Below are 66,216 nucleotides of genomic sequence, written 5' to 3'. Positions count from 1 at the left end.
TCCATGGAGATGTGAGCAGGCTTCATCTGATAACCTCAGAGGTGAGTATGCTCCTTCAGCCCACAGCAGATGTGCATTTGCCTAATATGCAGTCTAATTAGTGTTACTGCATTCAGTTTAACCGAACACCTTAATCACTATAAGCAGACCTTTATAATGAGCCTTCAGTCCTTTGAATGGCACATGCCAGGGTTGGACGGCTAATGAACTGGACATCACATATGTTAGTCATACGCTTGTATAAATGTTGGCTATATACAGTCTGCTGTTATTAATATAACTCCAGGTTCACCTAATGCTGCAGTCCTGTGTCTGTATTTAAAAAGAAAAAGGATCTCAAAATGCTTTTAAAATGGTCTCTCTTCAAGGTGTATGGCTTTTCTGGGAGATACCCTTCGTGTGACATCATAAAGATGTAAGCTTAGCACTGAGTGTTCAGAACAGTTTGAAGCCTGAGCTTTAAGCTCACATGGATTACTTTTACATATGCTGACCCGATTATTTAAAACTTTGGTCACTTTAATATGAGTATCTATCCCTGTAGCAATAAATGTATGATAAAAATAAGGCGGTCCTAGCCTGTTTGGTGCCCCGGGCGAACACTTCCCCCCCCCACACACACACACACATATGAAGAGAGAGAGTATGCATAGAATGCAAACAGCCATCATAATTTGTCATACAATGAGAACAGGAAGAATCAACAATTGACAATGACTAATTAACATTAAAATCTGTAACATAATGTATTGTTTGGAGTTCAGTCTGTTACTGTTACTATTTTTACCATTTCTTTTTGGAGCAACTGTAACCCACATTATTTCCTTAGGGATTAATAAAGTATTCTGATTCTGATTGTTTCAGGATGACCTGCCATTGTCCAATGACACATCTGCTTACCTGCATCTTTTGCTCGTTTCTCCTCCTCTTCTTTTCTATTTTTTCTAAACTGAGGACCTGATGGCTTTGAACTTTAATTGTCCATCTTACATTGGTTTTAATTTTGCACTCCAGTATGAATACAAATCCCCCAATTCGAGGATCGCCACAACATAACCTAATGAACTTACCTTAGTTCACAGATTCACTTTGTCTAGGGTGCATTTCTGAGATTTCACACAACCCAGGATTCAAATCATGAATACATAATGGGCTTGGATTTACATCATTATGAATGAAATGCGCTCTATTTGGAAGCAGCCGGTCTCCCTCCCCTTTCGACGGGTTGTGTGTGAGACTTTAAATAATCAAACTGTAAATTATAAATTTTCAATTGTTATTGATCCCTTTACCCCGAGTCCTAAAGTGTATATTTATTTTCTTACTCTTCTTATATATATTGTTTGTTTACTTGCACTGCTGTAACTGGAGCCTCGCCGTATCGTCTCTCTATATTCTGGACTGTAGCGGAGATGACAATAAAGTTTTACTTTGACTTCAGCAGCAAGCAGGCGCACCGAGGGCTCTCGCGCTCACTTTTCACGTATAGAATTTCGAAAAAACATCGGCGCAAATTACAAGTCTGTATCATAATGTCTGGTGTTTTCGTGTTTGTTAGTTTGTCTTTATTTTGTTTTAATTTGCGAGCTGGTTATTAGATGCTGCTCCAGCCAGCCAGAGAATCCCCCCGCCGCCCCGCCCTCTCCTCCCTGTGCCGCAAGCAGCAGGCGCACCTCGCAAACGGAGGGCGCCCTTACTCCCAGCAAATGGGCGATAGAAAACCGATCGGTGACAATGCCATTCCCAATATGCGCTGGCTGATGTCGAGGCAGCATGAGTACGAGCAATTTTTTATTTTTATTTTTTATTTTGCCGATGCCCGTGATGCCGCCCCCCACCACGATGCCGCCCCGGGCAACCGCTACTGCCTGTGGGTAGGCTGGTATAGTCCTGTTGCGATTGCAGCAACATGCCATGATGAATATTTCACAATATGTGCACACTACATGCACACAGAGAAAGACTTACCATCTTAATGTACAGTAGTTCAGGTGCATTCATGGAGGACTGCGGTCCCTACATGAAATGAAACATGCAATAATTTATTAATATTATGTTTTATCACAGTAGGCCTAATCATGAAATCAATGAAAGAATTTTTTTTCTTTCATAATTCTGGGAACCTTTTTATTAAATAAAGTGTTTATTGCCTAATCAAGTAGATGCAACAGTTACATTAATTGCATCGATTTCCTTAATCAAGCAATATTTACTCATGTAACACTTTTCATATGAGTCAACAAGTGCTTTACAGAGTAAGGGGCAGATTTGGTGCTTTTTTTTTTTTTTCGCCTGTCCCATTTGGTTCTTTAGCCATCAGAATTGTTGTCTGAAGACCAACAAGGATACCCAATGGATTTACTTTGCCAAATGGATCATCGTGGCATTGCCGTATTGGTCCATTTGGTCGATCTTTGTTTTTATTATTTATTATATTTTATTTTCAGATGTTACAGACGGGACAGACATGAGTGAGAGATAGGAAAGGGAGAAAGAAAGAGGAAGGAAAGGAAAAACAGAAGGGGAGAGGGACAGTGAGAAAGGGGGGGAGAAAAAAAAAATCTCCTGGATCACCTGTTGAGAGAAGAATAGAAAACAAGCAAAAAAAGACAAAAAAACAACAACAACAAAGCAACATACTAAACACAACACCATCGCATTAATCTAGCTAAGTGTAAACAGCAGTAAATACTAAATATTCAATGTTGTTGTGCAGCACGCAGGACAGATGTGCTTCGAAGTAGCAGCCAAGAAAGGTGTAATTTGGATCTACGAGCAGTGAACACCCGTGTGCATACCTGTGTGGATCAGCGCGCTTGTATTCCAAAGGTTTCTCCATGTAATGATCTGCTAGGGAGTGTGGGGGGGCCACAGCCCCGTCCTCCAGGGTGTGAAGCAGGTATGGAGGAGATCAAAACTCCAGACATCCAGAGGCCCCCAGAACACAAGAAACCATGGAAGACCAACAGAGGGGCAGCCGCGCCACTGTTCCAGTAAGAGCTGAGGAGAGTCCCAGATGAGGGTTCACTCAGCAGCCGCGGAGCAGAAGCCAGGGGGAGTTGCAGTGACGCGCCTGTGAGCTCCGCCGGCCGCCAGCTGTGCCTGAGTGACCGAGCCCCAGGCCGAGAGGCCGGGGGCACCCCACCCCCGAAGGGGCCCGAGCGAGCCCCAGGCTCCAGGCCCCGATAAGCGGCCGCCAAGGAGTGAGCCGGTGTGTACCTGGACGCCCACCCCCAGACACAAGGAACCACCAACGCACCGACACCTGAGGGAGTCCGCCACCGGCAGGGGAAGTGGTGGTAGGTGGAGATAGGCCTCCAAACCTTGGAGGGCCTGAGGTGTCCCCAGAGAGGTGGCGTCTGATACCCAACCTGACATATAGACACAGACATACAGGCACACACAGACACAAACATCCATTCCCCCCCTCATGCTCTCATATGCACTCACTCCACACTCAACCAACGTGGAGACAGACATAAAGAGACGCTGTACACACGATCACACTCCCCAAGCGTACTCTACAAACCGGGTCTAGGTACCCTTGCCCCTGGAGGGGGGAACTGCACCCAGACCCAGGTGGTGTTACCCTTTTCCCTGCGGTGGGGGGAGGCAGACCACCCCGACTCCGTAGCAGCAGGGAGGCCCCACACTCCAGACCGCAGTCGGACGGCCAACTCCACCTAGCCCTCCCGCTCCAGCAGGCCGCAGAGAATGGGGGTGGGAGAAGACTCCAAACCTCCCTCCACCCGCTCATTGTAGTGTTGATGCATGTGTGTTCTAAGGTGCAATTAAAACCCAGGAGGGCATGGAGCTACCTGCCAAGGAGCAGCAGGTAAGCGCATAGTCCCTCCTGATAGCCCTCAATGTCTAAGTGTATTTAAAATTGAGAGGTGGGCAACGATGCCAGGGGTGGGGTGTACACCCTGATGGTAATTTGGACTCCGTGATTGTGCCCACCCCCAAGATCCTATATGTATGTGTAATGAGAGTGTGAATAATGTGAATGTCTAAGTTGTGGGATAAAATTGAGGCAGAGGCAGCCAGAAGGGGACAGAGGTCCCCCGCAGACCCCAGTAGGCACTCCCACACTCCGCGACCCGCCAGGGAAAGGGGGCCCAGGCCCATCCAGACCGGGGCCCAGTGCAGCAGCACCTCCCGGCCCCACAGAGCCCGGGACAGTCCACCCAACCCCACCACAGAGAAAACTGCACCCACCCCACCATCCACTCATCTTCCAGACTACATAAGACAGTAAACGCCCAGGCTGAGATCTTCCTCCACCTCTCCTGTATCTCCCCCTCCTGCAGAGAGAGTTCCTGAAGAGAGGAAAGCTCCTGCAAGATGTGACAATCTTCCCCACCAGTTGAAGAGCCCCCCAGGTGGTCCGACGCACCGGCGGCACCCTGCTCCAGGGCCGGGCCCCCATGCACCCACCCACCCACAACCCCGGCAACACACCAACCAGGATCCAAGCCCCCGAGGCCCGGCCCGGGCCCCAGCCCAGAGACGGAGCGCCCCCAGAACCTCACGCCCATCCCGGACCCACCCAGGGCCAGCCAGGCTACCAGGTCAGTAACCCACGTCCGTCAGCACAGACCCTCCCCTAGCCCCGCTGCACGCAGCCGCGAGGAAACAGTCACCTGAGAGCCAACAGAGCCCCCAACCGGACATGACCGCTACCCCGGGTTGAGCCCCCCAAGGAAGATGCCTCCGGGGAACCCCCAGACGCCCTAAGCCTGTCCCTACCCCCACACCAATCACAACAGTGAAGGTGGGACCAAATTATGACCCCCCACCCCCACTAGGTGATGGAGCTGATAAAAGGAGTCCAGAGCAATTGATCTGATGTGGTGGCAGAGGCTGTATCAAGACTAATGTAATCTAATAGATAATTTCTATATTGGTTAGAATTAAGATTATTTTTATTTTTCCAGTTCATGAGGACTGTTTTCTTGGCTATGCATAGGGCAGTGAAAATCATATGGGCGATATTCTTTTCTGAAGTGACATTATCTAAGCTGCCCAACAAACACACTAAGGGGGAAGTTGGAATGTTACATTTCAGACACTTTGATAAGTCTTCACATATCTCGCGCCAAAACTTTTGCACTGGTGGACAGAACCAAAGAGCGTGGATGTAATTGTCTGGTGTATTGCCTTGACAGTGTGAGCAGTTGTTGGAAGATGTAAAGCCCATCTTGAACATCCGATGACCTGTATAGTGCACTCTATGTAGTATTTTGTATTGTATTAATTGCAGACTGGGATTTTTAATTAATTTAAAGGTTTTTAAGCAAATCTGAGACCAGAAGTTTTGGTCTAAGCTGACTGATAAATCTGCTTCCCACTTTGCAATAGGAAGGGATATTGATTCATCTAATTTAGAAAGTGTTCTGTATATTTTAGATAATAATTTGGGGGATTTAAGAGTAAGAAAATGTGCCGCACTTAGTGGTGTTTGTAATTCAACTTGACTGAGGTTAAATTTCTTTTTTACTATGGATTTAATTTGTTGATATTCTAAAAATCTTGTCTTGTTGATCCCATATTGTGCAACTAGTCTGTCAAATGGAATAAATTCTGTTCCCTCTAATATATGTTCTAAGTATTTAATTCCTTTACAACTCCATTCTGGGAAATTAATCATATTATTGTTTTGTAATATGTCAGGGTTATTCCAGATAGGTGTACGTTTGCATGGGATTAATGAAGACTCCGTTATTTTTAGAAACTCCCACCATGCTGTCAGAGAAAAGCTGATGTTGATACTTTTAAAGCATTCATGTCTTTTGATGTTTGAGCTAATAAATGGTAGGTCTGAAATCTCTAGATCCTTGCATAGTGCCTGTTCAACATCTAGCCAGGGCTCAACTAAGAAGGTATGTTTTAACCATTCTGAGATGAACTTAGCCTGTTGGCTAAGAAGTATTGGTGAAAATTAGGCAGGTCTAATCCTCCTCTATCCTTGGTTCTTTGTAGCGTTTTTAAGCTGATACGCGGGGGTTTATCTTTCCAAAGGAATTTGGAAATATATGAATCCAGAGATCTGAACCAATCTTGTGATGGTTTGTTAGGGATCATCAAAAATAAGTAATTTATTTTTGGTAAGATCATCATTTTTATAGTGGCGACCGTTCCCATGAGTGATATGGGTAAAGATTTCCATCTAGTCAGATCGCCTTCTACTTTCTTTAGAAGTGGGATGTGGTTTAATCTAGTTAAGTCTGAAAGCTTAGGAGAGACATTAATACCTAAATATTTAATATTTCCGGATTGCAGTGGGGCAGAGGAAGAGTTATGGAAGGAGCAGTTAATGGGGAGAACTGTAGATTTTGGCCAGTTAATTGAATAATCTGAAACTCTTGAAAACCAGTTTATTAAAGTAATTACCTCAGAGAGGTTGGTTTGTGTGTTTTGCAGAAAAAGCAACACATCATCCGCATAGAGACTGATTTTATGTTCTATGTTCTTACATTTTATGCCCTTAATTGTTGTAGCCTGTCTAAATGCTGCTGCTAGAGGTTCGATAAAAATTGCAAAAAGTGAAGGGGAGAGTGGGCATCCCTGTCTGGTGCCCCTCAGGAGATAGAAGCTGGAGGATGTCTGGTCATTTGTTCTGATACGAGCTGTTGGGGAATTGTATAATATTCTTATCCAGTTTATGAAAGAGTTTCCAAAACCAAATTTGTGTAAAGTTGCGAATAAAAATTTCCAGTTAACTCTGTCAAATGCTTTTTCTGCATCTAGAGATAATATTATGGTTTCGATGTTTTTATCGTATGAGTAGTCTATTAAATTAAGTAATCTACGAGTGTTTGTTGAGGAGTGCCGACCTTTTATGAAACCAGTTTGGTCAGGATGAATTAAGAGGGGGGTCATTTTCTCTAATCTCTTTGAGAGAGCTTTGCAGATTATTTTAAGGTCTACATTTAAAAGAGAAATTGGACGACAGCTTGAGGGAAATAAAGGGTCTTTGCCTGGTTTTAGCAGGAGACTAATGTTGGCAGAATTCATATTTGGTGGTAGTCTGCCATTTTCCTCGATTTCCTGCAACATGCTGTGGAATACTGGTGCCAAAATTATCCAGAATTCTTTGTAGAATTCTGCAGGGAAGCCATCTGGACCTGGAGCCTTATTATTGGGCATACTTATCAGGGCTTCCTGGAACTCACTTGGCGTCAGTGGCGAATCCAGTTCCATTGCTTGACTTTGGAAGAGTTACGTTGTCAAGAAACAGATCAATTTCATTTTTAGATGGGTTTATTTGTGGTGAGTATAAAGTTTCATAGAAATCCCTAAAAATTTTGTTTATTCTTCCAGGATCATATATTATGTTCCCCGATAAATCTTTAGCAGCACATATAGTTGTTTTTTCTTTATTTATTTTTAGCTGGTTAGCTAGAAATCGACCTGATTTGTTACTGTGTTCAAAATTCTGCAAGCGAAGTCTTTGTATAAGGAATTGTGTTTTTTTATTAATAATTTCATTTAATTCTAGTTTTGTTTTGCATATTTTGTTCAATGTTTCCTGATCTTGGTTGCACGCGTAGGCTTCTTCTAGTGATTTGATGGTTTTTTCTAATTCCTGAATATTTTTGTTTTCTTCTTTCTTTTTGTGTGATGAGAAAGATTTGGTGCTTTACAGCAGATAAAATCAAATCTTTTACATCTAATGCTTACAAACATTATCATCTTTATTCATTATTAGTATTAGTGATTTAACAAGCACAAAACTCAATTCCCAAATGCCCACTATTTTTGATCTAACATATTTTTAAAGTGACAGAACAATCTTGACCTGCACTTCAGTGCCAATTCCATCAGGGTTCGCAGCTAAGTGCTAGCTTGATGAAACAGGAGGGATGGGCTCTGAAGGAGTCAGTGATTCAAGATGGCGCCGAGTATGGCAGCCTTGTCGCGAGCTCCCCCAAGCAACAGCTTTTTTCTGTGTTTAATTTTACTTTTCCTTCATTTTTTCGCGAGTAGCACATGTCTCCTTGTGTACGACCGACAAACCTTACTGGACATAAAAGACGGTCTTTCTTATAACTTTCCGGAGTTCAAGTTTTGCAACACGGACGCTCCGTTTGCAGACCCCCCATTCATCTCACCTGAGACGCCTTTGTTCTCTGGCCCTGGAGGCCGCAAACGCCGACGCAGAGGGAGAAGATCTGGCGTTCTGGTTCGACTGAGACGGCGCACTAACAGACCACCGTTACCCAGTTTATTACTGGCTAATGTGCAGTCTCTGGAGAACAAGCTGTGCGAGCTTCGGGCACGGATCTCATTCCAGCGAGAGATGCGGGACTGCTGCGTGATCTGCCTCACAGAAACCTGGCTATCGGACAAGGTACCGGACTCCGCAATACAACTACCGGGGTTCTCCGTGCACCGCGCGGACAGGTCACAGGATCTTACTGGGAAAAGCAGAGGCGGTGGTGTGTGTTTCATGATCAACAACAGCTGGTGTGATTATGTGAACGTGCACCCGGTCAAATCCTTCTGCTCACCGGACCTGGAGTACCTGATGATTAAGTGCCGGCCATTCTGGCTACCGAGGGAATTTACAGCAGTGATTATTACGGCTGTTTACATTCCCCCACAAGCCGACACTGACCGAGCACTCAGGGAACTGTACAGCGCGATCAGCAGCGAGGAAACCGCACACCCAGAGGCAGCGTTTATCACAGCCGGAGACTTTAATAAGGGAAACCTGAAGAAAGTCTCACCCAAACTCCACCAACACATCCATTTTAACACTCGTGGAGATCGGCTACTCGACCACTGCTACACCTCTTTCCGGGATGCGTACAAAGCCCTCCCCCGCGCCCCATTCGGCCAATCAGATCACCGCTCCATCCTGCTCCTGCCCGCCTACAGGCAGAAGCTGAAACAGGAAGCTCCAACCCGGAGGGCGGTGCACTGTTGGACAGACCAATCGGAGTCTGCGCTGCGGGACTGTTTTGATCACGCGTACTGGGAAATGTTTCACGTTGCTGCTAGGAACATTGATGAATACACAGACTCAGTCTGTGGATTTATCAGGAAATGCGTGGAAGATGTCGTCCCATCCAGAACAGTTAAATCCTTCCCAAATCAAAAACCCTGGATTAACGGAGATGTTCGCGCGGCACGGAGCACCGCCTTTGCCTCCGCGAACACATCGGACTACAAACACGCACATTACCAACTCCGGAAGACGATCAAAGCAGCCAAACGTGAGTACAGGGACAGGGTGGAGCAACAGTTTGACAACCCTCGGAGGATGTGGCAGGGACTAAACACGATCACAGACTTTAGAGGGAAAACCAGCACACCGCAGACCACGGCCTCTCTGTGTGAGGATCTAAACGTATTCTACGCTAGATTCGACACAGCGAACACCATGAGACCGGACAGTGTGCGCACCGCGGATGACGTCAGTGCGCACACTGTGTCTGAGGAGGATGTGCGGAGGTGCTTCAGGAAGGTGAACGCACGCAAAGCTACTGGTCCGGACGGGATTCCCGGCCGCGTCCTCAAGTCATGCGCGGCTCAGCTGGCTGGAGTGTTCACGCACATCTTCAACCTTTCCCTCTCTCTGTCTGTAGTCCCAGCCTGCTTCAAAATGGCCACCATCGTCCCTGTACCCAAATCCTCCACCATCTCCTCATTGAACGACTGGCGACCTGTAGCCCTGACCCCCATCGTAAGCAAATGCTTCGAGAAGCTGGTCAGGGACTTCATCTGCTCTGTACTACCCGACTCACTGGACCCTCTACAGTTCGCATACCGCCACAACAGGTCCACTGATGATGCCATAGCCCTGACACTACATACTGCCCTGTCACACCTGGAGAAGAGAGACACGTATGTGAGAATGCTGTTTGTAGATTACAGCTCAGTGTCACAGGCTGGGTCTCCGACCCAGCACTCTGAGTTTTCTTTGTATTTTTTGATATGTTATTAGTTTTTGTGTTATTTCCTATTTTGCCTTTAGTTTAGGCAGTTATTGGTTATTGTTCCTGGGTTTTCTATGTTTTGGGGTTTGGTATTTATTCATCACGTGTTGGGTCTGTTGAGTTGTGTTGTCATGTTTAGTTTTAGTATTTCCTGTTTTATTCTGACAATGTCATGTGTTCTCTGTTAATTGTATTTAGCTTTTCTCTCCTGGTCCTGTCATTAGGTTTATGGCTGTCAGCTGTTTCCCCATATGTTTCCACTTCCCCTGATTCACCTCATGTCTGTATTTAAGCCTTTTGTTTTCTTCATGCCATTGTCGGGTCGTCTGTTTATTCTGCCCTAGTTCTAGCCTGGTTTTGTTTATTTGACCTCAGTCTTAGTTACGATTTTTTGTCTGTTATGTATTATTAGTCATGGTCTTTGCTTGTTATTTTCCACCACAGTCATAGTTTAGGTTTTGGTCTCAGTACCGTTTAGTATTTTGTTTCTTAGTGTCTTGTCAGTTTACTTTGGTTTCCTGGTTTACTCCTGCAATCATCCAAATAAAGGATCGCTTTCTGTTTAAACCTGCAACACCTCGTCCACATCTGCTTTTGGGTCCTGTTTCAAAAACACACCGGCGCACCCCGCCGTGACACTCAGCATTCAATACCATCGTTCCCTCGAAGCTGGACAGGAAACTGCAGGATCTAGGACTGAGCAGCTCCCTCTGCAGCTGGATCCTTAGCTTCCTGTCTGACAGACGCCAAGTGGTCAGACTGGGCAGCATCACCTCATCCCCCATCACACTGAACACTGGTGCTCCACAGGGGTGTGTACTGAGCCCTCTCCTATACTCACTCTACACCTACGACTGCACAGCCACTAACAACTCCAACATCATTGTGAAGTTTGCGGACGACACTACAGTGGTGGGTCTTATCACCAACAGTGATGAGACAGCTTACAGGGAGGAGGTCAGCGCCCTGACCCACTGGTGTCAAGACAACCATCTCACCCTCAACGTCGCAAAGACAAAGGAGTTGATAGTGGACTTCCGGAGGTGCAGAGAAGTACACACCCCCATCACCATCAGCGGCGCTGCTGTGGAGAGAGTGAGCAGCTTCCGGTTCCTTGGTGTACATCTGGCTGAGGATCTTACGTGGTCAGTACACACAAACAAAACAGTGAAGAAGGCGCAGCAGCGCCTCTTCTTTCTCAGGAGACTGAAAAGATTCGGCATGAGCCCCCGCATCCTCAGGACCTTCTATCACTGTGCCATTGAGAGCATCCTCACTGGATGCATCACCACCTGGTACGGCAACAGCACCGCCTACAACTGCAAAGCTCTCCAGCGAGTAGTGCGGTGCTCTGAACGGATAATTGGAGGTGAGCTTCCCTCCCTCCAAGACATCTACAGGAAGCGCTGCCTGAGGAAAGCATGGAGGATCATCAAGGACTCCAGTCACCCCAGCCATAAACTGTTCAGACTGCTTCCATCAGGAAGGAGGTTCTGCAGCATCCGGTCCCGTACCAGCAGACTGAGAGACAGCTTCTTCCATCAGGCCATCAGACTGCTGAACACGTCATAGACACCTCAGCTTCACTACTGGAACTTTAACATTATGCACTCCATACTGTACAGTAATGCCACTGTTTTGCACATGTCTCACTCTGTATATTTTATTTTATTTATTTTATATATTCTATTTATTGTTTACTCTATTTAATTTGTAAAATATGTGTACACACACACACACACACACGTAGAAAAATATTTAGTATACACATCCAGAAATGCATATACTATTATATACTGTACATATATTTATTAGTTTCAGATGTAGCCATTCTTGTATTTTGCTTGTTTACATTATTGTATTTTGCACAACTCTGTTGCTTGTGAAGCTCGCACACAAGAATTTCACTCACATGTGCTGTACCAATGTACCTGCACATGTGATGTGACAATAAAAGTGATTTGATTTGATTTGACATACAGTGGGGCAAAAAAGTATTTAGTCAGCCACCGATTGTGCAAGTTCCCCCACTTAAAATGATGACAGAGGTCAGTAATTTGCACCAGAGGTACACTTCAACTGTGAGAGACAGAATGTGAAAAAAAAATCCATGAATTCACATGGTAGGATTTGTAAAGAATTTATTCGTAAATTAGGGTGGAAAATAAGTATTTGGTCACCTCAAACAAGGAAAATCTCTGACTCTCACAGACCTGTAACGTCTTCTGTAAGAAGCTTTTCTGTCCCCCACTCGTTACCTGTATGAATGGCACCTGTTTGAACTCATCATCTGTATAAAAGACACCTGTCCACAGCCTCAAACAGTCAGACTCCAAACTCCGCCATGGCCAAGACCAAAGAGCTTTCGAAGGACACCAGGAAAAGTATTGTAGACCTGCACCAGACTGGGAAGAGTGAATCTACAATAGGCAAGCAGCTTGGTGTGAAAAAATCAACTGTGGGAGCAATCATCAGAAAATGGAAGACATACAAGACCACTGATCTCCCTCGATCTGGGGCTCCACGCAAGATCTCATCCCGTGGGGTCAAAATGATCATGAGAACGGTGAGCAAAGATCCCAGAACCACACGGGGGGACCTGGTGAATGACCTGCAGAGAGCTGGGACCAAAGTAACAAAGGTCACCATCGGTAACACACTACAACGGCAGGGAATCAAATCCCGCAGTGCCAGACGTGTTCCGCTGCTGAAGCCAGTGCATGTCCAGGCCCGTCTGAAGTTTGCCAGAGAGCACATGGATGATACAGCAGAGGATTGGGAGAATGTCATGTGGTCAGATGAAACCAAAGTAGAACTTTTTGGTATAAACTCAACTCGTCGTGTTTGGAGGACGAAGAATACTGAGTTGCATCCCAAGAACACCATACCTACTGTGAAGCATGGGGGTGGAAACATCATGCTATGGGGCTGTTTTTCTGCCAAGGGGACAGGACGACTGATCCGTGTTAAGGACAGAATGAATGGGGCCATGTATCGTGAGATTTTGAGCCAAAACCTCCTTCCATCAGTGAGAACTTTGAAGATGAAACGAGGCTGGGTCTTCCAACATGACAATGATCCAAAACACACCGCCCGGGCAACAAAGGAGTGGCTCCGTAAGAAGCATTTGAAAGTCCTGGAGTGGCCTAGCCAGTCTCCAGACCTCAACCCCATAGAAAATCTGTGGCGGGAGTTGAAAGTCCGTGTTGCTCGGCGACAGCCCCAAAACATCACTGCTCTCGAGAAGATCTGCATGGAGGAATGGGCCAAAATACCAGCTACTGTGTGTGCAAACCTGGTAAAGACCTATTGTAAACGTTTGACCTCTGTTATTGCCAACAAAGGTTATGTTACAAAGTATTGAGTTGTATTTTTGTTATTGACCAAATACTTATTTTCCACCCTGATTTACCAATAAATTCTTTACAAATCCTACCATGTGGATTCATGGATTTTTTTTTCACATTCTGTCTCTCACAGTTGAAGTGTACCTCTGGTGCAAATTACTGACCTCTGTCATCATTTTAGGTGGGGGAACTTGCACAATCGGTGGCTAACTAAATACTTTTTTGCCCCACTGTATTAGAAGCTGGCAGGACATGAAGAATACCAGGTACTCTAATCCTCTGAGACAGACATGAAATTGTGCTGATCCTAATTAGCAATTTACACCTCAAATTAAGTCATAATCGGGCTCAGACAAGTTCATGCTGTAATTTGTGCGACATTTAAACATTTATGGCGGTTTTAATGGTTAATCACTGGACTGTTATTGTCTGCTGTGCTTGATTTGTCTTGTGAACCTTATAATACGCCTTAAATACGTTTCACAAGAATTCTAATCCAATTAAATTTTAAAGTTATGCAGCTCCATATCACAACAAGAGTTGTCTAAAGCAGCTTTACACTGTAAGGTAAAGACTCTACAATAATACAAAGAAAACCTCCAGAATTAGACAACCCTCTATGAGCAAGCACTTGGTGACAGTGGGAAGGAAAAACTCCCTTTTGACAGGAAGAAATCTCCGGCAGAACCGGGCTCAGGGAGGGGCGGCCATCTGCTGTAACTGGTGGGTGAGAGAAGGAGCTAGTAGTTGAATTTCTGCCAGTCATCTGATTATTGTAGCATCTTTATCCTACCATGCATTGGCTTCTGGCGACTGTTACTTTGATTTGGTGCGATAATCAATAAACCTGAACTGGGCTGGATTGAATTAGCTGGCTCTGCGACTAGCAGCCATTTCTACACACTCCGCCTCCTGCCCTCTTGCAGAAAGTTTTCAAATTTGCAAGAAGCAAAGCATCCCCACTGAAACAGTACAAGTAAATCTTCATTTTATGGGCACAGAGAACATAAAATAGTTCTGAAAAACCTTGAAAACTTTGTTCATTTCTTTCCATTCTTGTCCATGTCTTATATTTCAGAGCCTCAAGCCAAATTACAAATTACAAAAAGGGGTCAGTTTGTCTTAATTACGCATGTTTCCCATGTTCCTAATGAAGTCTTTGATGGGAGATAGCGTATCAGTATAATGTTAAAGTCCATTTATGCAAACAAGTCAACCATGATGTGAACTGCAGGCATATTTTTCTTAACCAATCTTCCAATGAGCACAAACTGGAATTTCCATCCTCTTAAATGATTAAAAAATTATTTCCACCTGCTTAAATTATTCTGCTTGCACCTGTGTATTACAAAGACATCCGTGGTTACTTCCACAGAAGTAAAGTGAAATTAATTAATGAAAGACCAAGACAGACTTTAAATTCATTTGAAAGCCTGATGCTTAACATCGTCCACCCCAGCTGTGAAACTCAGAAACCAGTCTTGTTATCATCTATCGTCCACCTGGGCCTTACACAGAGTTTCTGTCTGATTTCTCAGACTTTATATCTAATTTAGTTCTGAGCTCAGATAAAATAATTATTGTGGGTGATTTTAACATCCATGTAGATGCTAAAAATAACAGCCTCAACATGGCATTTAATCTGTTATTAGACTCAATTGGCTTCTCTCAAAATGTAAAAGAACCCACCCACCACTTTAATCACACTCTAGATCTTGTTTTAACATATGGCATAGAAACTGAACATTTAACAGTGTTTCCTGAAAACCCTCTCCTGTCTGATCATTTCCTGATAACATTTACATTTACAATAATTGATTACACAGCGGTGGAGAGTAGACTTTATCACAGTAGATGTCTTTCTGAAAGCGCTGTAACTAAGTTTAAGAATATAATCCACCCACTGTTATCATCTTCAATGCCCTGTACCAACACAGAGCAGAGCAGCTATCTGAACGCTACCCCAACAGAGGTCGATCATCTTGTTAATAATTTTACCTCCTCACTACGTACGACTCTGGATACTGTAGCTCCTGTGAAAACTAAGGTCTTAAATCAGAAGTACCTGACTCCATGGTATAATTCTCAAACACGTACCCTAAAGCAAATGACTCGTAATCTGGAGAGGAAATGGCGTGTCACAAATTTAGAAGATCATCATTTAGCCTGGAGAAATAGTTTGCTGCTTTATAGGAAAGCCCTCCGCAAAGCCAGAACATCTTACTATTCATCACTGATTGAAGAAAATAAGAACAACCCCAGGTTTCTCTTCAGCTCTGTAGCCAGGCTGACAAACAGTCAGAGCGCTAACTAGTAATGACTTCATGAACTTCTTCACAAATAAAATTTTTATCATTAGAGAAAAAATTACCAACAATCATCCCGCAGATGTAATATTATCTACAGCTACTCTTAGTACCATTGATGTTAAGTTAGACTCTTTTTCTCCAATTGATCTTTCTGAGTTAACTTCAATAATTACTTCCTCCAAACCATCAACGTGTCTTTTAGACCCCATTCCTACAAAACTGCTCAAAGAAGTCCTGCCATTAATTAATTCTTCGATCTTAAATATGATCAACCTATCTCTAATAATCGGCTATGTACCACAGGCCTTCAAGCTGGCTGTAGTTAAACCTTTACTCAAAAAGCCATCTCTAGACCCAGCAGTCTTAGCTAATTACAGGCCAATCTCCAACCTTCCTTTCATATCAAACATCCTTGAAAGAGTAGTTGTCAAACAGCTAACAGATCATCTGCAGAGGAATGGTTTATTTGAAGAGTTTCAGTCAGGTTTCAGAGCTCATCACAGCACAGAAACAGCTTTAGTGAAGGTTACAAATGATCTTCTTATGGCCTCTGACAGTGGACTCATCTCTGTGCTTGTCCTGCTAGACCTTAGTGCAGCATTCGATACTGTTGACCATAATATTCTAATAGAGCGATTAGAACATGCTGTAGGTATTACAGGTACTGCACTGCAGTGGTTTGTATCATATCTATCTAATAGACTCCAGTTTGTTCATGTAAATGGAGAGTCCTCTTCACACACTGAGGTTAATTATGGAGTTCCACAGGGTTCAGTGCTAGGACCAATTCTGTTTACATTATACATGCTTCCCTTAGGCAGTATCATTAGAAGACATAGCATACATTTTCACTGCTATGCCGATGACACCCAGCTCTATCTGTCCATGAAGCCAGATAACACACACCAATTAGTTAAACTGCAGGAATGTCTTAAAGACATAAAGACCTGGATGGCCGCTAACTTTCTGCTTCTTAATTCAGATAAAACTGAGGTTATTGTACTCGGCCCTGAAAATCTTAGAAATATGGTATCTAAGCAGATTCTTACTCTGGATGGCATTACCTTGGCCTCCAGTAACACTGTGAGGAACCTTGGAGTCATTTTTGACCAGGACATGTCCTTCAACACACATATTAAACAAATATGTAAGACTGCTTTCTTCCATTTGCGCAACATCTCTAAAATTAGAAATATCCTGTCTCAGAGTGACGCTGAAAAACTAGTTCATGCATTTATTACTTCCAGGCTGGACGACTGTAATTCATTATTATCAGGATGTCCAAAAAACGCACTGAAAAGCCTTCAGTTAATCCAAAATGCTGCAGCAAGAGTCCTGACAGGGACTAGAAAGAGAGAGCATATTTCTCCTGTTTTGGCTTCCCTTCATTGGCTTCCTGTTAAATCCAGAATTGAATTCAAAATCCTGCTCTTCACATACAAGGTCTTAAATAATCAGGCCCCATCGTATCTTAATGACCTTGTAGTACCATATCACCCTATTAGAGCACTTCGCTCTCGCTCTGCAGGCCTACTTGTTGTTCCTAGAGTATTTAAAAGTAGAATGGGAGGCAGAGCCTTCAGTTTTCAGGCCCCTCTTCTGTGGAACCAGCTTCCAGTTTGGATTCGGGAGACAGACACTATCTCTACTTTTCAGATAAGGCTTAAAACTTTCCTTTTTGCTAAAGCATATAGTTAGGGCTGGACCAGGTGACCCTGAATCCTCCCTTAGTTATGCTGCAATAGACGTAGGCTGCCGGGGATTCCCATGATGCATTGAGTTTTTCCTTTCCAGTCACCTTTCTCACTCACTATGTGTTAATAGACCTCTCTGCATTGAATCATATCTGTTATTAACCTCTGTCTCTCTTCCACAGCATGTCTTTTATCCTGTCTTCCTTCTCTCACCCCAACCGGTCGCCTTGAGGCGACTGTTGTTGTGATTTGGCGCTATATAAATAAAACTGAATTGAATTGAATTGAAAGGTGTATATTCATCACGACACGTGAACACAAAGGCAGTCGGGTAGAATCATTTATTTGGTAGCTTTACACAAGAGAAACAAAACAGGCACACAAAACAACGCACATAATTAACACGTTAAACCTGAACACATGATGCAGACTGAACATGAAAAAAGCTCAAAGCGCAGTTGTGGCATGATAGCACACAGTCTGTAATAATCTGCCACTGCAGCAGCTGTTTGCGTGTTACAGCTCCTCAGCTACAGCCACAAGCAACTAGTGTCACAGCTGGTGTGCAAGCAGGCACAGTGTGAAGCAGAGCATGGCATACAGGATAATCTATAAAGTAGCTGCAGGATGTCATAGACTGGCATTCTGAATTTTTTGGGAATATTTTTTTAGCCTTTAAAGCAAATAGGAAAGTTGAGTGTGAGGGTCAGCTTGTCTGGATCACAATGAAACGCCCCAACAGCTTCTCCCTGATATCCAAGCTGCCCACAGGATTAATGCCACTGAGCCTCTTAATACGCTGACATTTTCTCCACTCCAGCACGAGGATGACTTTTACTGTGAAATGCCTCAACAACTCTTTGAGTTCATTAGAGAGAAATTCCCTCCGGCATTATCAGTAGAATAAAATTAATGTTGTTGATGAACTAAAAATTGAATCAAATTAAATATTTTAAAAAAGAATGTATATGAAAGATGCAAATGAGCGCCATGTGCCTTTATTATTCTTGAGTCTGCATCTAGACGTCTCAGCGTTAGTGTTTAGGCCACTGCCATACTCGTTTTAAGGAGCTGCTCTCAAGAGGCTTCTTCACTAAAAAGAAATGGAGATGTGATTAAAAAACAATTTTGCCATTTTCATAAAGGAGTCAGTGATGTTTGACTTCCTGCTGCCAGCTTCCTGTGGCTAATCAAGGAATTAATGGTAGTTTTAGCATAATTGGTCAGAACTTGGTTTCTATAGCAACACGTCTTGCTCTGGCTACAGGGATGGGTTGTAGCAGTCACATTAGACAGACACCCAGTGCTGCTGCTTTGTTTGTGGTTGTAGCTGAGCAGTGACTTTTTTTTCTACAGTGCCTTATAATACAAAAAATAAAAAATAAATGTTTTCACCACTGAAACATGAGCAATATAACTGGGCTTCATAAAACTGTCAGAGTTAAACCCTTTGTGACACGAATCAAAACAGAACCACAGGAAGCTATCGAGTACAAGAACACATATAAATCACAATAAGATAGAGAATATAGAGGCAGAGTTTTGCATTGTAAGCCACACGTATAGTTTGCAACATAGCTTTTGCTTCTCCTGAGTTGTCATCAGGCAATACTGACCACAAGAACACTTTTTTCTGACATCATTAATACATTCACAAAAAAATCAACAGTGATAACAAAGTCACAGGCCACTGTACAGTAAACATCCTCTGTCCATGACACTTGAGCTAGCATGCTTCAATTCTAAAACACGTTTAGATTATTTAATAAAAAGTACACAAAAGTAGTTCCTCTAACCCAGAGTATGGTTACGCCGAGCTCACAACATGATTTCAAATTTATGATGCCGGGGGCCTTCTCGAGGCTCTTCTCAAATACTAGAACAGTTCTGTACATGTTGACAAAGGCATGAACGGGTAACACATTCAACTTGTACTACAACAGTGACTGTGTAGCAATAAAGATGGCATTAAAAAAAGCAACACGAAACAGAGCAAAGATCCAAAACATTCTAACTGTAACATAAAGTACTGTGCAAAGGTTTCAGGCACTGTTTCTCCCTTATTATCCTGCAACAGCTGCTGTATGTGCGACAGAGATTTGGGGTCAAAACTACGACGCAAGTTCAACACACCCTGGATATTTTTCAATTTGCTTTACTGCTTTACACTTTTATGATATGTTACGGACCAGCCGCTCACAGTTTCAAACTGCTGCTAGAATGGCTAAGGCATCTTTTCTTTCCAAAGTCATTTTGGCTAATGGTCACAACCCCCGTATGCTATTTAAAAAATTTAATTCTGTTGTTAATCCCGGTCCTGATATGCCTTTACTGTATTCACAAGCTCTTTGTGAGCGTTTTCAAATTCTTTTTTTAGATAAGGTTTTATCCCTTAAGCTTTCCTTTTCGTCTGCCTCTTATCCTGTCTTTTCCTCTGAGTGTAATTCAACTTTTCATCAATTTGAGCCCGTGTCGCTTTCGACTCTGAAGCAGCTGGTTGATCAACTAAAAAACACCAATGTTGTGTTTGATATTCTCCCATCACGCATTGCTAAGGGCTGCTTTGATGTAATTGGACCGAGCATTGTATTCTTAATGAATTTTTCTCTACTCTCTGGATCTGTCCCACTGGCCTTTAAGCATGCTGTAGTCCAGCCTATTCTGAAAAAGAAGAATCTTGATTGTTATGATCTTTTGAACTATCGACCAATCTCTAAGCTTCCGTTTCTGTCCAAGATCCTGGAGCGACTAGTTCTCTCTCAGCTTCAGGCGTTCTTAGACGCGAACAACATTGCAGAGAAATTTCAGTCTGCCTTTAAGCCACAGCACAGCACTGAAACGGCCTTGCTTAGAGTTCTCAATGACCTATTTGTAAGCATTGACTCTGGACGCTCTGTGGTCCTGGTTTTATTGGACCTTTCCTCTGCTTTTGATATGGTTGATCATAGCATTCTTCTATTAAGACTTGAGCATACTGTGGGTATAAGAGGCACTGCCCTCAACTGGTTTAAATCTTATCTTGCTGACAGGTCTTTTTCGGTTAATTTGGGCAACTTCTCATCTTCCTCGGTACCTGTACGCTGTGGTGTGCCTCAAGGATCTGTATTAGGCCCTATTCTCTTTTCGCTATATCTGCTCCCTCTTGGAGCAATTTTTGAGAAGTATAATATTGCCTTTCATTGCTATGCTGATGATATACAGATTTATTTTGAGATTACTGACGATCTTGCTATGTCTTTTCACTATTTTCATGAATGCATGCGTGACATTAAAGGTTGGTTCAAGAGTAATTCTCTTGTCCTGAACGAAAAGAAAATGGAGATCGTGGTGTTTGATAGTAAAATCCCCCACGACCAACTGTGCGCTGCTCCTATATAAACATCTAGCACGAAAAGGCAAAACGAGAGTAATGCTGCATTTGTAATAAAGCAACTGACTGCAATGCTGTGGCGAGAGGTTTGCTGTGATTGCAGCAACACTGCATCACTCTGTATTCAGTTTCCCTGTAAGAAAAATGTAAATATGAATCTGGCCCTGCGTCATTATTCATGAGTTTTTTGGGGGAGCTCCTCCTCTTTAATTGCTGCATTTTAGAGAAACCAAACCATGTGCAAAGAAATGCATGTTGGGTACTTTTGTCATCCACATTGGCGGTATCTCTCTCTCTCTGTTGTTTTACTTCAGATGTTGCGCAAATTGTGATTAGTACCATTTCTAGAACTCGTTTTCTGTTCCACTTGTGTGATTTCATTTTAGTTCTTCAAACTCTGTCAGTATCATCTTCCTCCTCCCTCAATATATCTGTGGTTTCATTTAATATCACATTCACTTCATATTATTTCACTTAATTTGTGGACGTTCTAAGGTTACCCTGTAATTTTAACAACTTCCATTTGTTTCACAGGGGGCACACTTTCTGCTCGGCTGGAAAATCATCAGTTGCCAAAGGCAGCTGATTAGAGCCTTTGATACTGATTCATCCACGATCACCACTGCCAGCCTCGACAATCTAACATTCACACCTACCTACACACAGTAATTGGCTGTGGTGTGTGTGGGGGCGTGCAAGCAGCTTTTTTTTCCTTTTCCTTTTGTCTCCTGTGATGCAAAGTAGTTTTTTTAAGCATAACCGTGGTTTTTAGCACATTACGAGATACACGCTCCATATTTATCAGCTTTACTGGCATCAATCACCAAGACTAACCACTGATTGGAAAATATTTGTAATGACTTTCTAATGAATAGAAAGAACTTCAGCATATTAGAATGAAATTATTAAATGGTATTTGTGCTTTTTTTATTCATCATTTTATGCCACTTAAATGTTTTAGAAGTTTCATAGTATTAATGAGTTTGAGGTAGTTGACCAGTAGCTTCCAGTATGAATCTGAATTTGCTTACATTTGTACATTTGCATGATTGTGGAGGTAGCGTTTCGATTGTTCTTTAAAGGCAGTTTTTCAGTGACTGCTGGATGTCTTCCATTAAAATATTCACGTTTGCTAAGAGGTGCAAAACTAATACACTGATGAAGTGTTTTAGATATTTTGTGGTGTAGTTTGTCATTCATAATCATTCACTGGCGCCTATGCAGCATCCTTTATGCTACACTTTTCCCTCCATTTGATGCGATCTATCAAGATAATGTAATGTTTTATTCTCATGTACTGTTTACACAAAACCCTAGGCTACGTGGAACAAATTTCATATCACAAGACGCAAAGCTGAGCTATATTAACTGCCAGATGATTGAATACAAAGGCTAACACAATATCTAATCTGTCTTAGTTTATCTTCCAATATTTTTGGGGGGTGTTTCTATTAATAAGGCTCATAGTGGTTTGTTTAAACATGTTAATTTTCACTCTGGTTGTTTTATCAGATGACTAATATTTGGCTGTTGTGCCATATCAGTTTTGGGATAAACAGGCTAAGTGTACAAAGTGCAATGAAGAGCTGAAAAACATTTTTTGTAACAAAAATGTCTTTGTGTGCTCAGCACAAAGGCTGGATAATGAGATACACAGACAGAAAAAAGGCTATTAGTCTAATTCTTATTTCAAATAAATAGAGACAAAATACCGACCAAGCCTTATGACGGCAAAGATCGTGCATGGATCTTAAATTAGGTCTGTATATTTAGCCTGCATAAATACTGGCATTGTTATCTTTTGATGTGGTCACACGTCTTTGTGGCTCCACACGTGATCAGCCAAACCTTTTGGTAGCAGGGCGAGGACAGACGACAGGACCTGCTTACCTTATTGGATGTTTGTGGTTCAGATACAGGAAAATAATATGAAAGTGACCAATATAGTCAGATTGTCTTTGGTTTATGGACTGTTAGAAGGGTTAGTTAGTCATACTGTTATTTTCATTTCAACTCCTAAAACTTATTTTAATTGTAGAAAATTAACATGTGTACTCTCTAACCATCATTTTAAAGTGTAACCATATTTAACCTGTGACATCAGATAGTTAATGACTGTGTCCTTCATGGGGCGGTAGTGTAACAGTATGGCTTTGTTTCGGGTTTCTCTTGCTAACACTGTAATTATTCAGTTATCCCACACCTGATACGGTGAAATTGCCAGTGAACTAACTTTTTCTGATTCTTCTTCATTACTGCTTTTCTTATTGACAGCAGTCATTTCTAACTCTTGATCCGTAAGCGCCCTTCCCGAGTGGACCACCGCACTCTCGACTCTTGCACTCCTATTCACCTCAGCCGTGTCATTCAACTTGTTGTCATTATGGACTCGATTTCTTAGTCCCAACACAAAATGGTTGTGATTAACAACTTCTCTAGAAACAGTACCTTCACAAGGTGCTTGCACAGACCTTCTTTTCCTCCTCCACCCAACAATTCTGCTCCACAGCTGGCTCTGCACAATGCAACAAAAAGGCCTGGACTTGCATATCGCCTCGAAGCCCCTCTTAAAATTCTCATTGTAGTAGCCATAGATGATGGGGTTGACGCTGGAGTTCGAGAAAGCTAGCCAGTGTGCGAAGGGGAAGATGTAGCTGGTCAGAAGGTCTAGCTGGTTCCCATCCAAGTCTGCATAGTCTGTTATCATCATGAGGGTCCAGAGAGGCAACCAGGACAACATGAAAAGCAAAGCTACCAGAATGAGCATCTTTATCACCTTTATCTTTTTCCTCGATACCCTCGGATGAGCGTGTCTCCTGCTTCCTTCCTGGACTGTAACATTGGCCAGGTGCGGCTCCTTGTTTGCAAACACAGAAGAACACAGTTTGACTCCAATGCTTATGTACATCAGTGAGATTACTGTGAGGGGCAGCAGGTAGATGTGTGCAAACAAAACCACTGTGTAGACATTTCTCATCCGAGGGTTGGCAAAGTTTTCGTAGCAGGTGTACAAGGGCAATGTCTGATTGAAGTTGTTATTATATATCATGTAATGGAAAGGGACTTTCTCCACAGTCAGGGCAACTGCAGCAGGACACATGAAGGCCACAGCTAACACCCAGATCGAGACGATGGCTAATTTGGCAACGAACACCGTCAGCTTGGGTCGTAGTGGGTACACAATACAGCGAAACCTGCAGGGGACAAGGAAACAAAAGAAGCATTGTTATGAATTAATGAAATAAACTTGTGGGTTTTCAGAGATAAATATCATAACTTGTTTAATTAATTTTTTTTTAACCCTGTGAGATAAATCCATTACATCACAACTGTTTTACAGGAAGAAGAAAAGAAAAAGTGTAAATTGTTTCCGATGTGTCATTCCTATGTAAAAAGTCTGTGGTTGTATATCAATTGCATTTAATTTTTTCATGTTTGTTAAAAAGTAGTTTTAGGTATGAAATGATTTCCTAGAGGTAGAGCATGCAATACTTTCAACTTCTGGCCAAAAACTTTCTATTCCAAGGTAGTAGGCAACCTGTCTCAAACACTTGCGGTCTGACTTTTACCGACTGCAGTCTTTGTCAAACTGGCAAAGGTTTTCAAATAATTAGTGTTTAATTTAAAAACACAGACAGACTGTGTATTGCATTTGCACATTTTGCATTAGTCTGTGCAAAATAGCAAAAGACACATCTCTCTGCAATATGGGACTTGACTCAACTGGCTGACTACTGGTAGCATTCTGGTTATTTCTATATGAAATCAAGGTTGTCCTAAAAGCAGTGTCCATTTAATATTGCAGTTCAGTTGCTCTCCTGCAGAAACTGCATCATTGAGGAGGAACTTCTTTTTCATATGTATGTCATTTTAGTTGGATTCTAGTTGGAGTAGCTAATTTGAATTTCTGTGAATGTAGATGACAACACTCATCTCAATTTTTGCTGATTTATAACCGTTAATTGATGTATTATCAGACAGATTTTATGTCATTTTGAACTTAACTCCATTCAGTCACAGACCTATTATCAGACTGACTGCGTCTGCTTGCCATTTTGTTGTTGTCTTAATGCACCAAGGTCACGCTGAAGATGACAAATGAATATGAGTGGATGCAGATCTGATCTTCATTTTCAAAAAACAAAAAAACAAAACAGATTTCAAAGGCAACAGGATCACAAGTTGACTGCACATCCTTGCATTAATGTTGGTTGCAAGTTCCTAGAGTGATCTTAGCAATAAGTGACAAAATAAAGCTGTTAAATATTTGGGGTTTTTGTCAGTCTGGGTATGGCTGGTTGGACTGTCCAACTTAAATGTATAAATAAAAACAACGGCGTTCCCAGAAAGGTTCGGGTCCTCTGTAAAATGTAAAAATAAAACTGAACGCAGTGACTTGCAAATCTCACATTTTATTCACAGTAGGCTATAACACAGAAAATGCATCAAATACTTAAACTGAGACAATTTCACATTTAATGGAAGATATCAGCTCAATTTGATACACTTTTCATACCATCAATAGGCCAAAGGTGTATATTTGTCCGCTGCTGTTAGTAAATAGTATTGTTCTAAAATGAAATAGGAATAGAGCAAACATTGCACCACTAGAATTATTATTAGAATTTTTATATATTTGTCCATTAATTATTTCACTGTTATTGTGTTATATTCCATCAAGAACCAAAGAACAATGTGCACTTACCTTTCAACAGCAATAGCCACAAGGGTGAAGACTGATGCAGACACTGACACGCCCTGCACAAAGCCGCTCATCTTACACACAGTGTTGGAGAAGGGCCAACCTGTTAAGAAAGTAACATCATTGACAATACAAGGAAATAACTGTCCCAGTGATTTTAGAAATCCTTAACATCAGTCTGATTATATTGCTGCAGGAAGAAAATTGAGGTTGGCAATCAGTTTTTAGACTTCATGCTGTACAATCTTGGACAATGCCATGTCTTTGTTGTCAAACGACAGTAGACACACAAAGTGAGACGTGGCATTTAGAATGGAAGACGTATCCGTTCACATTTTTCTTCCTTCCGCTTCACGGTGATTGTTTCATTTTTCAGCGGCAGCAGAAACAGAGTCTTCAAACACAGCTGAGAGCGTGACTATAGCCTCCCAATTTCTTTTCTATGATGAACGGCAAATTGCTCGAATTGAGCGCGATGGGATTGTAGCAGTGGGTTGGTGTGCTGAAAAAATTTGAAATCAATTGACAGTGACCTCGGGGTGTTGGAAAATTGCAGCTCTATAGGCAAACATTTCATGTCAAATAATACTGTACCTTCCTCACTCCATTGCACACCATCAGGCAGAGGACGTGTGAGGTGCTAAATACCTCTATATGATTATGGATTACAACAGTGCATAATAATGTTGATACTTTTCCAGCATTGTATGTAATTTCTGCAGGACAAATAAGCAGGTGAAATTTCTGAGTTCAAGCAAAGCGGCATTTTCTCCCTGCAGAAACTTGCTGTGGCTAAGAATCCTTGTGTAAGAATGATCATTAGAGCTTATAGGCTGAAAATCCCAAAGTGCTAAAAACAAGAAAACACAAACAAAAGATTTTGTAAGTGTTACAGGAAAAATGTTTCTATGTTTCTTTACCTTCTTTTAAATGTGCAAGCATGCCCTTTTGTCTATGGTTAGATTAGTTTAGAATTATCTTTTTAGACTTTCTCAGCAAAGACATACTGTTTTGGGACATATTGTTTTAGATTGTTTTATCTCTCACAGCCTTCTCCCAGCTCTCTGCTGACGAGACTAGCGCCACATATGGAGTTGTTTATTTTATTTGTTTTGTATTTTCTTATCCTGTTCTCACTGTCTTTCCTATAAAAATTACCAAGCCACTGTGCATGGTGTGAGTTGTCCTTAGCAGCTCACCCGTGTACACGTTTGATAAAGAAAGTAACTTTGTCTCATTGTGTCTTTATTTCTCCTGGGTTTTTTTTACAGAGTTTTCCCCCAACATTTCTTGGTCCTTCGAGCCGGAGCGCCTCCATCGTGTCCCATCTCCGTGACCAGTCCACGTTGCTCGTCTGTCGACAGCCCACACACTAGGTGTGTGGTCAAAGACCAAGGGCGTTAAATTCGAGTCTTGGCCAACGTTCTTAGAAAGCGACCCACGGTGGTGGGGCCCGATCGAGGTGGACCAGACCCGGCGACACTGACCAGGTAGATACAGACACACTGACACAATCTTGCGTAAAATCGTATTTTAAATTCAGGGAATTTAAAATAGCGAAAGTAGCTCGTCGCGACTGGAAGCTCCCCACTTCTGTGGGTTTAAAGTAGCTCGTCGGCTGGTAGCTTGGAGCTCGTCGACTGGAAGCTCCCCACTTCTGTGGGTTTAAAGTAGCTCGTCGGCTGGTAGCTTGGAGCTCGTCGACTGGAAGCTCCCCACTCTTGTGGGTTAGGTTTGGAGCTCTGAGTAGCTCCCCCAGCTGGGTCAAGGGAATAAGTAGCTCGTCTACAGAAAGACTGGCAGCTCCCCTTATTATAAGGGTTCCGAATAAGTGTGAATGTGAATGTATGTGTGTGTATTGTTGTAACTAACGGAGCAAGCTGACTTTTCACGGTCCAATAAGAGACTGAGCCGCTCCTACTGTGTTTTTCTTTCACTGCTGTTCGCTGAAGTGCTGGTGGTTTGGGAGAACGGTCGAGTTCCGCCTCGTAAAGTTCACACCGCTTTTGGAAATAGTCCGAAAGTAGAAGGGCGTGTGAGCAACCACTCTCATTCCTCATACCAGCGAAGGTGGATAGCAGCTGTATTGCCAGTGTATAAATAAATAAATAAAAATAAATAACTAAATAAATAAATAAATAAATAAATACATAAGTAAGATACACTAAATAATAAAAATTGAAAAATGGGGAATAAAACCTCTAAACCTCTTGCCAATAATGGGCAGTATACACAAAAGTTCATTAATGACGAACAGTGGATAGAAAATAAATATCCAGGTGCAGGAAAAATCAGCGCAAGGAGATGGCGTAATCCTAAAAAGACGTCATGTCCTGGGTGGGAGGGTACGTGCAGCCCCGCAGCTTTAACGCAGCTCAAAGATAGCTTATTAAAGGAAATAAGTGCAACCACAAATCTTAGAAAGAAAGGAAAACGCACAAATGAATTAACTTTCCTAGATGCATGGAAAAAAGAGCAACAGAGACGTGCTGAGAATAGAGAAAAGAGACAGAATAAAAAACAAAAGCAAAGCTGTGAGGTGCCTGAAGCAACGGCTGCAGCCCCTCCCCCCTATGTTACTGCCTCTGCATCAACTCCCAAGCAAACAGACAAAGATGCAGCTGTGAATAACCCTTACGGTTCAGTGCAGGCAGATTTAGCTAAAATGTCATTAACACATGCACCTGAAGCAGATATAGGGGAAGATCATGTAGGCAGGGAAATATGGCCTGACCCCCCAAGCCCCCCAGGAGTATTTCCATTAATAAGTTCACCTAACCCCAGATATGGTCAGCCGATTGGACCTATGGGGCATCAAGACGCACACCCCACAATTCTTGTGTTTAGACCATGGTCACATGAGGATCGCAAAAATGTTCTTAAAGATGTCCCGCCCCTGCATGACGGTTTTGACACATGGAAGAGAGCAGTTGAAGCAATTAGGACTCAGTGGTATTTAAACGGTCATGAAATGTACCAGGTACTCCAAGATCTTTTAGGCTTGAAGTTTGGCTCAGTGAAAGGCTCTTTCACTGGGGGGGCAATTAATAATCCTTTAGATTCTTTAGTGGTCGGCAACGGACCACAACCCCTGCGTGCAGGTGACCCTGAATTAGAAGGCCAACTACATAATTTCTATGAACGTGTGAAACTACAGCTGGCCCCCAAGCCAAACTACAATAAAATAGGAGAGGTGAAACAGAAAGAAAATGAAACTGCATCAGACTTTTTAGACCGCCTGCGCCCAGTTTTTAGGCAGCATTCAGGTTTAGATTATGCCGATGGCGATGCAACGCCATTCCAGCAGCAATTAAAAAATGCGTTTCTAAATGGCCTGCTCCCACCAATCAGAGCACATGTAGAGAAACATTGGGTCACAATGAACACTGGCAACCTGCCAGATGCCCTGTTACATGCTGAACACGCCACAAAAGTGCACAAACAGAAAAATAAGGCTGACGTCTTCACCATAGATTCAGAGACAGGTTTCCTTGCATTTTCGGGAGGCTATCAGAGACAGAAAGGGAAGCAAGGTAATCGACAGCAAGGCCGCAGACACAGAAACAGAGACAGCAGATATGAAAGAGACAATGCCTGTTTCAACTGTGGAAAACGAGGTCACTTTGAACGAGAGTGCAGAAGTAAGCCACAGACACATAATAGTAGGAGGAACAATGACAGGCAAAACAGTGGCGAATCTATGGAGAACAATGACATGTGACTAGAAAACACACAAGACATGAACATTGATGAGGGAGGGGAAGTTTTTAACATAGAACAATTGCTATTAGGGTCAGAATACAAACCAACGCTGCTAATCCATGTGAACGGGCAACCAATCCAAATGTTATGCGACACAGGAGCATGTAAAACGGTTTTGAGGCAGGCACCTAAGAACTTACAGTACTCAAAAGATACATTAGTTGTGAAGTCAGCCACAGGCCACACCACTGTACAACAACTAACTGCCCCCTTAGAACTAATGCATACCGAAAGTGGCCGCAGGTGCTTCATTAAATGCATATATGACCCGTCATGCCCAGTAAACCTTCTAGGAAGAGACGCTCTGACAAAACTCAAGATAGGCGTGATACCGGAAGAGAATGGCATGATTGCTGAATGCATGCTAAATGACAACACACCAGAGCCAGATAGCATTAACACGGCATACAGCAGCAACGTGTGTCTCTCTCAAGGCCACGGTGTCCCACATTATTACTGGACTCTCGAACTGCTAGAGCTCACAAAACTACACAATGTGGCCCGCAAATATACACCCGCCACATCCTCTTTTCAGAAACCCACCGAGTATCACAACACGTTGAGATTTAAACAAACTCCAGGCCCAGACCCACTTTATGATCAGCAAGTGTGGAAGCTAGGGCAACAGAGTTTGACTTTACAACACCTGTATGTCACAAAGTCGGGAAATGCAGTGTGCTCAGTAATCCAATCAGCAGCCGTGAAGGCTTTGAACCGCATGCCTAAGCCACACGTGTCTGTAGCGCATAACATTGACTCAGAGTGGAAGGATTTAGGAAAAGTATTAGCCAGGGTTGAAGCAGACACTTATGAAAAAACGGAAGACACTCATGAAGGCTGGCTTCAAGGCCGCCGGACGGGTTGTTTCCGACACACACTGGGTTGGCTGGTCGCAGTCAGGCCCGCTGTACACCTAGCCGATGCCGCTGAAACACATGCACAATTAACTGAATGACATCAGGCAGCACTAGCTCAGCTGCCTAAAACTCTCTGGTCTACAGGCCCTGCTGATGTAGGCCTTATAAAAAATGCAGATGAAGTAAGAGTAAAACCTCTCTCAAAACACAGACCACTGATATCTCAATACCCACTCACTACTGAGGCTAGACATGGCATTCGCCCAGTGATAGCAGACATGGAAAAGGCAGGAATTTTAATAAAAACAAAGTCAGCCACCTGTAACACTCCTATCTTTCCTGTTAAAAAAGCTATCACGGGTGCATACCGTCTAGTACATGACCTGAGAGCTATAAACGAAGTGACTGAACAAATCCCACCTGTGGTTGCTAATCCACACACTATTTTAAATCAGGTCACACCGAACAGTGGTTCTCAGTAATCGACCTTTCAAACGCTTTTTTCTCAGTTCCACTACATCCAGACTCACAGCCATTGTTTGGCTTCACCTTTGAGGGTCAGAGGTACACATACACTCGTTTGCCCCAGGGTTTCCAGAATAGCCCAACCCTCTATGCAGAAGCACTGAAGAAGTCAATGTCTAGCTGTAAGCTCCCACAGCTAGGTCAATACTTGCTGTATGTAGATGACATTTTAATAACCGGTCACACACAGCAGGCGTGCAAAGACAACACACTTGCTGTGCTACAGCATTTGGCTGAACAGGGCCACAAAGTCTCAAAACACAAACTGCAGCTGTGGAGTGATAACGTTACATATCTCGGACACACACTCACAGGCCAGGGCAAAACACTGCTGGGAACCAGAAAGCTGGCAGTGCAAAACACACCCAAACCTAAAACAAAACAACAGATGATGAGTTTTTTAGGTTTGTGTAATTTCTGTAGAGCTTGGATTCCAGAGTATGCACTAACAGTTCAGCCACTCCAGGACATGATTTATGGCAAAAACCTCGCTTTGCGCGACACAATAACGTGGACGGTAGAGGCAGACACAGCATTTACTAACCTAAAGGTGGCTTTACAAACAAATGTAGTCCTGGCCCTGCCTGATTATGACAAGCCTTTCGTGCTGCATGTTGATGGGGGGGCCGGCTACATGAAGGCAGTTCTGACACAGGCTTTTGGTGACAAACAGCGCCCTTTAGCATTCTACTCGTGTAAGTTAGACGCTGTAGTTTCGGGTCTGCCGACTTGCGTCCAAAGCTGTGCAGCAGCCACAGAAGCAGTAAAGAAGTCAGCAGACATTGTCTTAGGGCACAAATTAGTTGTGAAGGTCCCGCATGCTGTCACATCTATACTGCTGCAAGCCAATCTCTCTTACCTGACTCATGCCAGACAGCTATCGTATGTAGGCATTTTACTATCACAGTCTCACATCACACTGGAAAAATGTGGCACACTGAATCCAGGGACTCTAGTGAGCACACCAGCTGATGGAGATGTGCACAACTGCCATGCAGAATTAGACAAAGACACCAAACCCCGCCCTGACATCCATGCTGAGCCACAAGCTGGTTTTACTGATGTCTTTGTGGACGGATCGGCCTCTAAAGACAACACAGGCCGAAATTGTGTAGGTTACGCAGTAACCACAGATAGTAGAATAATAGAAGCGAAAACACTTTCTTCTTCATATTCTGCACAGAGCGCTGAGCTGATAGCTGTTATTCGTGCATGTGAAATACACAAAGATAAACAAATAAACGTTTATACAGACAGCCAGTATGTTTTCTCTGCTGTGCATCATTTTGCAAAGCTCTGGCAAAACAGAGGAATGATTACATCAACCGGTAAACCAGTCCAGCATGGCAGCCTCTTACAACGCCTGCTGACTGTAATAAATTTACCACAACTCGCATTGTGTAAATGTGCAGCACACAAAACTGATGGCTCTTTTATTACTACAGGCAACAATTTTGCTGACAGTGCCGCAAAACAGGCGGCACAAAAGACAAACATGACATTGATGGCAGTAAACACGCATCAGATTCCACTGGATGTGTTGCAAAGTGAACAAAAAGCAGCAAGCACAGCAGAGCAGGCAAAATGGCTAAAACACGGTGCAGTTCTGACAAACGATTTAATGATGTGTTATGGCAAGCCAGTGTTGCCGAAAATCGCTCCACAAGATGGCGGCATTAGTGACTCATGGCTGTACGCATTTGTCATCGGGGGGAATGACCTGTATTGTCAACTCTCATTTCTACACTGTAAATTTTGAAACTTCAGCAAAACAATTTGTCAGAACGTGCATGACGTGTCAAAAATATAATGCTCAGGGTAACCTGCGACCAAGAAGAGGCCGTTTTCCAACTCCGCCTCATCCTTTTCACACAATTCATATGGATTTTATTGAACTAAGCGAATGTCAAGGGTCAAAATACGCCCTAGTGGTTATAGACGTGTTCTCAAAGTGGCCGGAAATCTATCCAGTGAAAAGGGCAGATGCAATTTCAGTAGCAAAGTGCCTGTGCAATCACTTCATACCCACATATGGCATTCCAGCTTTGATACGATCAGACAACGGCACTCATTTTGTAAATGATGTCATCACTAAGGTCTCTGAAGCACTCGGTTTCAGCATAAAACACCACTGTGCTTATCACCCTCAGAGCGCAGGCCTTGTAGAGAGAACTAACGGCACTATAAAACAAAGGCTCAGGAAATGCATGGCAGAAACAGGAAGGCCGTGGCCTGAATGTTTGGGTTTAGTGAAGATGTGGATGCGCTTAACACAAGGCTCCCATAAACTAACTCCATTTGAAATCATTCATGGCAGGCCGTTTCCACTGCCTATTACCAGTCAACCAATAGACAAAGCAATCAGAGAAAACACATTAGCAGAATGGATGTCTAAGCTGTTAGAAAACAAAGAGATCATTGTACATAATCAACAACCTGATGATGTTTCTCCAGTGTCTTGCAGACTAAAGCCCGGTGACTGGGTTCTGATCAAGGTGCTCCAAAGGAAAAACTGGAGCACACCCAGGTGGGAGGGGCCATACCAAGTCCTCCTCACTACACCGACCGCTTGCAAAATTGCGGAACGACCATCCTGGATCCATCAGAGTCACTGCAGGCGAGTCAGTGAAGCCATCTAAACACAGCTGACGGCAGGCTTGCCCACTTGTTGTGATCTCGCCCGGTGGAGGGGTCAGCTTTCCTGGCCGGGGGGTCTACTCGCGACAGGAGGGTGTGTCCCGTCGTCATGAGGTGGTGGCTCTTAACAACTGCAGCGGCCCTGACCATGGCCGGGCTCCTCACCTTTGCTTCCGTGAGGGACAACAAGTCACGCTATATGGAGAAAAGGCAGACACTGTATGACAAAGGAAAGTACACCAAGTTTCCCCATGGCTACGCCACTAACTTCTGGTGGCAGTTTATGAACACTACAGCTCACTTGAATAACAAAACTGACTGCTATGCATGTACCCATATGCCCCTATCCTCACAGACGTCTGGCCTGTGGCCGTACAGCATACCTGAAGATCGCAGTTGGTGCCTGTTGGGCCTGGCAACACATCCAGGCTACGGTACTCTTTGGTCCAAAGCCAACTACAGCATCCCAGCGAAAGCAACCTGGAGGTCATCATCACCCACAAATGTGAACTGTTCCGGACAGACCTACCTACTGACCTGGCCCCAAGTCTCAGACCCGCTGCCTGATGTAATTCTACTGAACAAACTGAACGCATCACAACTGCCAGTATGTGTGATGAACAATGGATCGCGGGCAGTGGGGGAGCTGCCTACTCACCTATGTAAGTACATATACACTTTCTGCCCACCAAGGAACGAGAGGAAGTGTATGGCCTGTTCAATCAACGCCACCTGTGCCAGTAACACGACGCTGATGAGCCTCAACTGTCGCTCCGACTACAGCTACCGAATGCCACTACAAACAAAGACTCAGTACCAGACAGGATGTGCACGGACGGCACCCAGCAGTAGAGGAACCAGAGTTTTGGCTGACTGGTACTTCCTATGTGGCAATAAGGCTTATCTGTCACTCCCTGAAGGTTGGGGGGGGTCTGTGCGCCCTGGTGCAATTATCAGATCACGTCTTCTTCATGCAAAGTGTTGCACATCACCCAAGCAGCCGACAGAGACGTGAAGTGGACATCGCCTCACCCAATTCTTTCGGCATTACAGTGGACACTGGAGTGCCGGGAGAGTTTCGCATCTGGGGAGGAGGAGTGAAATTCTTACAGAGCTTGATCCCCGGCATTGGAGTTGCCGAGGTGCGGGATCATGTGGAAATCAACCGATATGCTCTGCTACGACACATCAACTTGACCAAGACCCTGGGAACCGCCTTAGCAGGAGAACAGCAGGCCATCAGAACGATGGTGCTGCAGAACAGACTGACACTAGACCTGCTAACAGCATCACAAGGAGGAGTTTGCAAGCTGATCGGGGAAACATGTTGCACTTTTATCCCTGATGGATACGAAAATGGAGGAGACATTTATGACGCTTTGCAGAATTTGACCGCTCTGCAAAAATATGTCACTGACCACACACCTGGAGCAGCTACAGCACAAGGCTGGCTGGACTGGCTGTTCAGCGGTTCATGGCTGGCTGCTGTAGCAAAGCCATTTTTCCTTCTAGGTCTCATCATGATAGCACTGCTCATATTAGTGTTGTGTGTGTTGCCATGCCTAAGAGTAATGATTTCAAAGATGATAACAACTACAATGACTGCTTATGTTGCCGTGCCTGAAGAAGACCAGCATCCCGTTGCAATTCTGTTAGAGGAGAACTTGTAATAACTGCTAATGAATGACGTGGTGATTAAAAATGACTTGTCAAGTGATCACGCACTGATTAAAACATTAGTAGGTTATGCAGGTTTTCATCCTTTTATTTTTTGAAGTTTTCAGTTTTAAACATAAAGTTTTTCATTTTAAATATAAAGTTTTCATCCTTTTATTTTTTGAAGTTCTCATTCTTTTATTTTTTGAAGTTTTCATTTTAAATATGAAGTTTTCATCATTTTACATATAAAGTTTTCAATTTAAGGTTTGCATCTTTTTAAATATAAGGTTTTCATCCTTGTATTTTTTGAAGTTTTCATTTTACATATTAGGTTTTCATCATTTTTAAATACAAAGTTTTCATTTTAGTTTTCATCCTTTTATTTTTTGTAGTTTTCGTTTTAAAATATAAGGTTTTTATCCTTTATTTTTTGTAGTTTTAGTTTTATTATTTTTTCTTGTTTATTCCACTTGTTATTTCATTTACTATGATTTTCATTTACTATGTTTTTCTTTTTATTATTTTCTTTTGTTTTATTCTTTAGACCAAATGACTTCCATTTCTGCTATGCTGACATTTTGAAAATTAAAAAATTGCTTAAGATACTTAATAAATAACCTTCACAGACAATTGTTGTATACATTTAAAATAAGTTAAAACAGGAGGGAATGTTACAGGAAAAATGATTCTATGTTTCTTTACCTTCTTTTAAATGTACAAAGATGCCTTTTGTCTGCCCTCTGCCTATGGTTAGATTAGTTTAGAATTATCTTTTTAGACTTTCCCAGCAAACACATCTTGTTTCTGGGACATATTGTTTTAGATTGTTTTATCTTCCCTAGCTCTCTGCTGACGAGACTAGCACCATATATGGAGTTGTTTTATTTTATCTGTTTATTATTTGTTATCCTGTTCTCACTGTCTCTGTGCTCTGTGCCTATAAAAATTACCAAGCCACTGTGCATGGTGTGAGTTGTTCTTCGCAGCTCACCCGTGTACACGTTTGATAAAGAAAGTAACTTTGTCTCATTGTGTCTTTATTTCTCCTGGGTTTTTTTACAGAGTTTTCCCCCAACAGGGGGAAAGTCACAGCAGTTAAAGGTAATGATATTTGGATCACTATCATTCTATCCCCTGACTAAGTCATTGAAAACTACTGAAAGGCATATTTAAATAACTCCTTAATGCTACCGTATTTTCCACACTATAAGGCGCGCTTAAAATCCTTTAGTTTTCTCAAAAATTGACAGTGCACCTTATAATTTGGCTACTGTTGTCGGGAGCCTCGCAGAGTAATCTGGGTCCAAAACTGAGGATGAATGCTAACTTTTAGCACTCGATAAAAGTTAACGTGAGGGTTCCCGATGGTTAGAGACAAATGCAAACATATGGCAGGATGCTGTAAACAGACCAAACTTCAGTCAGGAGAACAACTGAGATAATCCATCCACAATACGAGGTTAGTCATTAATATACTGCAACAGCAAGGGAATAGAGCAGCTGCCAGAGAATTCAACATTAATGAATCAAACTTCTGAAGTGGGGGAAGCAAGAAGAATGAATTAAGTAAAGTTTGACCTTTCTGACTGTTTTGTTTCGCTTAATGCGCCTTATAATCTGGTGCGCCTTATGGTCCGAAAAATACGGTACATTCAGCTAACTGTCTTTAATGTACTACCAAAATGTTGCAAGATATCCTATAAGATCAGCTGGTTTCCAATAACAAATGGCAGAGACTGGGATGGCTCAGGTGACTGTGGAGAGGATATAAAGCCATATTTTACATAGGTTTAGTGATAAAATGTATTTTGTTTTGCTTTATTGAAAGTTGGCTCATTTTATTCTGTAATATAAAATATTAATTGGAAATGATCTATTTTCTTGTTACCAGCAACATTGTTCACAACAGTTGCCTTTTGTTCAGATGGACCCGCTAGACTCCTGGCACCAGCTTTGGGGAGTCTTCACAGGGTCACATCTTGACCACTGAGCTGATGAGCAAGCTACACATTATCAGATCGAGAGCTGGCTGAGAACTCCTCAAAGAGAGGGAAACAGAACTATGATAACTATGATAACTTGAGTGTGCAGCGTTTCCGTGAGCAGTTTTCCTGCATCTTGACTCATGTGTGTGGAGTGTTCATAGCATCAGCATCATGTTTCTGTTTATTTGTTTTGTTGGGTTAAAAATAATTAAATAAACTTGTGATCATACATATGGATCACCATGGCACATAACATCAGCCATATGATTTATTTATGCAGATGAAAAAGTGAGTGTGAATGTGTCTGACATCACAGTGTCTTTGTGCGCTGTGTAAAAGTAATTGCCTCTGATTGTGAGAGCGGTGATTCTGCAGGTCACCAGCTATTGTAAAGAAGAAAAAAAAAGAGTGCAAAAGAGAAAGAATTTATATTGTAGATGAAAAAAAAATCATAGGAAAAAGGTTTTGTGTTGATCAGCCAAAAACAACTACAATTTCATTTTCTGCTTTTAAGAAAGGACTGTTCACAAAAACAGAGAGAGAGATGTGTGTTGATTAAGCAGTGATGATAATAATAAAAATGTCTTAGTTTGTCACTTTCAGGTGCAAAGCAGACCTGAATCAATTTTCCACATGCAGCGGTCAGAAGAAAGTTATAGTTTAACATCATCGGAAACATTCAGGCCAAGTTTCTGGCTAATTTATTTACAGCACCATGTGTCTCTCAACCTAACAAGCGAGCTCTCACTCCTCCCTGAAGACAAGGAATGCAGCTCCAAAGAGCAATAACATGGCAGATAAAGAGACAGCAGCAAAGTCCTGAGCAAAGAGTCCCAGCAAGCAGCAGCAGTGTGGACAAACAGCATCGGAGAAGAAGAGCAAACCCATCATCCTGCCTGATCGGATGAATGGCACTGTGTTTACAACAAGCTGCAAATTCACTATGCATGTGAAGAAAACTTTTGAGGAGAACTGAGGAGACTGTTGGAGTTTGACATTTGCCACCTTTGGAGTAAAATGGCAAGAAGAGACAGTGGAACACAGGACAAAGCTGAAGGAGAACTGCCGGCTGTTGGACTGTTGAAGTGGGAGAGGACAACAGAGTGAGAAGACTAGGTGAGAACACATAGGAATTATTTAATGTGGGAAATCAAAATTTGGGTTACCTGGGGAAAAGAAAACTGACTGCTTAAGTTGGAAAATTGTGAAGGGGTCTGAAACACTGCAAAAATAGAAACATATACAAAATCACACACACAAGCAGAACATGCATTAACCCTACTAACACTTCCAAACACAAGAGAACTCATGAAGATTAGACAACATCTTAAGCATGTGAGTCTGTTTATCATCTTGTCCAAGTCACCTCGTGTGATGCAAAGACCAGTGGACTCATAGCACATTAGTTAAGAAATGATCAAATAATAGCAGAGAAATGTGTAGGAAAGGCAGCTTTAAGAACATGCTCTGCTGGAGATGCAGCTCCACAGACATTGATTAAACCTGCCTAATAACACAAACACACATGCAATGAAGATCAGCTTGTTATCTCTCATCAGTGTTAAAATAGTGTCAATTTAGCAGACACTTGTTATCAAATGCTGAATTTGTCCAACGCAAAAAATTGACTCTCTAGGTTGCAGGACAACAGTTTAACTTTTGTGGGGAAAAAAGATTCTGGTTTGACCAACCAGTGATCAGATAATAAATTTAGTTGTTAATATAGTAAATTGGGAGGAGCTTCCTGCTTGATTGATGCAGCACAAGTAATTTACTGTATGAGGGAAATTGTCTTTTGTGATACTATTTTGAACATGCTTTTCTGTTGTCCTGTCATCCTAGTGGGTTAATAGCTGATATGCAAATTAGTTGATCGTTCTTAGATTAATGAAAGGTGACTGAATTCTAGCACGAGTGAATGGGATGTGTTGGAGTTTGTTGTGTGTTGAGTGGAGACTCTAAAACACTGAGTTTCCTGTTTTGATGTGCGAGTGAATCCTGTACCTAGATACATAACTCTGAATACGTCAGAACAAACTTCTTTTGTGAAGTGCATGACAGCATGTCACATGTTTTATGATGAAGGGAAAAAGGAAAACTGAATAAAATGGGTGTGTGGCCTAAATGAGTGAAGAGCACAGACCTGGGCATTAAACTCATAGCTAATAAGACATTAGGGTTATGTTGTGTGTTGTGCAGCTGGTGGTTGGTTTGGAGTGAATCTAGCTGATGATTTTTCTTTTGTTGTGAAGTTGAGCCTGCCAATTAGTATGATGGTATGATAAACCATGCTATATATAACAGATTATAAAAAAAAAAAAAAAAAAACAAGATACAAACAAAGTTAGCAAAAAGCAATTTTAAAAAGATGTGTTTTTAGCTGTTTTTTAAAAGTAATCAATGAATCAGCGGATCGTAAGTCCTGAGGAAGGGAATTCCACAGTCTGGCGGCCACAGTAGCAAAAGCTCTATCACCCCTAGTTTTCAGTCTCGTATACTGAATGACAAGTAGGCCCTGACTACTCGACCTCAGAGACCTACTAGGGGCATAGGGCTTTAAAAGTTCAATAATATATGGTGGTGCTTGTTGTTGAAGAGCCTTAAAAGTTAAAACCAAAATCTTAAAATGGACTCTAAATTCGACAGGAAGCCAATGTAACTGCATAAGCAACGGTGTTATATGTGAATATTTAGAAGCTTTCGTCAAAAGTCTTGCTGCAGCATTCTGAACGATCTGCAGACGCTCCAAAGAACCTTTGTTTAAACAAATAAACAGGGAATTGCAATAGTCCAGTCGTGATGAGATAAAAGCATGAATAACAATCTCCAGTTCGGTATAGGATATTATAGAGCTCAACAAAGGTGCAGATGAATTTATGTGTGTTTCCTTTTACAGGAGCAGAAAGATGACAGCCATATTCGAGGTTGCGTGATGATTTAACCTTTTAAATGCCACTTTCTGTGTCTGTGCATCTACCAGGGGTGTTATTCACTACCTTGTGTTGCTCATAGAGATCACTGTGAGAAAGTGTGTACACCCCTGCGCAGCGCTAACATTTGCATTTCTTTTCTACAGCATGACAGTTCTTCATGTGAATTGATGATGCGATTTATACCAGGACAACTGGTTGATGTTTTTTCCTACTACAGGATTTCTGGGTTTATGTGTGAAGAAAACTGTGTTTACAGGTTATGAGTGGTGATGCTGTTACACTGTGTTTTTGGGAAAATGTGAAGGTTACTTTGATGATGTGAATAACCTTCTTTCCACAGCTATGGATGGCTAACTTTATGGTCTTTTTATGGCACCTCTGGAACCTGTCGACTTGCGTCTGACCTGTGTCTGACCACCGTCTGACCACAGTCAATGTGTATTGCTAATGTTTGTTTTTCTAAGAATGCATGTAGAAGATTCAGCAGAAGTGGACAAGTGACATGAGAAAAACAAATACGAGATGCAGTGTTTATGGAATAGTTGAATATGGGCTCATTAGCTGGCCACTTTTGAGCCCATAGTAATATATGAGTGGAGTGACTTTGCTTAAGGGAAGTCACCGATTACATTAATGTTGACTGAGTACATGGGATGATCCATGTCTGAGGCAAATTATGGTAATAATTGTAGTTTACTGATTTGAGAAAACCTGCACATGACACTTGTCTTGCTGATGTTGAATGCTTATTACTTTTATGATACAATTGTTTACAAGTGTGAAGTTTGATTTCATTTCCAGATTTTGTTTTCCAGGCCATGCAAGGACTCTGTGAGAGACGTCTTTCTCGCCCTAGCAGCACCTGTCCACTCCTCCTTTTCAGTTCGCCTCAGCATAAGCTCATCATATTCTGTGATATGATTTACTCTGAGGTGTTTGGCAAGGTTAGTGGTGTTGCCACAACCCCTCGCTTTTTTGCCACATGTATCGCAAACCACGTCTCGGCTGTTTGTGGATGTAAAATACTTCCGCACATGACTCCATTTACGCTCAGCCATTGTTGTGAGTGCGCACACCAAGGGGCTGCGACACATTTATACAGCCGTATTTCGCACATGACTATGAAAGGCGGAAGAGGAAGTAGTTCCTTCGAATGCAGACAATGTTATAGTTTCCTTCCACTATGTTCCTGTTAATTATAAACTACAAATTTACCCTAAATTACTAAAATATCGATATTTTAATGTAAGAATTGATTCTAGAACATAAATGACTGGTATCGGAGGAATCGATATTTTAGTATCGATCCACACATTACTAGTAGCCTACAGTAGCCTACAGCTCTGTGGAGAGAAGGCACCATAGACATCCTGTCACGGTCCCCATGTCTCTCTGGCTGGCTCACGCTGGCTACAGGTTTTGTTGTTGTTGTTCTTTTTTGTTTTTGTTTTCTTTGTCTCTCCTCCTCTCTGCCTGGGTGGAGCTCGTTACGGGCTCTCGCTCTTGGCCCAGGCACCTGTGTGATTGTCTCCACCTGCTGCTGATCTGGCTGATTTCCCCAGCTGCTATTTAAGGCAGTGGCACAGAGCAACTCACCACTGGAACGTTGAGCCTCCTGAGTTCGTGCTCTCGGCATTATCAAAAGAATCCCCTGTGTGTATTTTGCTGTGGAACTAACGTTGAAATTCTGTGTGTAGATATCCCTCTCCTGGACCAAATCACGGGACCTGCCCGGGTGTGGCAGCGTGTGTGGAGTTTTGGAGCAAGTGCGGCTGAAGAGGAGTGCGTGTGTGCAGAGGAGCTGTGGAGGTGACTGTGGGGAAGAGGAAGCGTGTCTGGATTCCCCCCCCCCCCCTTCTCTCCCTGGACCCCCCCCCCCATCCCAACTCACTGTACATATATATAGCACTGAGGTGATCCCTGTTGTAAATAAATAATCTCCTTTTGTTCTCAAAGAAAGAGCTGTCTGTGCGTGAGTCTGTCCAGTAGCCATGACACATCCTATGGGAGGCACTGTTAGGTTGTTTAGCCTGTGATATGATACATTGCTAAACTAACCCAAAAACAGTAGTCTAGTCTAAGTATCAAATTACAATTAAAAGAAACATAAAGAATACAAGGATTATGACTGAGCAGAAGTGTTACTTAGGCTATCGATAATAATTTCTTATAGGTTACTCTACAATAGACTGCAAATAGCCTGAATGATTAGAAAACCGACAATGTCATTATAATTGTATATCTTTATATAGCCTATGTAGCCCTGGCTATATAAGTAGCTCATTATTTCAATTTGTTCATTAATATTGATAGTTAATTGCAAATGTTTAATGTGTTCAAGAATGTATACAAATGCCTGCAAAGTATGTGATGTGTCAGTTAAATGCACAACCTTCTTATTTGTATTTTGAGGTTTATGTCATTATTTTTGATATGGTATTGATATGTACTACAGCTCCAGTGAACCCTGAAGTAGTCTCAGATAGAGGGGTGGGAGTAAGTGGGGAGCCATGTGCACTCTGCAGGAAGCGAGAGAGACGAGAGCTGAACAGTGTCGAGTGAACGCAGAGTTCATAGAAGGGCGACCGACGTATTTTCGGGTTGACGGATAGTTAACTGGAGTCGAGAACTGTTGTACCCTACTGTGAGAGGAGGAGACGGACGTCTTGCTGGCGTGTCAGAGAGGTCCCTTCTGCTGGTGTGCTGAAGTTATGTGTTCACGTGGGAGCACGTGGAAAGGACGACTGTGAGTGCTGCTGCCGCGGCCTGCTGGTAGCCGTGAACCAGTTTCCCCGCTATCCCCTTGAACTGCTTGGAGGTGTGAGTACTGTTGTTTGCACGTGCTTTTATTTTTACTGCTTGGCAACAAGTGAAGCGACCATATTGTTTTAGGTCCCAACGCACCCGAGCCACGACTCAGGCCTGTAACGAGGGGTTTGCTAGCAGAAAGACTGTAGCACTTGAGGTGTGTGTGTGTGTGTTTGGTGTGAGTGCGTGTGGGCCCACAATATTATTTGATTATTTTGTTTCTGTTGAGGTAGATACCTTACCATTGTTTAACAAACTTTATTGATTTTACTTATTTTCTTTTGTGTTGTTAATTAAGCATTCACTAAAGTGGAGTTAACTTTATAATTAACCTGCTTGTGTGTAATTTATTTCGATATAGTGTAGTTTTATTGCATATTTAATACCATAAGCATTAAAAAGGGAGTATCAATAGGAAAGTAACAACAGGAACCCAGGGCCCCTCTCAATAGAACGTGGGACGGGTGTTACACCTATAAATAGAGAAGTAACCTCTCAAGTTCACAATGACATATATACCTGAATTTGCATAATTTCATGAATAATGTTAAAAGTAGGTCCGTTGCAGGCCTACAGTATAAACTTGTTAAGTGACTTACATATAATTCGTGTATTTTTAAAAACAACTGACTAAAACTATACAATATTTGCATGTCAAATTAACATAATTGTTTTGTTATGAGTATTAAAGTATTTCACTGTTTTTGTTCCCAATATTTGTAGTTTTAACAAATAAATTTGATTATAATCACACATTGATGTTGTAAATATAACAAAAACATTCTGTTTAATAGTTTACAAAAGTTCACTGTGATTGAAACAGAAAAATTGTGTTTTGGGGTTTACTATACATTTATGTAGGGATTTTACATGGTTTTTATATCAATTGTTACAGTGTACTATTTCTGTGTGAGGACTGTGGTGTGAAGGATAATCTGTATTGTTACAGTGTTGCTATAGCAACTCAGATATAATGACTCAGTGGAAGATGATCATGATAACAACCTTGAGAATCTGTGGAAGTCTGTGCAACCATGGATTCTTTGGTGGGGGTGGCTTAATTTTCACCCCAGTCTCAGAAAATAATGTGTCTGAAAAACATGTGAAATATGTCCTTCATTAATTAGCTCTGTCACTTGTTATTTCTTTAGAGGACAGATATGGAAGCAAGAAGCTACAGGACACCCTGAAGTAAAACTGAAGGCCACAATAAAGACCTAATATAGACCATAACAAACTTGAACAATAAAAGGGACAAACTGAATATTAACACAGACCTCTTCCTGTCCTTACACGGCCATCTAAATGGGCTCTGAAAAAACAACAAGAACATTTATTTCATCACTAGTGAAACATCCTTTTGGATATGTGTCAGGAATAGACCAATTTTGATCACAAATTTCATTCTCCCAATTTTATTTCCAGTTTAGGCTAAGAGCAATGATGTATGGTTTGCAGACAGTGGCACTGACAAAAAGAGAGGAGGCCGAGCTTGAGGTGGCAGAGTTAGTGATGTCGAAGTTTTCATTGGAAGTGATCAGAATGGACAAGAATAGAAATGAGTGCATCAGAATGTATGTTTATGCCACAGGCATCACAGATTTGTGAATTTCTGATGCTAAGCCAGACAGCATCTCTTGAGATGTGTGAATACCATAACAGAGGTGAAACAATCTTTTCACCAAGTAATCAACAGATGAAGGAGGATATCTAACGCTTTATACTCTTTTGTAATTAAAAGCAGCTGTTATACAAATTTCCAGAATAAAAGAACAACATTCAGTACTCATAAAAGAAGCAACAATACATTTGAAGGTGTAACATAAACCCTGTAAGACTTGCTATGATCACTTTAATACTACTTTAATATAGAAATACTGTGTTAACAGTGAGTTATGAAGTAATGAAGACATATTTCATTGAAGGAAATGATGCAATGTAATTAATTAGTCCTTTTTACATGATATAGGAACAGAATCTACAGAGACTGCATAGAGCACAGTGCTCTAAGGCAGATATAAGTGATGATGTGATATTTCACCTGCTACAATTTTATGTTTATGTAGACTATATGGTTAGAAATAAACAGTTTAAGATAGGCGCAAATGTGCATAAAAAAAGAGTGTGAGAAAGCCCGGCGGGCACAGGCTGAAGTTCTGGTTAAAGCAAAATAAAAGTAAATATTTTCTGAAAATGAAAAATGAGAAATGCCATCAAAGAGTCCTCCATCAAAATACAGCTGGGTTCTTTTTGTTTTTATTTTGTGCACATTGCACTGAAAATACAATCAAGATTTACTCTCAATGTATTCTTGAATTAATATTACTTTTGCTCCATGGTTCATCACGCACGCACAGTGTTGGGGAGTAACTCTAAATACGTAACAGCGGTACATGTATTCCGGAATACATGTACCGCTGTTACGTATTTAGAATACAAAATATGAGTAACTGTATTCCGTTACAGTTACCGTTTAAAAAGGTGGTATTCAGAATACAGTTACTTTGTTGAAATAAATGGATTACACTGCGGTACTTTCCTGTTTCATATTGTGGCGGGTCAGGACTGTTTGGGTTTTGTTTGACAGCTACGTTCTGTTGTTCCAGGCGGCAGCGTTACGGTTGCCATGGTTACAGGGCGACGCCCTCTCTCTCTCTCGCTACTGTGTTTCCTGGGTGAGAGAGCACCTTTTTGTTGTTGTTGTTGTGCTAAGCTAACAGGCAGAATGCTACAAGCATAGCTCTAAAGAATGTAGCCTTATGGGCAGTGTAGTCCGTGTTGCAGGGAGAATGGACTGCCATACCCGTTATGTGTCTGTGAGCAAGAGGTGGGAGAAAAAAGGATAATGGAAAGGTACGAGCAGTCATCGAGAAAAAACGGGAGCTGGAAGCATGTAAATATAATAATAACCACTGCAGCCAAGAAGAGTGCCTGAGGAGCCCAGTTGTAAGTCAGCTATTAAGACTCGACTGTACAATGTGTTCGTGTTTTCCTCCGAAAACAATAAGTTCCGTTGGAGCAGCCTTTCAACGCCTCTCTCTGTCTCTCCCAAGAAAAGTTGACCCACACAACAAAGTAAAGCTATTTTTCGGCCGTATTAGTCAGAGGTCCCTTTACTAAGGTTCGGAGCCGCGGACCTTCAGTAATGGTAAATCACACAGCAATAGTACATTCACGTAGTTGTAAAAAGCATGATAATATATTAAGTAATCCAAAGTATTCAGAATACGTTACTGTCATTGAGTAACGTAATGGAATACGTTACAGAATACATTTTGGGGCATGTATTCTGTAATCTGTAATGGAATACATTTTAAAAGTAACCTTCCCAACACTGCGCATGCATGTGTACACACAACTTTAACAATTACTGCCTCCTGTTTGTTTCCAATTGGATCCCACAGAGCCTTCACTGACAGAACAGAAGAGACTTGTATCAGAAAGAGCACTAAAAACCAATAGGCTTGTTTTTTAGTTATTTAATTATATATTAAGGTATTTTTTCTGAATTAACAATTTAAGAACATAAGCCTATCTTAAGATAATTTTGAATTTCCTAAAAAAATGAATTGTTACCCACAGATTCTATTAAAAATGAGGAAATCAAATTAAACACATATTTCTTTAGTCAAGCAAAAACTGTCAACCGGCTGAAAAACTTTACCAGTAGTAGTTCACGGTCGGTTTCATGAAAGAAAAAGAGCATTGAAAGTGAACTGAAAGAGATTTTTCTTTTTAATCGTTGGTTTCATTTAGCTAGACATCAGTCATTCGTAGAGTCATGCAGTATGGTGCAAATGACAAATGAGTCCAATGACAGAAAAATAGTTTCAATTTAAATTTCTAAATGTAAAAAGATACCTGATGTATTCAACTTTCAGTTGCCCTTGTTTACGTTTTTCAATAGTGTCCTTGAACCTTTTTTCACAAATTATCAAGTTAGGAACTTGGATTAGCTCTTGTTTTTTGCGTGTATGTGTGGCTGGATGAATTAAAACAATAAATTGCACTAAAGCTCCACTAAACTGGAACAATTTACCTTTTCATATTAGAGCCATAATGTGGTGATACCTTGTCTTCATGCTTTCCGATTGGCTGCTACAGTATGTAGTGATTTTTAAATGTACTGTGAATTATTGACAAACTGAATAATCTAACTTTGCCTCATTCCAACATAAGAAACATGTTAACACAATTTATCTGTCAGATGAGTACAAGCAAATCCAAACCACTGAAGCTATTCGTAAAATTAATCTTCAAGAAGTACTCATGTAACTGCGATTTGCATCACATTCACATCTCAAATTTGTTCTGTCTCAACATTAAGGGGTACTTCTATTCAGGAAGCAACACAGCTGGAAGTGTTCTCAGTGTGAAAGAAACACTTTTTAAATCAGAGCATAGCAACAGGTCTGTTAAACTTCTGGGATATTGATCTGGTGAGTTAAGTAGAGGATGTGCAGGTAGCCCAACTCCTGGGATGGTACATTAACATGTGACACAATACAAAATTCCAGCAAATACATTATCAGTAGGTTTGCTGTATCTCTCAGCACCATCTTAAGTGCTTGGAGGAGATTCTAGGAGACAGCCAGCTACTCCTGGAGACCTGGACAAGGCTTTAGAAGGTCCTTAACACATCGGCAGGACTGGAATGTTGCCTGACATAAATCCAACAGAGCACCTCTTGGACATTTAGTTTCGCTCTATCTGGCACCGTCAAGTAGCTCAGTGATGCCCTGGTTCAAATATGCAAGCAGATCCTCTTTGACACCATCTGTCATCTCATTATGATAATGCTCCAACGTTTTCAGGCATGTATACAAGCACACATACAAACTACTGAGTAAAATTTCAGTAGCATGAACAAGCCCAATGTTTCATTTTTTCACTCTGAATTTCTGTCTTTCTCTGAATTCAGCCCTCTGTAGGTTGATAATTTTAATTTCCATCAAACAGTGTGACATCCCTTCATCCCTAAGACATTACCCAGCCCATATCAGTATAGATATCCAGCATGAGTTTTTCCATTTGAACTTGTGTGGTGTTATTCTAGGAATTCTCTTTAGGTCTTTACTAGGCATTTGTTGATGTTGTGCAAGCAATATACCCTGCCTGTTTCACATATCGATCAAAGACATCCTGTAAATATCAGTGGTGAAAGTTTGAGGATAGAAATTTTGTGCAACAGGCTGATGTGCTGATGAGTTGGTGACTGGGAATGTCTGCTGCAGCTGACTGAAGATACGATGGAAACTGTTTGCTGTGAAACTGGGTGTTGTTGTTTTGCCTTGAAACAGCCTTTGAGTGCAGCAGTCATTGATTTATTATATTGGTTTATGTCTTTGTGTCTGTCAGTCAACAAAGATGACTAATAGGATTTTGGGAATGTTGTTTTTGGCTTATGTATTCTGAAATCAGGAACAGAACTTTGATGTTTTTGTGATTTATCAAACACACAAAACATGCTCCCTCTGTTCAGTTCTTTCCTGATCATACTGAAGATGCAGTGTGTGGATTTGTATTAGCACTAAGAAGCAATATAATATCAGATGACTAAAAAATTTGATTTTGGCTAATACAGTAAATGTGCAAAGCATGAAATACGTCTCAGTCAGCTCTCACAGTTACAGGCTTTGTTAGGCACTGTAATGACGACTGATGACTGTTAGATTTGTATTGTTTATTGTCATTTATGCTTAGAAATATTTAACCATATATGCTTAGAGGTGTATAATCGATTGTGTAGTGATAGGATGTGTGATCCTTAATAGTCTGCAAAGGCTTTGTGTGCATTCCAGAGTGTTCTGGCATTCACACCTACATCCTGGGAGCATGGGAGAGGTCGTACCTTGTCTTATTGTTTTATGGTAGGATAAACGTAGCTATGTCAGTTTTAGGCTAAGAGCCTTTTGTTTAGATGGACCGCTAGACTCCTGGCACCAGCTTTGGGGAGTCTTCACAGGGTCACATCTTGACCCCACACACGCACATGCACACACATACTTACACAACGCACAGGCAAAGTACTCTTTGTTTGTATGTAAACGTCATATGTTAATGAACCTATGTATATTCATGTAACCTCAATAAAAGAGTAGTGTTACGGGGTCAAGCGAAGGGACGGCATTTGTCCAGTTCTCTCCCGTGCACGAGAAACATAAAGCAATTTGCCTACTCGTGTCTTGCTTTGCTGTGTAATTAAATTGTCCTTAACGTTCCAGCAAATAGATTTATGCTACAAACCTATCAATGACATTCTGCAGTTTGCATCTTTTGTTGCAATTATCTGAATTAAGAGGATAATTATGGGCTTCATGCAGCTTCCTTGTCAGGGTTCCTGGGTCGGTGACCCAGTGTTTTCAGTTTTGTCACATTTAGGTTATGTTGCCACATCAATGTTCTCACTTCCTGTTTTTTTCCCCGTGTCAGCTTGTCTCTTGTCTCTCATTAGTCAGATTATGTTCAGCCCTGTACTCACCTGTTTCCAATCATTGCCATCATTCAACCTGTGTATTTAAGTTCCTCGGTTTCACCAGTTCTTTGTCGTGTCAGCCATTCAGTGATCCAGCCAGTCAGTGTTCGTTCACCCTCTGTTCATCCACCCCTTATAATAAACCTTCACCAGTCTTCACCTACCTGCGAGTCCTGCGTTTGGGTTCCTTCATGGGGTGGCTGTAGCTCAGGTGGCAGAGCAGGTCAGCCACTAATCAGAAGGTCGGTGGTTCGATCCCAGGCTGCCTCCTGGCTGCATGCCAAATATCCTTGGGCAAGATACTAACCCCATGTTTGCCTACTGGTGGTGGTCAGAGGGCCCGGTGGAGCCTGTGTCCGGCAGCCTCGCCTCTGCCAGTGCGCCCCAGGGCAGCTGTGGCTACAATGTAGCTTGCCATCGCCAGTGTGTGAATGTGTGTGTGGATGGGTGAATGACTGAATGTAGTGTAAAGCGCTTTGGGGTCCTATGGACTAGAAAAGCGCTATACAAATGCAGGCCATTTACCATTTCTTCCTCGCCTCCACACAACGACAGAATGACACGACCTGTGCCACGAAGACACGATTGGAACCCAGCGGACTCGGACCTCTACGAGCGGCAGGAGGCAGCACTTTCCCGTTGGGCAGAGGAGCTCAGGGGAAAACAGCGGCTCTTCACGGAGAGAGAGCACGTCTTCGAGGGGACTCGCCTGGCTCTGGGCGGGCCTCGGAGATGCCGCGTTCCCCCACCTGCTGCCTCACCTGCACCGGAGCATTTGCCGCGGAGAGTGGACGTTTCACGCCGGGCTTCGGCCGCTCCCTCTCTCGCCGCTCCGCTCCTCGCTCACACACCCGCCGCCTCATTCGCCGGACCTCCACCTTTGCCACGGCACAGCGGCTACGCCTCCCACCTTGGCTCAACGGAGGCTACCGCGCCAGAGGCTCAGCTGTTTACCCCAGCCGCTTCCTCTTCCCGGAGAAAGCGGCGCACACGCCGCCATAATATGGACCACTTTCAGCAACACCCTTCATCTGATTACTCCCTTAAAACGCACAGTACACTCACTTCTGATTCATGGGGAGTGGACTGGACTGGGAAGACTTTTTCTGCTCTGCTCCCTCTGAGCTGGGATTCATTAAGGACAATCCCCGCACTTCAACACCTCCGGAGACTATTCAACTAAAGACTGTAAATGGTGATGGCAGAAAGGCCAGAGCAATCTCCGATAAATCTGTTACAGTCCGTGTGTATGCAAACCCTAGGCCTGCTCACTCTAGGACCGTTTTATCTGAGTCTGCTCCTTGGTCCACCTGTCAGCCTGTTCCGGTTTCATCAGCTCCGGCCACTGTTAAAAATACTCATGCACCCAAACCTGTCAGTATCACTCACCCAGTCATTATCTCCACTCCCGTCAGTCAGCCTATACCCACACCAGTGCCAGCTCCCAGGAGGAGGGCAGCTGCGACCCAGTCTACCTCCACACCCGTTCCTGTTTCTCAGGTGGGGGTGACTGGTGTCCAGCCACCTCCCGCGCCTATCCCAGCGCCCAGGCTGAGGGTGGCCAGGATCCGACCTGACCCCCCTAGAGGCTCGGCTGAGGCTCTCCAGTAAGCGCCCTCACACTCCGGAGGCACGGAAGAGCTAACCTGTCCACCTGCTAATTCGCCAGCCCGTCCATCTCCTCACTCAGCTTTCCATGCCCTAGCACTATCTCTAGTTAGGCTAGCTGACCTGTCCCCTGCTCAGGCACCAGCCTTACTAGCCCAAGCTACAGCTTTATCCCCCTCACTAGCTCAGTCTTTAGCTCAGCCATTAGCCGTACCAACCTCAGCTCAGCCATATCCTCACCGACCTCTGTTTATCCATTAGTCTCCTCAGTCCAGTCAGTTCACTCACCTGCTGTTCAGCCTTTACTCCAGTCCCCTGTAGTCCAGTCTCCTGCCCTCCAGTCCCCTGTAGTCCAGTCTCCTGCCCTCCAGTCCCCTGTAGTCCAGTCTCCTCCTGTCCTCCAGTCGCCTGTAGTTCAGTCTCCGCCTGTCCTCCAGTCTACTCTAGTTCAGTCTCCTGTCCTCCAGTCCCCTCCAGTTCAGTCTCCCGTCCAGTCAGTCCAGTCGCCTCCCGTCCAGTCAGTCCAGTCGCCTCCCATCCGGCCGCCTGTAGCTCAGTCACCCATTCTCCCGCCGTCTGTAGTCCAGTCTTCTGTAGTCCAGTTACTCATTCACCATCCTGTTCAGTTCCCTGACCTGCAGCCACAGCATCCAGAGCCAGCTGCGAGCTCTCCCGCTCCTCAGCCAGGGGTTTCCGCGCCCGCTGGCCCGGCCCGCTGGCCCTGCCTGTCTCCAGTCAGAGGTTTCCGCACCCGCTGTCTCTACAGCTGTTGCTCCGTCACCCCCGGCTCCCATGCCGTCGCCTGGTCCAGCCTCAGCTTAAGCTTCTGCTTCGCCTGGTCCAGCCTCAGCTTAAGCTTCAGCTTCGCCTGGTCCAGCTTCGGCTTCGCCTGGTCCACCGGAACCGCTCAGTGACTGCCGCCGCCTTCCTCGCGGCCGCCCACCTGAACTGTCTCTATGTGGACTCCGTCCCTCCGTCCAGGGCCCCCTCCGCTCGCCCTGTTCTGGTCTTTTTCTCTTTTGGCCGTCGGGTGCCGGCCTTTGAAGGGGGGGGGGGGGGGGGGGGTACTGTCAGGGTCCCTGGGTCGGTGACCCAGTGTTTTCAGTTTTGTCACATTTAGGTTATGTTGCCACATCAATGTTCTCACTTCCTGTTTTGTTTTCCCCGTGTCAGCTTGTCTCTTGTGTCATTAGTCAGATTATGTTCAGCCCTGTACTCACCTGTTTCCAATCATTGCCATCATTCAACCTGTGTATTTAAGTTCCTCGGTTTCACCAGTTCTTTGTCGTGTCATTGATGTTCGTGTGATGTTGTCCTTCTCGTGTGTTCTCTCAGTTCAGTCAGCCATTCAGTGATCCAGCCAGTCAGTGTCCATTTACCCTCTGTTCATCCACTCCTTATAATAAACCTTCACCAGTCTTCACCTACCTGCGAGTCCTGCGTTTGGGTTCCTTCTTCCTCGCCTCCACACAACGCCTGACATTCCTTTGGCTCTCTTTCTTTTTATAAAGATAACATAACTTAATTAAAGTCGATGAATGCCAGCACCTGCAGTAATGCTGTGAAATCATTATTGCTGACACTTGAACGTCCTGTCTGTTTGTGTGAGGACTAAGAAAAGTGAGCATGGCATCCAGGGAATGTGATTGGAGGTCATATATTGTTATCACTTGTATGAATTATTCAATCTTACTTGTTATGTGTCCTCTGTGAATATTTTCTAAAGTAAGCAGAGTAAGGAAAATTATGTTTTCACAGTTTGTTCTTTTTTCCCTTTTTTTTTTTTTTTAAATCAGGTAAAATGTCACCACATTTCTTGGTAATAAAAAAGAGATATTAAGGATTAGAAAGTGTGACGGTATTTTCATGTAAAGTTTTTGCTTCAGTGAACTAAAAAGATGACAGTATTGTTTACAGGATTCTGGTTTTCAAGGACAACATCACTTTTTCCAGAGAGTGCACGACAGATTTGATGCGACTTCTCTGACTGCTGCATCCTGTTATCACAGCAGCACAGCTGTTTAAGCTTTTCGCCACTGACACCTGTATCTCCAGACCATTGCTTTCATATAGAGTTGTTATAAAGTGGGCCGTGCACGGCAGCTACTGAAAGCCTTCTCTATTTCAGAATCTACCATTTAGACCGAGACTTCCTGTGGCACACAGTCCCCTTCCTACTGGGTGAAAGTGGAAGACATGAAAACTCCGTGATTTTCTGAAACAGTTAGGGACTGCAAATGTTACTCAAACAGGAGTAAACTTTATTTGTCGCCTCCACCAGAGACAGAGGGTGGATGTAATTGTAGGCAAATTGCTTTGACCATGTGAGCAGGTGTTAGATGACACAAAACCAATCCTGGACAACCACTGACCTGACTCTATGCAGGATTCTGTATTGAATTAATTGTAGATAGGTCATTTTAAAGGTTTTTAAGCATTTCTGAGGCCAGAAGTTGACTGATAGATTTCACAATAGAAGGGATATTGATTCATCTATTTTTGAGTGTTCTGTATCTTTTAGACAGTAATGTGGGGGTTTTGAAATTAAGGAATTGCACCACACCTGTTTGTAGTTTGACTTGATTTTGCTTAAATGCCTTTTTTTAAACTCTTTTATTAAACTATTGATAGTATAAAAATCTATTCTGGTTAATCTCATATTCTAATATTCTTCTGCCAAATGGATAAAAGTCTATTACTTTGAATATACGTTCCAAGTATTTAATTCCTTAACAACCCTAATCTGCGACGTTTGTCATATTATTGTGTTGTAAGCAGTGTTGGTCAAGTTACTTGAAAAAAGTAATCAGTAACTAATTACTGATTACTCCCCCCAAAAAGTAATCCCATTACTTTACTGATTACTTATTTTCAAAAGTAATTAATTACTTAGTTACTTAGTTACTTTTTAAAAACACGATTTACAACCTGAAGAGGTGATAAAGTGATAGATCTTTCAGCCCAATTCTACTTTTTCTACATAATCCATCATACAAAATGTAATCAAATGGAAAAGTCTCTTTTTTTAACTTGTTTTATCAGTTTTAATCTTTTAACTTTATGCATCAAGCAAAACATTTAATTATATGCAACATTCTCTGACTGGAAGAAATTAGTTTAACATTTAAACCTATTTTCTACACATTCCAGCACATAAAATAAAATATTTTTTGTGTTTTCACTCACTCTTTCAAACAGATGCAAGTAAAACACAGCAGAAAATAAATAAAGTCAAAGACTCAGCGGTCCTTTTGCTCTATTTTCACCTGTAAAGCAGGAGCAGGGTAGGCGGAGGGTTACCCTGGTGTAGGTGTGCTGCGGTCAGTTGAAGAATCCGCGCGAGTGTCTCTGTGAGTTTCCCATCACGTCGTAGCTACTCGGTGCTTGCTCGGAAGTTTAGGGGTTTTTTTCGCTGTAAAAAGAAGTTTTCTTCCCACGCACGATGGACGCTAATGTTTTTGTCACTTTTTATGGAATCAAACTCAAAGTAAGGTCAGTACTTCCACACTTTAAACGCTGCACGCTCATACTCTCTCCCGCACTCGATATATTATCCATTGTTGATCTGCACACAGCTGCTGTCACCAACGTCGCACTTGCTTACGTCACTGTCATGAGACATTCTCGCAAAAAAAATCACGGTTTTAGTAACGCAGTAACGCAGCGTTCCTACGGGAAAGTAACGGTAATCTAATTACCGATTTTGCAATAGTAATCCCTTACTTTACTCGTTACTTGAAAAAAGTAATCAGATTACAGTAACGCGTTACAAGTAACGCGTTACTGCCCATCTCTGGTTGTAAGATGTCAGGGTTGTTCCAGATGGGTAAACGTTTTGATGCATGTACTCATTTTTTTGTGTGTGATGACAACTAAAGACAATTTCTGAATGATGTATAGTATTATTTCACAAAATTGCAAATACAGCGGTCCCTCGCTATAACAAGGGACCGCTATAACGGCCTCGCTGTTTCACTCTTTTTTTTTTTTTGTGCAATTTTGCATGTTTTTTGTTTTGTTTTTACAGCACATTGTGTTCTGCGTCCTTTTGGCCGTAGACCATTGTCAGTCAATCTCATGCCGTCTCTCCTGTACAGTACAGTACAGAATGCATTCAGCTTCTCAAATTTACATAAATCTTTGATCGCTAGCAGTGCGACTCTGAAGTGCTGTACTGTATGTTTGTAAGTTTTCTTCCCAACAAACCCAACAATGTCAATGAAACATTTTGCACCATCAAAGGCACTTACGGGTTATTTTTAGAACGTAACTCCCGCGATAAATGAGGGACCACTGTATAACTGTACTTTTCAGAAATTTTCACTAGTAACATCGAGATATTTTTTTTAAATTAATCTGCTCTAAATCATAGAATTTTGATTGTAAGAAAGACCAATGAAAATTACTTTCAAACATTGCCTCAGACATTGTTGTGTGGAAAAAAAGGCCTGAAATGTTGGTCAGCTGAGTATTTTTCAAATCAAGTAAACATATAAAGCTAAAATTTTAGCTTCATATGTATTAGCTATATGTTCAAACTCTTTTGCAAATCAGAGAAGATCGAGAATAAGGCCTGTGATTTAAAATGGAATGACCCATTTGCTTATTGGAATACTCTGAGATTATGCTATGCATCCAAATGGTACAGTGCACTGAATTGAAATGCACATCTGCACTCAGGTCCAAATTAACAATGATACGACTGCATGTACATTAGTCACAAGCTCAGTATTACCTGTGATGAGGTTGTCCACCAGTGTTGTAGGGATGCAGAAGATCCCCACCAGCAGGTCACTGATAGCCAGGTTGAGGATGAAGAGGTTGGTGACCGTGCGCATACGACGGTTTTCCAGTACGATGAGACACACCAGGATGTTACCCACCATACACAGCAGAAAGATGAAGGAGTAAGCCAGGGTGTAGATGGCAGCCACATACAGAGAGTGCTGATAGTAAGGGAAAAAGGTAATGTTGGTGACATTGGATACACCATCTAGGCTGGTGTTTAAAACGATGGATGTAATGTTTGATCCTTCAAGTGCCATCTCGTCTTCGTCCACAACGTCCAGAATATCCATCCTTGATATCAGTCAACACTGCAGAGGAAATAAAATGGCAATAAGCAGAGAAAAATTTAAGTTAGAACAAAGAGAAGAAGAGGTGTTGCAGGCTTTGTTCAGACATATGACAACTCTTCATTACCAGCTGCAACAGTACATTGGCAGGGGTTCATCTTCTCCAATGATGCAAGCATCACTAAAACCGGTTAATTTAAAGTGTTGCATATATCACACACACACACACACACACACACACACACACGCACATGTATAAAATAAAAGTTCGCAGTTCGCAAGGTGCATTCGTTGCTTCCCACGCGTGTAAAAAACGACTGCAGTCTTTGTGTTTTCTAACTCAGGTGTCTTAGCTGAAGAATTACAGGGTGGTTTTTAGAAATCCCCTGTCAACAGTGTATAAAAATTTCAATTAATTCAATTCAAAAGCACTGAGTGTGATACTTTTGTAAAGCTCTTTGAAGTAAAGTTGAATGTCTGCACTTCAGTGTCATCTTGAGTATTTGATTTAAAAGCCATTGTGGTAAATGTATAGAAGCAAAAATACAAGAAGTGCCACTGTCCAAAAATCCTTGCAGCTACAGGAAGTGTATTTCAGTGAAAATAGACCAATTTGGAGAAAAAAGGTAAACAATTGAAAGAAAACCTGTAATGTAAACAAATGTCCATTTGTGCTGCTGGACATCCGAGTAGACATTTATTTTGAAAGTTGCCAAAGAAGCAAAATCTAGAGGTTTGTGATTGCAAAACATAATCAGGCAGATGGAACGGATGAAACAGGCTAACTGAGGATTAGGGCACATTTCAAATCCCACAAGGTTTCCAGATTTTGTCGATCATTAACTGTTAAATACATGTAAAGTAAGTTGGCAAGAAAGACAAATCAGCTTAGGCAGCAGCTGCTTTGCTGGCACGTTACCGGGTTTTGATTGCAGCAGACATTATCACGTTAATTAAAGGAGCACGCAAATAACCCAAATAGGGCATGTGGTGATATGTCTGTGACCAGACCTGCTCAGTGGCCGCCGCCGCCTTCCTCGCGGCCGCTTTTTTTTAGGTAAAATATCAGTGAACATAAACTTGTCTAAAACAGAGTCAGAGTCAAAAATCAGTCAGCAAACGCTGGTGTGAAATTTATTGGACGTGACTGTAAATTACAAGATTTTATAAAACAAGAGATTTGGATGGCTTTAGTCTTTCAAACAAGTATGCACCAGTTCATTATGTCCTTAGGCAAGTTACTGAATGTCAATCTCAATGGCAGTAAATAAACAGCTCATTAATAGATGAAGTACACCAGTATGGGAAGACGAACAAAAAAAAGTGGAAGACAGGGTGTGGGATTAGACGACGTCCTCAAACAGAATGCTAAGGCTGTGGTTCTTCAGCAAAAGTTAATTATGAGTTATGCCTCCAACATTCTGCCACGTTGTAATAATTTACACAAGCTGCCGCTGTGATGGTTTTTGTTGACAGGGACTTCAGTGACAAGCCTTTTGGTAGATGAGAGCAGAGTGTTGAATGAATGCATTTAATGGGGGAGGATGTCAAACTTGGCTGACAACACCAATTTTGTATATTTACAAAATGTCAAAAAGTACCAATCTCTGCAGAGACCAAAAACCTGCCAGCAGTACCCAGACCCATGTGTTAGCGAATGGAGTGTACAGATGCACAAACACTGGAAATTCAAATACACAACGCTTGGAGCATCATTTCCTCAAGGCTGGCCAAGAATAGCTAAATCTAGTTGCTTTGTCAGATGCGTTTCACAGAGCTTTTCCTATCATCATGGTAATGAACTAGCCTCTCCTTTTCCTAAGCCATAAACTAAAAAAGGATTTATACTTCCTTTCCAAAAGACCTTGAAACCTCAGGCTTTCTGTTGTTACAAAAGTGTTGATTGAGACCTTAGATACACCCTGTTCCCTCTGAATGCATTTTGTAGAATGAACAACATAATTGACACCAAGCAGCTGTACAATCTTGTGCAATACTTTGTCTTACTGTGTTGTTGAGCATGCTGATAAATTATTTGCATAAAGTCCCACCATACCTCATCAATAACCAACATAAAGAAAAAGGAAGTGTAAAATATTCTGGCATCCTAAGGAGGTGGTCTGTTTTTGCATAAACAGTTCTAGGAGCACAGTAAGTCATGAGCATGGCTGTCACATTGTGACATTTATTTTAATAATCACACACTTATGTGTTTCTTTGTTTTGGATGTGTGATGTGATTTATCTTCACACTGTGGCAACACAATGACTACCCTTCTTAAAGCTTTCAGAGACAGGCTAGTGCTGAACCTGGAAACGTTGTTGTTTGCAGTAAGTAGTGTCTGCTGCCAATTAACTAGGGGGCTAGATCCTACATGAAAAGCACATTTTCCTGATGAAAAGTGCTCCAGTATACACAGTAGCATGACAGGCACCATTAAATGTAGTCCCAGACTTCTGTAGAATATAATCTGCGAATGTCTCTGCCAAAAACAAAGAATTTTACCTTGACGAGGGCAATTTCCATGCGGGTTACTCTTACTCGTCATAACCATTGTGCTGATTTAAAACATTTTTTAAGCCCAGTAAGATGGCAAAATAAGGCGCATGTTTAAAAATATAAAATTTTTCTTTTGAGGCTTTCATTTATGTCTTTAAGTTAAGTTTTGTATCTCTAATATCTTTAAATTTAGAAAATATTCAAGCGAAACAAAGGAGATTAGATTACACCTCTTAAAGAGTTTTAATTTTCAGGTTGTGAAAGTTATTGTCAGGGGTCGTGTGCAGAGGTGAGGAAGAGATGACCCACAAGCAGGACTCTTGGTGCAGAATGAGGTTTATTGGAAACGGAGACAAAAGATGACAGGATGGCTGGCTGAACTTAATGGACTGGTAGACTAACTGGCTGACTGAACTGAACACGCGACAGGAACAACATCATACCATCACATGTACATCAATGACACGACAAGGGCTGAAGGGAACAGAGGGCTTAAATACATGACTAACAATGACAACGATCGGAGACAGGTGAGTGAACAGCTGAACATAATGAACTAATGATAAATGGGAAGAGGACTGAACATAATGCACACAGACCCAAGCTAACACAATAAAACAGGAAGAGGAACAGGCAGAAGATAAACAGTGAACATGAACTGAAAATACTGGGTCAACGACCCAGAAACCCTGACAGTTATTTACCTAAGGTACACCCTGTGGTGGCAGATTTCTTTTCTCATGTATTAATCACATATTTCAATCATATCACATTAGTAAGAGTAGTGTCACTTTCTCACTTGTATGCATCTGCACTACAGATGGGCCTTATACTCCACACACACAGGCCATTGTAATGGGAGAAGTTAAACAGACACTGAGACTCCTTCTGCTTATTAGGGATGTAAATCCTTAGGTGACAGCCAAGCAGAAAACAAGTCAAGTATAAACTCACCACAGCAGTATATACTGTTAAAAATTGTGCAGACTGTAAGTAATGTCTGACAAAGAGCTCTAACCTTGTGATACAATCATTTTTGTTGGTTGCTACCCAGGCTGCTGCTTGTTGACTGTAAAGATAAAAGCCAAAGTAATGAATGATTCCAAAATATTACATGTATCCACCCTTCCTTTCATCACCCTTTAGTGTCTTTGTCTGCCCTTTGAAAAAAACAACAACTCATTCTTACAGGATTATTGCATGCAGGTGGTATATACAATAGCATACAGTGCTGTGAAAACGTATTTCCCTCCTTCCTGGTTTTCTTTTCTTTCTTTCTTTCTTTCTTTCTTTCTTTCTTTCTTTCTTTCTTTCTTTCTTTCTTTCTTTCTTTCTTTCTTTCTTTCTACATTTTTTGCATAGTTGTCATACCTATATGTTAAATTATGAAGCTTTAACCGTATTTTTCGGAAAGCTGAGATCAGTTTCACTAACCACACTCAGGCCCGATTATTTCTAGACAAGTTGAGACAATAAATCCTATCCGAAATAGAACCTGTCTGACAAAGAGAATGCCAAAAGATCTTAAAAAGCAACGCATCATGCAACTGAGAAACAAAGCCAGTGAAATCTAACAGAAAGAAAGAGTTATAAAAATACATAAATACATACATAAATCTCACTGGACTGACGGAGGTTTATTGCGATATTGGAGCTGACGCTGAAGCTGTTTTGCTAGAATTTGATTACAGGCAGACACAGAATGAGTATCCATGTCCCTGCTATGAAACTGAGTCCTGCTGCACCACGGACACTAAGCAAATACTGTATTAGTGTAATACATAAGTTTGTATGTTTTAGCAATTATTGGAGGGCACCACAGGTGCATGGTGGTGGGTGGATAGGCATTTCCTTTCGTCAGCACGGTACTGAACAAAGACTGTAGGAATCCCGCCTGCACCTGCTTTCAGCCTAATCTTCACATGCTGTTCTGCCTCACTTTGTGCTGGCATAATAAGTTCACTTCCCATGAACAGCTCACCTGGTCTACATCCATGCTTATCACATAGCAGATGACTGCAGCAGGAGTAAACACATGAAACTTAACTACACTCATAACACATCTCAGATACAAGAAAGAACACGAGATCACATTAAACAAAACTCAAATCGTGACAGGGATGGATAACATTTGGTGGAAGCTTAAATTAGTGAATACACACCTCATATTAAAAGACAATTTCCTACCGAAGCTTCGTTATGTAGGTGTGGCTAAAATTTTTCTCCTGTCTTTTCCCTCAATCTCAAACATGCTCTTCTGGCACAAAAGCCTGAAGGGAACACAATGAAACCTGAGGACTCCCTGCAGCTGCCATTCATTTCTTTGTTCCTTGTTTATAATAAACCAACCACTATAATTTTCAGACTGTTCCTGCTGAATTTGAGACAACCATTTTCTTCTCCATGCCCTGTACATTTTCTTAAAACCACGCAAACCACAGTGGAGTGAAAACAGCAAGGAAAGGACAAACAGCAGAGAAGCTACTCTTTTCTCTTTCTTAACCTGACTGGGGCTGGAGGAAGACTCCCCAGCAGGTCAGTATTTGACGAAATGTGCCGTGTGGTCACAATCTGCCCGCTTTGTTTCAGAATTTTGTCTTTGAGCAATGGTTAAGAAAGCGTTTATGTCACAATGAAGTTGACCTTTTGCATTTAAATGTCATCACTTTGTAATTTTATCCTTTCAGACATTGTCACAATTTGAGTATTCCTGAGGTACAGCCAAAAAGCATTTGATGTAAAGCCACTGTGACCTTGACCTATACGATATGACAACAATCTGAAAAAGTTATGCCTCTAATTGTCCGAAACTATTTTGATTGGTACCTTATTATGGAAACTGATATTGTCATACAACCTGGCAAACAAAGCCTAAACCTAAGACGTACTGTATGAACACTGAGGCGTGTATCTTTACTCTGTTCTTGTATCAAGCACTTGATTTCTGTCTCTGTAAGCTGGGTCTGAATATGCATCTTACTGCTGAGCATGAATACACTCATCTTCAAATCAGCCCAGTGTGGCGACATGCAGTCAGCAGTTCTTTATGTAAATTCTAGCTGAAAGAAACACGTCGATGAAGAAAGCACGTTTGCACAATTTATAACAGACAAGCAGGTGGAATGTTTACGCTTACTAATACTCTCACCTAGGTAAGATAAAAAGATGAAGAAACAAAAATGAAACTATAAAACATATAAAGAAAATATGTTTCTCCACATGGGCAGCGTGGTCAAATCAGCGATATAGAGACAATCCTAGAAACAAGGAATGTAATGGCAAGCTTAGAAACACTGAAAGGCCTGAAAGATGAAAGAAGTATTCTTCTTTTAGTTGTGTCCTTAGAGCAGCTATCCAGGTCTAGAGATCGTGGGCATGTCTGGATGCCAGTGGAACAGAGTTGCTCATGTTTATTGATGATGTGACTGCTGATAGAAAAAGCAGAGTAAATTGTGAAGTTTAAAGGACTGTACTCTTTGTTCTGATTCAGAAAAATGTGCTCCACCGCTAATGGATAATAACCTAGTGCATACTACAAAAGCAGTGATTTTCTCTGGGCAAATAAATGGGATATTCTTCAGTGCCCGAGTTAATCCGCCTCAGCCCAACAGAACATGTTTTTTTGAGAGCCACAAAAAAGCAGCAAGAGGAGGTGGCTGCAGTCAAACTGTGGCAGAACATCTCAAAGGAGGAACACAGCATTTGTCATGGGTTTGTAAACTTCAGGCAGTCAGCCAACTATAAAATCAAGATCTTATATTTAAAATTACATTTGTTTGTCAGGTTACGGCTTATCAAATCAAATCAAATTCCTGAAAAGAATAATTATGACTTTACAAAGCACAGCATCAATTGCACCTCTCAACAGAACATCCAGAACTGATGATCCTAATGAACCCTGGTGTGTTCTTAACACAAAGCTGCCAGTGGAGACGGCTCTCGATAGCAAGCCTGACTTTACGTTTGGGTTGTTCCACATAAAATCAGTCAAATTTCTTTTTTAAAAAAGGTCTCACCTGAACTACATAGAATTGTTCTTTTTTTCTTAAATAATTCAATCAAAAAGAATAAATTGAGAATTTTTAATGAAGCCTGAACAAGTCTCATGCTCATACTAGAAAAGGCAAACGACATATTTGTTTGAGTTGTTCCTGACACACACAGCTTTTTAATTCACCCTAACTTTGACAGCCTTTTTGAACACTCACCTTCTTAAACACAGGTAATACACCATATGACATTTTCAGGGCTAAAAGGCACATTAAGCTCTGTTAAACACCTGCAGCCTGTTTGTGTTTGGCCCCATTTCAAGTATCACAGTGTAAAGCCAAAATCTTTTGCTCAGGACAGTTTTCACATTTAACAGCTCCCAGCCTCACTGACACATTATAGATTACAGTTTCAATAACTAAAACAAGTGCTGCAGCAGTTTTATACCATCAAAAAGAGAAACATGTCTTAGTACTCAGCACGTTACACCTATTTTTTTGATAATTTAGTTGAAAATCTTTTCAAAAGTTTATTCTGGGCAAACATTTTTTAGTTCTATCACCATGTGGGATAGCTGACTGGTCAAGTTGTTTTTAAAAAAAAGTGATGTAGCTAGGGTAACAGTGTTACCTTGCTGTGCAGCTAGTTACTATCAAAGTGCTCTTGTAAGTGGATAATGCTAAGTCACTCTGCAGCTCAATTTTTGCTCCCTGAACAGATTGAAAAATGTTTTCAAAAACTCAGTGATAAAAAAAAAAACTGAGTACCTGAACGCCTGAAAAGATGTTAAAGCAAAACAGTTCAACCAGTGTGATTTTCAACAGTTTCTAAAGCATCTGAGGTAGACGAGCCAGTCAGGATGAAGAATGAGACAGCTATCATGAATAGTGAAGTGTACGAGAGGGGAAGAGGAGGGCAGCAGTCTGTGTGCTGCAGATGAACAGCCAGGTAGAGGAGAAACAACAGGTAAGATCAAAACACACAATCAACCATCAACCCCCAACAGGCAGACAGTAGCAACTGTAGCAAATACAATCATCTGTGCAACACTACTGACTATTAATCAATAGTGTTCAATTACAAAACAGTTTGCAATCTGCTTGACAATTACTGATTAACAGTTTTAGTCCCAATTCAATAATAACACTGTGTGATTGTGAAGCAGACAAAAACATACTGCATGCAATAATGTTATTTCAAACCTCCAACATGAAAAAGTATTCATAGATAATCTAATATAGAGGTCATGATTCTGGGTTTTGGAGCCAGTGATTTCAGTTCTCTGTTTAATATTCTCCGTGTGACTTTTGATTTTATTTAACATTACTTTTGCTTAGGTTGTGCCTTCGTTCGGAACTCATCGTTCGTGGTTATTCTTTGAGGTTGTTTTTCTGTCCTTTGTTATCTGTGCCTAGTGGGCATTTCTGTTAGGTCTCCTGTGTTTAGTCAGTCTTGTGTTCATGTTTATTTAGTTTTTGTCTATGTCAAGCTTGTGTGTTTCGTCTGTCTTTCAGTGTTTATTCCTGTCTCTTGTCTTATGTGCATTGTATTAAGTTTTGCTTCCCCTGTCTCGTTAATCAGATTTAGTTCACCTGTGTTGTTGTGTGGCAGAACATCTCAAAGCAGGAACACAGCATTTGTCCTCGGTTTGTAAACTTCACACAGTCATCCAACTATAAAAACAAGTCCTTATATTTAAAATTACGTTTGTTTGTCTGGTTAAAGCTTGCCTTTAAACAAATGCATTCTCGCACACAGACAAAGGATAAGGCAATGAAAAGCTCCTCCTTTGACTGCACACTAAATCAAAATATGATCGTAGGCTGCTATTGGCTTTTGGCTCCAGAGAAACAGCCAATCAAATTCCTGAAATCACTTAGGACCAGTGTTGGGTAAGTTACTTTAAATTAGTAGCTTAGTTACATTACTAGTTACTTCTATCAAAAGTAACTCAGTTACGTCAAGTTACTTGTTACTTTCAAAGTAACTAGTTACTAAGGAAAGTAACTTTGGTTTTACTCAGAATTCTCTTGTTAATGTGTTTCTTCCATAACTTTGCCAGTCTTCTAGCTTGCTTACTTGCCACAAGTGCACTGTGCCACCTACCAATAGAAAGGAAAAAATAATGTGCATATTTCCACGAGAGAAAGCCCACGCCTGGACCGTCGTTGATCGCCGACATGATTCTAGCCTACGTCACAGCGTCATGTGCGCTTTTTACATTCAACACAAAAACTGCAGTAGTGGTGCTTTCGATTGTACTCAGAACTTGGAAATTCTGCCTTCCGAATAGGAAGATGTAGGTAACACCAGACTGCAGATGAGCTGCATACAGGGCTGGACTGGGACAAAAAAATCGGCCCGGGCGTTTTGACTGACCAGCTGCCATTATAGCAAAAATCATAGCCTTTGAATGAAAACAAACACTGTTGTGACAGTGATGTTCACTGTTTTGATGGTATATATGCATCAATCTATCAATCGTTTGTTGTAAGATTCAGATAATTATTTATTAAAAGCTAGATATTTTAAATGTGAATAAGAAAGAAAAGTATTTCTTTGTGCCCCCCTTTCCCTGTTAATGCCCTACATGCCCCCCTGGCAAAACTTTGCTAGACCCGCCCCTGCACAGTTACCAGCTGTCAGCTACCTAAAAAAGGATCCTGGTGTTATTTGTCTCTCAGAAACAGTTCATAACTTCCCTTCAACTCATTCATGTCACCTAAAAGGTAAACCTGTTTCTCCATCACCTGTTCAGCTCTGATGATTCAGTAAGGACATCTCCTGGTTTCATCTTCATGTTTCCCTCTCACCACATATCCAAACCGACATCATGACCAGCAGCTTTTTTGCAGCTGTGGCTCCAGCAAACATCAGCTGATACTAGAAAGTAATATTAAATAAATTCTAACAACAGCTGATCAAGCTTAAACGTGCTGCTGTTGTTTAGCGCAACATCCGCTGGTTTCTTCTTTCTGGCGCAAAGTGAGCGATAAACAAACAAGACAGAAAAGCCGATCAGCTGATCATTGATCAGTTTCATGATTGAAGTAGAAACGGGAGAGGGAGGGGGGAGAATGAGAGAAGAAGAGGCAGCTGTGCAGCGTAAACACAGAATAACTCCAGCTTTGTGTCTTTTTCATTGTAGCTGAAGTCCGGGACAAACTGTGTTCCTTTTCACCTCAATACGGAGCGCGTAATATTTTCTCTGAATACAAGACGATTCCATTGTTTAGGGGATGGTTGGCCACTCTAATAATTAACTGTATGAACAAAATAAAGTTCACCATCAGTAACATAGCACAACCCAGCTGTATAGAAACCCCGTCATGCTAGCTAGCACACAGTACGAAAAAGTCAGCACAATGAAAATAAACTCCACCTAAACTTGGTTTATATCTGACCCAAATAAACTGCAGGTCATAACTTCTTACCTGAAGTTCACTTCACCTGACACTCGGACCGGCGGCCGCCTTGGGTCTCTGCTCTTCCTGCCTCCCCTTTCCTTCATCCACCTGCTGACCTCCACCACTTGCTAATGTTACTGAATCTGTGGAAGCTCCACGATAGCCACCACACGAAGTAACGAGTAACGACCCTATCTAAATCCCAGTAACGAGTAACGCGTTCCTGATTTTGGCATAATAACTAGTTACCGTGTTTGTTACCACAATAGTAACGTAGTTACTGTAACGCGTTACTTAATAACGCGTTAGTCCCAACACTGCTTAGGACTTTACGAAGCTCAGCATCATTCCCCCGTCTCATAAATCAGATTTAGTTCCTGGGCGTGTTCCATCTCCCTAATTACCTCGTATGTATTTATCCCTTAGTTTTCTTCTGTTCCTTTTCGCGTTTAGGGATGGGTATCGTTTAGGTTTTATCTGATACCGGTGCCAAACCGGTACTTTTGAAACGATGCCGGTGCTTAAACGGTGCTCGAACCGGTGCTCGAACCGGTGCTTAAAGAATGGAAAACACAAACTTTGTCCACAAACCTCTTATGTTTTTATTTTTAGCAGTCTCTTTTTTTCTGC

The 66,216-nt window shown here is 42.0% G+C and overlaps 1 protein-coding gene and 1 pseudogene across 2 annotated transcripts; one reads left to right on the top strand and one right to left on the bottom strand.

The window, feature by feature from the left end:
• Positions 1-22,852: 22,852 nt before the first annotated feature.
• npffr1l2 (neuropeptide FF receptor 1 like 2) lies at positions 22,853-55,693 on the bottom strand. The gene is made up of 3 exons (XM_085293459.1): positions 55,351-55,693; positions 25,370-25,469; positions 22,853-23,858 (listed from the first exon to the last, which is right to left on the bottom strand). The coding sequence occupies exons 1-3, from the start codon at positions 55,691-55,693 to the stop codon at positions 22,853-22,855; spliced, it is 1,449 nt and encodes a 482-aa protein (XP_085149585.1).
• LOC146561986 (uncharacterized) lies at positions 26,674-35,871 on the top strand (annotated as a pseudogene). The gene is made up of 2 exons (XR_014894596.1): positions 26,674-26,856; positions 32,965-35,871. The product of XR_014894596.1 is annotated as an uncharacterized LOC146561986 (transcript).
• Positions 55,694-66,216: the final 10,523 nt, after the last annotated feature.

Source organism: Mchenga conophoros, linkage group LG12 (genome assembly GCF_057382185.1).
Source record: "Mchenga conophoros isolate Kocher_MC1m ecotype Shallow Benthic linkage group LG12, M_conophoros_male_GT1.1, whole genome shotgun sequence".
In the NCBI taxonomy this organism is placed as follows: domain Eukaryota; kingdom Metazoa; phylum Chordata; class Actinopteri; order Cichliformes; family Cichlidae; genus Mchenga; species Mchenga conophoros.
Note: the sequence above shows the minus strand (reverse complement) of the source record. Positions and strands in the feature narration are given on the sequence as shown.

What these genes read in the sequence shown, in the direction of transcription:
- npffr1l2 (XM_085293459.1), bottom strand. Translation starts at nt 55,693, where the DNA reads ATGGATATTCTGGACGTTGTGGACGAAGACGAGATGGCACTTGAAGGA. An exon ending in GGTGGACAACCTCATCACAG is followed by an intron (nt 25,470 to 55,350) that starts GTAATACTGAGC and finishes CTTTCTTAACAG; the next exon opens with GTTGGCCCTTCTCCAACACT. An exon ending in GTGGCTATTGCTGTTGAAAG is followed by an intron (nt 23,859 to 25,369) that starts GTAAGTGCACAT and finishes TGTCCCCTGCAG; the next exon opens with GTTTCGCTGTATTGTGTACC.